Source organism: Diadema antillarum, unplaced genomic scaffold, assembly GCF_040938485.1.
Source record: "Diadema antillarum isolate AM-2024a unplaced genomic scaffold, OU_Dant_1.0 seq00000357_RagTag, whole genome shotgun sequence".
Taxonomy (NCBI): Eukaryota; Metazoa; Echinodermata; class Echinoidea; order Diadematoida; family Diadematidae; genus Diadema; species Diadema antillarum.
In genome coordinates, this window is record NW_027271363.1 from 356,269 (window position 1) to 425,000 (window position 68,732).

General features: G+C 38.9%; 1 protein-coding gene across 1 annotated transcript; it reads right to left on the reverse strand.

Annotated features, from left to right (window-relative positions):
• Positions 1 to 29,417: 29,417 nt before the first annotated feature.
• LOC139731096 (protein phosphatase 1G-like) lies at positions 29,418 to 56,581 on the reverse strand. The gene is made up of 9 exons (XM_071641977.1): positions 56,348 to 56,581; positions 40,628 to 40,697; positions 39,205 to 39,396; positions 36,477 to 37,115; positions 35,027 to 35,277; positions 33,963 to 34,197; positions 33,064 to 33,193; positions 31,870 to 31,972; positions 29,418 to 30,561 (listed from the first exon to the last, which is right to left on the reverse strand). Exons 1-9 carry the CDS (start codon positions 56,456 to 56,458, stop codon positions 30,373 to 30,375), a joined length of 1,920 nt encoding a protein of 639 aa, XP_071498078.1. The 5' UTR covers positions 56,459 to 56,581; the 3' UTR covers positions 29,418 to 30,372.
• Between the last annotated feature and the right edge of the window lie 12,151 nt (positions 56,582 to 68,732).

The following is a 68,732-nucleotide window of genomic DNA, read 5'->3' on the forward strand; positions in this document are numbered from 1 at the left end:
TTCACTGATGTGTTCTAATAATATTGCTGCATTCACTGATTTCACATGTATTTATGAAGGTGAACATGTCCTTTAACATGGCCACCTGTCCAATGATTTGGTCAATTCCGCAAAGGCCAACCCACACACACACCATTTTCACTTTTTCTATTCATAAGATTCAATACATAGCTCGCAGTGACAAAATATGTCTTGAATATGAAGAGAAAAAATGGATGATGTGTTAGCTTTTGGGGAAGTTAGCCTTTGTGGAAGTAACCAAAATCATTGACAACATGGCCATATTGAACATTACGGACCATAAAAGGTCAGAAGAAACCCTAAACACAAACGTATACATTCGTACAGGGTGTATTATTTATTTGGTACCATATGTACAAGGGGCGTAATCAAGGGAGCGTTTATAGATCGTTAACGGGGCAGGGGGTGATCTCCCCTTTAGTGTAGAAATCTTTGAGAAAATCACGCTACAATTGACGAATTAACTATGTGTGTTCATTTTTCTTTCTTTTTGTATTACATTTGTCCCCACTTTCATGTGAAAACACACAAAGCTTCATAGTGATGAATGTCGCCACTCCATGAATTTGCAGTTTATTATTTACTTTTTTTAACCATAATTTCCATGAGAGCTATATATCCTCTGAGTACAAAGAGTATATATATATATATATACACACACACACACACATATATATATATATATATATATATATATATTTATATATATATGGATCAAAATTTTGAACGATGTGCAATTAAACCAAAATTTGAAAAGTAGGAAATTCTCCAAATCATTTATCTTACCTAAAAGAGTTTAACTCAAGCTTTAATATAAACCCAATTGTACTAGGATTTTCCCAGAGGAACAAGTTTTTATTCACCGCGGAAGTTTACCATGTCCAGAGCAGCGAACGTTCGTGAGGAATAGTACTGCACATACATTTGAATACCATTTAACATAGTTTGCAACGATTTGTTTCAGTTAAAAATCGTATAGAAATATCTTTAGGGACATGTGTATGTGTTGGCAGAATATTAAGCTTGTACTCTCAACCTGTACGTAATTGTAGACAACTGATGATTAACCAAATTCGTCATTTCTGTTGAAATATTGCTCTTCCCCTAGACACTTTCTCCACTTTACGCCCATTTTACAGAAACTCAATATTTTGACCTCTTATTTAACTATCCCATACTTTAATCCTTACTCCCAAATAATAACAAACCTTTTTAAGATGTATCTGATCTAGGCAGTCTCTATAACCCAACAAACATAGCATAGTTTTCATCACGGAGGTTCGCATATAGCTCACGGACGTTCGGAACAAATGAAATATTGAACAATGCAGCTCTCTTGAGTTGGAAACGCATTCTATTCACAACAAACAGCGATTTCATGTCGAGAACAAACTCCTGTGCAAAATCCTGAATATATATTACCAATTCTTAATTGAAAAAGCTTGTTTATCTTCTCATGCTGAGGAGTCAAAGAAAACAATTTTTCCATCTCTCGTAAGTGAACGTACAAACGTACGTTTAATCTCAGTGACGTAGTCCATCCTTGAGAAAGAATATATTCATCAAAATTTCATGATCACGAAGCAAAGATTCAGGTCCTCAATTTGTTATCTAAAGTCTACAATGCAACATTTGCTTATAACAAACAAGGTCACAGCTAAATATGACAAATAATTGGCATGGAAAAACAAAAGAAATGTGCTCCGTTATAGAAATACGAAGTTTAGCTAGGAAGGGCAAACGTTAGGAGGAAATCCCTCTGCGTTTGCTCCTGTGTAACATTGTTACCGAGGAGTATTTGTAGTCAGGAATGATATTAGGTTCGATACTGCGAAGTTTCGTCATAACAAGACATAATAAGTTCATATAATTTGGATGGATGTTTGTGACTTCGATATTGTACAATATGTTTTCTTATAGCAAACATTTTGTAGCACGTCATTTCGGAGGCTCGTTATTAATACAGTTTGTCAATCTTAAAGGGACTGTACAGTACTGGTTGAGGTAGGGATTCATGTTTTGAACATTCCTTAGTGAGATGATGAAAAGCCTCTTATGAAATATGAAAGAGCATGTAATTTTAAGAAGGATTCAACGTTTATTTGATGAAAATTGGTTTTCAAATGGCTGAGATATTCAAAAAAGTGCTAATAATAAAAGGCGACATGCCCCAACTTTATTAGTATCTCTTTGTTTCACCTTGTTTTTGGATATCTCAGCCATTTCAAAACCGATTTTCATCGAATAAACTTTTGATACCCCTTAGAACTGCATGCTCTTTGACATCTCATGGAGTGATTTCTGAATATCTCACAAAACGTTAAAAGCTAAATCTTCACCTCGACCAGAACTGTACACACCCTTTAAAATTAATAGAGTTTGTATAATCATGAAGCTTTTTTATTCGGTAAATGATAGGAATCCCCGAAGTTTAATCGAAAGGTTTATTGATTGGAACATGAAAAATCAGGTTCGTTTATCCAAATGTGGAGAAACAAATTAACAACCATTTCCTCCAGATTTCAAAACCTCCAGATAATCGTTTTCACCTAAACGAATATTAGGCCCATTCCACTTTTAGAAGAACGGACCTAAAAATAGTGTACCTTAATATTCAATTTTCGGATGAACAAACTTTCGGAATAAGAACATTCTTAATAAGAAACCTCCTGAATTAATTACGATTTTTTTTTCATTTTCGGAATAACAAATCTTTGGACATTCAGAGTAACGAATCTTTGGAAGAGCGAACGTATCAAAGTGCAACCTTAAACATATTCTAAATCATTACTTTTTTAACATGTGTTTTTAAAGTAAGCACAAAAGCACAAACAACTTGACGATCTCTCTGTCTCTTAAATATAAAATGAAAAAAAAAAAACATCTGGGACAGAATTACAAATTCACATTGCTTTTCATTGATGAGAATAAAAAACACCATGTCATGATAAGCGGAGGATTTGCGTGTTTTCATCAGACAATAATTGTATGCTGCATTATTTTTTTTAGCTTGTGACGACATTTCGATGAATAAAAAATAAGCACACACACACAAAAAAAAAAAATCTCCAGAGGAATTCGGTGTAACGGAAGTGCACTGGCAATTCTTTTCTCTGTGTGTTGGAACTCGATCCCTTCTCTCTTTCTTTTCATTTTCATTAAACTGCTTCAACGTCCTTTTGAACTTTTCCGTTTCTTCTTCATCACATGCCCATTACAGACTTCTTCCGTGATTTCATCCTTTTTGTTTCAATATATCCTGAATGTGACTGCGTAGCATTTTTCGGATTTGTTTTGTTTTGTTTTGTTTTGTTTTGTTTTTGTTTTTGGTCGCAGCATGTTCAGGCTACTTAGGGAATGAGAGAAAAATCGTCGTGAAGAGAAAAGTAAGAATGTATTAAGGCATTAAATATCATGAAAATTACAGCAAACGTCCGTGATGGAGACCCAAACTGGATGTGTTCTGTTGTGTGAGATGGCAGCTACCATACTCAAAAGATAAACACTTGGAGCATCTGTCACTAAAAAGTGGCACTGTTCCTCTTTCTCCTACTATGTAATCCATTGACTTATTCTACCAATGAACATCCGTGACCAAAACGTTTTCCTTTTGTTATTACAAGTAAATTGAGTGCTGAACGTTATTCACTTTTGGGTATGAGCGACTCAGTGATTTGGTAATATTTTCAAGTAGCATTAACTTAATGTACAGTGATATATTTGTAATTATCAGAAATTTCCTTTCTTGGACCGAACGTCCGTGAGCGAAACTTTCAGAACCTGTAACAGTGCAAATTGTCTCCAAAATCTCATTAGAAAGAAATTTAAATGCACAGAAATTACAGATTACGCAAAATTCCATTTTCCTATAACTTGGTTTTCAATGTTAAGCTGTTTTTGTTTAATTAGAGGGAAAACAAGCATAAAATTGGGAGTAAATTTTCCACTGTTTGTTCATCATGATCACATACCGCCTTAAAAATTCTGAATCTACTGCTCTAAACTCATTGTTAACTTTGTAAAACTGTATTTGTTGCTACTGGAGCCAAAAGTTTTAAAGAATACAGGACGCTTTCGGGACAAGCTATCCCTATCGGTCGGATTGCATACGTCACGGACGTTCGCTCGGATTGTCACGGACGTTTGTTCTACTACTAGGGTCATGTTCCAGGACGGGTAACTAATCGGCAGAGAGTACCTAGCCCTCCTAACTCTTTCAAAAGTTTGAAAAGGTATTGTCAATGCAAATTATAAGAAATTTGACATCCTTACAACGTATATATTGCTCAGAATGGAATTAGGAGGTGAATTTTCAGAGACAATACTAATTATTTGCTTGGTTTTCGGTGAATTGCATGGTCCAAAAACTGCGGACGAGCCTCAGTCCGCACCAAACATGACATGCAGCTCCTCGGCTAAAGAGCCAAAGCTAAAATGTACCTTCGCCATCAAGGCAAGATGGTGTCCCACTCGATAACGTTTTAATCACCACGGACGTTCTTTTTTTCTCGGAGGTTCGTCTAAAAATGTAATTTCGGTTCCCATTTGACAAGGGATGGACAGAAACTCAAAACAAACCTATTATCGTGTGGCTAGACCTTAGTTGATTTGGACTCAGAACAATATCGCCAATAACGTTTAATGGGCTACGATCTTTATTAGTAAATAGTGGAAGCATGTCCGTGACGTAAACTGAGTATAATTTTGCATAAAAGAATGTTACGTCCCATGTACAGCCAGCAGACGTACAATTTCTGCAGGATATGTTCATTAGGTGGAACACCAAATTTTCGTATACATTACAGTTGGGACAACAAAGTAGAATTTGCAGCAGCGATAGAAATAAAAGCATCACGGACGTTCGTCTGTCTTGGGCTTTGACATTTCAATTGTTCTCTGTAATTTTTTACTGTACGTGCTCATAAAGTTCTTATAATTTTGTGCTACATACCAATGATATGTCAGATCCAGAACATGGTCAGATATTAGATGCCACGTACCATAAAAAAGGCACATCATTAAATTGAAAAACACAAATTATTGTGAAATAGCGTTTTTACCGTATTTTTTAAGTCCTTGTCAAATGAAAAATGTCAGTCAAAAGTCAACCAAACCATACATTTACTGAAAGGAAATTTACCAGGCTTTGAGATGACATGAAAGAATCTGGTTTCTTAGATCATCCTGGCGTGTTCTAAGGGAAAGAATGTCATAAGGCAGGGCTCGACACTAACGGTGGCCCGGTGGCCCGGGGCCACCAAAAATGAAAGTCGGGCCACCAAATTTCAAAAAAGGGCAAATTTGGTGGCCTGCCTCGGGCCACCAAAATATTTTGAAAAGTATGTCAATAAGTTCGTAACATTTTGCGCCGGAAATTAGCAGTTAAATTTGTTCAAAGGATGGATGAAAAGGACTGAATGAATGCCTGAGAGTGAGTGTTGCAAGTTTGTTGAAGTTTATTTATGAGTAGATATGTCCAACTTCTAATTCTTACTATCATAAATCTTAAATATTTGACTCATTAAGAAAAAGGACTTTTAATGTTTTTTATTGTTTTGTTTTTTTCGGGACACCAAATTTTTCTCTCGGGCCACCAAACAAAAAAGTTAGTGTCGAGCCATGCATAAGGTGCGAAAATTGGCAATTGTACATCGTTCAAAATTCTCACCCAGAATATATATATATATATATATATATATATATATATATATGTATGTTATATATATATATATAATATATATATATATATATATATGTATAATATATATATATATATATAATATATATATATAATTATATATATATATAAATATATATATATATATATATATATATATATACAACACTGTCTTCTGAATGTCATCATAGTATTTTACAATGACATTTACGACTAACGAAGTTATCGGCTTGTTTAACTTCAAAAAGAGATACTCCAGTCATGTCATTATCTATATGCAAGATCACTTGTAGCCTTGATTAAAGGACAAGTTCACCTTCATAGACATGTGGGTTGAGTGAATGCAGCAATATTAGTAGAACACAACAGTGAGAGTTTGAGCAAAATCGGACAATCCGATAAAAAGTTATGAATTTTTGAAGTTTCTGCTCAGTCACGGCTGGATGAAAAGACTACTATAGCTTGTGATGTCACATGAGTACAACGATATAAAGAAAGAATAAAGAAAATTCAACATTATCCATTTTTCTCCCATAACAAAAGAACACTCGACTTCTCTCTTTTAGAAGGCAGGGGAAAAAATATTACCCTTAACATACGTCAGTAGCAAGTCGAAGAACTGTGCACTTTATTCAAAAAGTAAAGTTTTGTGAAATTCTCTTTTTATTTTCCTTATACATGTATAGTTGTACGCATGTGACATCATATACTGTAGTAGTCTTCTCTTCCAGCAGTGACTGCGCAGATACTTAGAATATTCATAACTTTTGAACGGATTGTCCAATTTTCCTCAAACTTTCACTGATGTGTTCTTCTAATGTTGCTGCATTCTCTCAATCCTTATATATATGAAGGTGGACTTGTCCTTTAACTTGCTACTACAGAATGCTATAAACGTCTGCTCCAGGTCATCAATGCGGGTACGTGTACTTTTTTCTCCTTCCCAGCCTCTCATCCCAGCCCTACTTCTGAAATACATCACTTTCACTTGTCTACATTGTTTTCTACATCAGTTGGGACCTTATTGTTTGATAAGCTGTGCTGCTTTATTTAGGTCATTCACAACATTCAATGTATGTGTGTGCTTCAAATGAGACTGATACATGCACATTGTATGTATACATTTTCCTGTGACGTGTAAGTGCTAATGCTAACGATGCAATTCTTTTTTAATAAACTGAAAGTGAAACTGGAAGACAATTGAATCGATGGTCTGATGGGAGCATGCTACCTTCCTTAACATGATTTATGATTGTTTTACTTGAAAGCATAGAGTCTAGAGACATCAATAAAGTTCATCGTCCTGTCATAGACACAATGCAATTGATTAACCATTTATTGAAAGGAATCTTGAAACCATAATTAAAGCGTAAAACAATCACATATTTATTTCAAGTGGAATTTACACCAAATGTTTACAGGGACTTATTGATTGTATATCAATATGAGGAAAAAGCCTTACCACTGTAAACGGAGATAAAATGAATGCCACCGCACAGTAACTGCCGATTTCCGCCACATGGCACGCCGCAGAATCTGGCTGGTTCTCTGTCTGCCTTACTGCATTTCAATATGCCGCATCTACACATAATCCCGTAAGCCAGTCCAGCATAAAGGAATCCTCTTTTTCCACATTCGTTGACACAGGTTCCGATCGTCATGTTCTCGTCTTGGAAGTGGAAGTAATCCCCATAGCAACTGGCGTTGAAGCAGCCAAGACAGATGGATGCTGCAAACACACACACACACACACACACACACACACACACACATGGACAAATGAAATCGAAAGGAAGTGCATTTTTTTCAAGTAAGATATTTAATGTATGCCTATGAATGCATGCTGTCCTCACTATGCTGTTTATTTGAGGGGCCAAGAGCAACACGTTATCTTTCCATTGACATCTTACCCTTTATTTAAAAAAAAAAACTTCTTCCAATTTGGGTTAGGATATAATAGCATAATAATGATGATAATGAGAATAAAAGAATATCTAAGAAATAAACATTTTCGCATTTCTATAGATATTGAGATATACACTATAGACCCAGAGATTTCTAAAATGCTAAGTAATATTGTTCATGATATTGTCAAAGTCAATCATTCTGTCCTATCCTGTAAACCAACTACATGCAGCTCGACTGAAATGAATTCCCTTTCCTTTTATAAAGAAAAAAAGCAAATTAACTGCATTAAAACACACACACACACACACACACACACATACACGTCTGCATTAAACCGCTTTCCTAGTTATCCCTCGTCCAGGTAGAACGTCTAAAACTGAACCCTGGATCACATCCTCTCGTGTTGTTGGAAGGTACAATTATTGTTGTTTGTCGTGACTTTTGCTTTAACTTCTCAAATGCTTTTTGATATAGCTTTCGAGTTTACCTATAGAATAGAAACTATATAACGCTATAGCACACTTGATATGAGAAAAAAAGGAGTGCGGCTTGACTAGAAAAAAACAGGAAGCTATCGAGATCAAAAGCTGCACAGTAAAACACCAATCAATGTCTAATACAAGCGTATGTATGACATGAAGCAAAATGCCGCTCTATAGTAATAAAGTCTTATCTTACCTTTTGAGAGATTGATGTCTTCGTGTTGATCGAGGCAAGATAGTGAGGGCTCCTCTGCTGTTACGATGCATAATAATATGAAACTTTGCGGTATTAGAAGTAGGTGAATCTCCAGCATGCTTAATTTCCACGGCATTTTATTTCATGTCGCCCTGTTGTCATCAGAGTTATCAGGGAGCTTCAGATTTGCGGCGTGGACGTTTGAGACGACGCTTGAGCTGAACGTTCTCCTTTTCCCTGTGCCGTGTTGAAAAGTAGCTTGGCCCGATACGTAGCACCCTACAAAAAAATAACATGGCGCCCCCGAGATCGGTGTATGAAGTCGCTCTCTACGTCGTGAATTGAGCGGACGTAAAAATGGCCCAGAACGCGTAGTGAAACTCGGGCGACGCGAGCTAGAAATAGATTGACTTTGATACGCGATTCTGCGCATGCTCAGAATAGTTTTTTTTTTCTCCCCCTCTGAACGTCCCCGTCGCGAAAATCTAAATCTCCCCAATTATTGGTAGACAAGGCATCTAGTGTGTTGTATGCATCCCTTCAAAGTGGCAATACATCAGTTACGTGATGGTGGCAGTCCAGTGTGTGCTTTCAAGGAGCATGCCCGGAAATGTTTGTATACTGGTATACAGTATGTGTTCGTCTTGGCATGACACGTACGTTATTTACACACATGACATCCGCTTGGCGTTTTTAAACAGCCTAAGGGCATAGCTAAAAGCCGTATCCTTGTGTTCACATAAAAGTCATTACGAGACACTCAAATTTACTTTCCCCTTCATCAGTTTGAAAGTGAAAGTAAAGTACAGTACTCAATATTAACTGTGTATTTCTCATGAGAGTGTCTATTAGATTTCAAACGAAATATGTCAGGTGAATGGTATTCAATGTGCCATATCATAAAATTAAATGGGTCAGTCAAATACCGGTTAGTGATTGGCTGAACACAGTCACGTGATGGAGGTACGGTCGTTATGTTCGCCCATGGGCGAACATTCTTGTGAATGTTCTCCCATGGGAAAACATTTTCACGTAACAATTTAATGACAGAAGGCCTAGGACCGCGCGCACACAGTAAATTTGGCTCTGCGCGAGCGAGCGATCGAGTGCGTTGTGCATGTATCATTTTGCTGGTGGTTGACGTTGACGTATTTGACGTATTTGACTAACCCATATAATATAACAGATGATGACTCTTGTTGTCGGGAACATGTACCAAACGTTCCACCCTCAGGGTTTGAAATGCTATTCCGGGAGGCTACAAGTCCCTCGACTTCGTCTCGGGACTTATAACCTCCCTCAATAGCATTTCAAACCCTTCGGGTGGAACATTCGGTATGTTCCCTCCCCCGCCAGTCATCATTCTATATAATACTTTATTGTCAAAAATCATTTTTCAAGTTTCGCCTGGTTCTTCCTTTGGAACTTATTTCTTGTCGCCAGCTCGGACACTTGGCATGAATGGATGCAATGCTCATAGATCCCACTCCATCGTACGCCCTGCTGGAAAGAACACAGTATCCCACAGTGTGAGAACCACAGTGTGAGAACCACAGTGTGAGAACCACAGTGTGAGCCACAGTGGTAACACAGCGTGTTCCACATTGTGAACACAGTCTAAAATCTCTTCACCCTGTAAGGGATCGTATAGTTTTCGTTGAGACCTAATTTCAGGTTTCTAACATTTTTGGTGAGATAATGAGAACCTTCTTATGAAATATGAAAGTATATGTAATTCCATGAGGAATTACACGTTTATTAGATAAAAATTGGTTTTGAAATGGCTGAGATATCCAAAACAGAGCGATTCTAATAAAGTGTGGGACCCACCTTTTATTACGATCGCTGTGTTTTACTTTGTTTTTGGATGTTTCACTCATTCCAAACCCGATTTTCATTAACTTAACATTGAATTCCTCTTAAAATGGCATGCTCTGTACTATTTCATAAGTGTTTTCTTGGTATATCTCGCAAAAAGTGAAAAGCCTAATTCTCATCTCCACCAATAGGCCCTACTGTACCATCCCTTTGAATTTGAGCATTTTAACAGTGTGAACACAGTGTGAGTTGTCAATTCATAGTGTGAAACAAATTCAATAGTGTTCAATTCATAGTGTGTCAATTCATAGTGTTCTATGTGAACACTCTGTGAAAACCACAAACAGAGTGCAATAATCTCCACAATGTTAAATTCGATCATTTTCACATAGTCGACTATAATTATGAACATCCTGTGAACACATTGTAAACACACTGTGGGACACTGTGTTCTTTCCAGTAGGGGTACAGCATAGAAGTACAACAGACATTGAGATACATGTATAATAAAATCTCCATAGTTGCACAATATATTGTTTTCACAGATGGACTTGTTCTTCACTGACTTCCAACTAAATTGAATTCGAGCGTTTTCACACTGTCGACTATAGGAACACACTGTGGGACACTGTGTTCTTTCCAGTAGGGGTACAGCATAGAAGTACAACAGACATTGAGATACATGTATAATCAAATCTCCATAGTTGCACAATATATTGCTTTCACAGATGGACTTCTTCTTCACTGACTTCCAACTAAATTAATTTCGAGCGTTTTCACACCGTCGACTATAGGAACACACTGTGGGACACTGTAGAGACACTGTGTTCTTGCCAGAAGGGGGTGCAGCATAGAGCACAACAGACATAGAGATAATCGAATTTCCACAGTTGCACAATTGTGACCGTGCATCACAAAACAAACAAAAAATCGCGGCCCTTGATGTTACGTGAGGACTCAAGAAGAGTGAAATGGGTCAACCGAGTCAATGTTGAGTTTTTCACATTTCCTGGAAGAGCTATCCTTCTTTTACATTATTCTTTAGTTTGGGATCAGAACATGAATGGAAAAGTGTGTTTTCAGCAGTTTTTCTACAACTCTTTTTTGGGAGAGAGTATAGTGATCACTTTCTGATCAGTTATGTCTTTATAAAAGAGGCCCATTTACATTTCTTGAAATCGTTTGCACACTCGTTTGCACACTTTCAAGTCTAATAACTTTTGAATTGATAACACTACCGCTTTGAATGTTTGCCTTAGTCATGGACAGACTGTGTTAATTGAGCATGCTGAATTTCAATTTAATTCGATAATCCCTTCATAGTTGTTGCTCCGGTGGTTTACATCCTTTGTTTTGTCCCTTCGTCACACAGTTAGCACGGCTAGGTAAAGATTAAACACTTGAATGGACCCTGTACTTCAGAGCCTCTTTTCTCTGTTCACACTTTTCCAGAGTGTGTGCCTTCTTTCCAGTATTTAAATAGGTTAGGGAGTCCATATGAGTTGAGTTATTCATCATTCTAAAGCTTAGAGTCTGCTTTTTCATAATCTGCCCTTAACTAAAAATCCATGTCTGGCGACTTTTTGTGTGCTTTATGGTGCAGGGTCACAATTTTACTTTCACAGAATGATGGACTTATTTTCACTCACTTCCACCTAGAAGTCAACAAATCCCGTCCTGGTATACATAGGCTGGGACACTATACGGAAGATCATGACGCTGTCAGCATGGATTGCTTCACTTTGGTTTACAAGCTCTTAAACCAAGAGAGACACATTGGTTTATCCTTTGACTCTGCACCTTTTTTTAAATCTGAAAACACAATGACAAAGTCAATACTAAGCTAGACATTCTACGGAGATCTTTTTCCATCTTGAATGAATGAGTTGTCCAACGTTCAAAAAAAAAGAAAAAAAAATAAGGTGAGGACATATTACAGATATTGCAGTAAAGAGCCAACTTGTAGACAGTTGCAAAACTAGTATAAGAGGGCACAGCATGGAAGTTAGAAAAACAAGATCCAGGATATTATTACATCATAAGTGTTGCTCTGTTCTCAGTTTCAACAAGTGGAACTCCTTACCAGGCACAGCAATTAGAGCATCAAGTGCTAAACAGTTCAAAACTATCCTTGAAAAACATTGCAGGGGCGAATCCAGGAATTCCGTGAAGTGGGGGCGCAAACAATATTTCTGGTGCTACTTCCGGGTTTCATCTAACCTTTTTCTTTTTGTTTCTTTTGTTTTAACAACAAATAAAGAGGGGGCGCGCGCACGGTGCGCCCCCTCTGGATCCGCCACTGCACTGGAACAGCCATCCCCTAATAAATACAGCCCATATTCAGCACAGAGGAACAATGAAACCTGTATACGATAGGGGCAAATAAGTACAGGTTAAAATACGTATCTATACATCAAGTTCACTCCAAGTAAGTAAACAACTGCCTCTCGTTAAATGTGAAGGTTTATAATGTGGCGCAACGGGTATTCAGTGCGGTTGACAAATGTTGTTTATACTGTACAATGTCTTTTATATGTCTTCTTCTTAGTCTCGGGGTGTAAACAGTGCATGGAATGCTCTCCTTAACAGAATGGATTTGGGAATTGGGAATCGTTCAAAACATGAATGTCATTAATCTATTTTTTCTCCTTTGTTCTTATTCTTCATGGAATTACTTTCCCATTTGACGCCTCCAGCAACAAGTATGGTTGCTAAATACAGTAACTGCTTTAACCTCAGGTGGTGACATTTTACAATTTTGACTTTCTTTCATATCCTATCCCCTCCTTTCTCTTTCAAATATTTCACTTTAGACATTCCTAGATCAAGTTGTAGCTGGAATAGGTCGTCTTATTTCCCCGAGTTCCGCAAGATTTCTTTACGAATCACTCTCATCTGTTCTAATAAATTCCTTTACATTGCAGTCCTCATTGTGATAATGAGAGACACTTCAACAAGCTACGAGGGAGACGATGATGATGATGATGATGATTTTTTTTCTTTTTAGCCAAAGTCATTATTCTTTGAACATTTTGTTAGTGCTTGAGATCTTGATCTTATTGAAATAATCTACATCTCGCGAAGCATCGCGAACAGACATCCCCCCCCCCCCACCAAAAAAAAAGGGGGGAGAAAGAAAGAAGAATAGAAACTTTGGAGTTGCGCGGATTAAAGCGATGATAAAAGTTATTCTTTAAGTGTACTTAATGTTCCTGTTTAGGTAATATTATGATGCAGACACACACAGACTCAAGTACATCAGAAGCAAAGGATACGGGAAGTTTAATACTCATTCTTCTGTCTCTTACGAGGTAATGATCGACAGAAGGCAATACTTATCATATATAGGATACCTCCAAATGATTTTCAGACTTTATCATTTGAACAAGCATAAATTAGTTATACCGAATAGTCCTACAGTGTTTCAGAAGTTATAGTGATTGGGATGAAGAATAAGAATGTTTTCAAACTGTATAACAAATAAGCCTGTTCGGGGTTCCAGTTTGAGCATGAGCAGAAAAAGGTCATCTGTAACGAGAGACAGGTTGGTTATTAATTTCACTGAGATAAGCATCTGTAACGTTATGATTATTCATGGAATCCTTATGAATGGTGCCTGCCAGTTTATCCAGCTGACAGCAAGCCTGGTATTTGGCAATGTTAAAAGAAAAATTTTGTTAATGTATTCAAAACAGCACAATGAAATAGATGCTTCCCAAAGTGTTGATTGAAGAACCATTACTGGTCACTTCATCTACACAGGTTCATTCTTTGTTAGAAAACGAGTTCCATAAATTGCTATGTTGGCCAAGCTGTTGCATTATGTCGCTTTGAATTGAGTGAAGTGCCTAACCAACTGAGAAAAATGAAAGGTCATTTGTACCCATGTGCACACGAGCTATCTCCGAACTGGCTTATTGTAATGAACAAAGATGATGACATGGAAGCCTCACCAGAAGAATGCTTGGGGCTCGGGAAGCAGAACAAAAGAAGAAGTTTTGCATAGATTATAAACAGGTGAACTTGAAAGAAAGCGGTATTGTATGGAATTACAATACTACATTTCTGAAATATGTGAGCCTCTATGTCATCAACATTGTTCAGTGTATTTTGTTTGAGGTTCTTCAAAGTATTGGTTTCTCTGCTCAAAGACGCAATAAATTCCATAAATCTATACATGGAGCTGTCGATTTATGTACTATACCTGATGTTAAATTCGATATGAGAAATGTCTGGAATGCCCCTTTAACGTGAGTGTTCAAAATCGTAGTATCAATCAATATTCAATCATCTATTTGAAATTCTTTCCAAACAAAGACATTTAATCAATATAGCATAATTTTGACAAAACAGACGATACATCAGAATCCAACACATACCAATTTACAAATGGTCTTCATGTCATTTCAATTCTATTTTCATCTCATATCATTTCTAATTTCCTTTCCAAACAATAATAGGCGTACATGTATATCACAAAGAACGAAATGATAGTCCAATAACATGATATGATAGCATACAGACGCATATCTTGTTTCATATACAGGTTAGTCTCCGCGATCTGGAAAGTAATATAATTACTATGATTTATATTATCAAGCAACAATATAAATGTCATCAATCAAAATATTCGATGCTCAATCAACATCCTTATGAAAACCTGCAATACCCATGTTTCCCCACTTTTTAAAGGAAGCCAAAACCCAAAAAGAAATGTGGATTGAGTGAAAGCAGGAACATTAGTGGAACACATCAGTGAAAGTTTGAGGAAAATAGGACAATCGACACAAAAGTTATGAATTTTTAATGTTTTGGTATTGGAACCTTTGGATGAGGAGACTACTGAAGTCTATATATGGCATCAAGTGTGGACAACAATTATAAAGAAAATATAGAGAAAATTCAACATGCTTTCACTTTTCTAGCATAATGAAAGAGCACTTGACTAACCTCTTTCAGAAAGCAGAGGGAATAATTACTACCCTTGACATAATGTCAGTATAACAAGTTGATGGAATGTGTAATTCTCATAAAAGATTTATCAAGATATCCTTGATGAGTTCATGTTCAAAAATGGTCAACAACGTTCATGCTTTATGACTTTCATGACCCAGGCCACTTTTTCATACGTATTCTCCCATGGTCGCCCTGATATTGACATTTATTCTTTATTTGATTTGAATAAACTTATTCCAAAAAATCATATTTATACAATATACACAAATATAGAAATACAGAATAGTTTCTTTATGGAATACGTTAGGTCTACACATATTTTCTTGTGGTTCGTCATAAGCTATTCAACACTTCACTTTGAACGTCCAATTTTGAATTTGATCGACTATCGACGCGGACGAGATGTAAAGAATTGGAAGTATCTCAATATGTTTCTTCTGCTTATTGACAAGGTCCAACATACATAGTAACTGCACGAACTACTATTCGCCTGGAGACAACTTTACTACATGCTGGCTCTCATTAGTAGAGTTGATATCATTATGTGTTGGCTGTGTTTAACAACTTGAGGTAATCATTGTCTTTTATAATGACTTATCATTTCTATCATCTCTATAAAAGTGTTTTGATTGCTTTCTAGTTCAGTGCTGACTTTCCTAATCGACACTACATGTTGACTGATTTGATATTTAATCACAATTGGATGACTGATGGAATTATAAGAGGTGCTGCAATAAGTGAGAACAGAGATCCGAGAATGAATTCCTGATACAGAATACTGAGACACCTGCAACTAGTAATACCCTTTGTGTGATATGAGCACCAATAGCCACAGAAATCCCAAAGAATTGTACACACTGTTCGAAGGCAGACCCTGGCACTAAAAGGGTCAAAAGCAGTAGTCTTGCTTATCGCTTTTCTTTTTACCTTCCAGGGAAAACCCTACCTAATTTACCAACAGAGAAAATGTTTGTGAGCTAGGTATATAAGACGCCTTAAACTCTGTTGGAAGGATAGTTCTGATAAAAGCTCTCATTGTCGTTCAGACGTGACAGGGTAATGGAAAAAGAAGTCTTCAGCATCGGGTGAGCACCGGGAAATGCCATAGGTGTCGAACTCTGCCTTTGGGCATCTCGGGTGAACCACAGAAATGGATTTCATTTCTACGTATTCATGATCAGCGTCCTGGAAAGGGGAAGCGGAAGGGACGATTTCAGCTAGTTGCATACAGGGCGTGGAGACGATCGTGGGAGGCGCCAAGCTTTGTGGGCTTGTTAGCGTGCTCCAACCAGCGGCCAGTTTGGGCTCTGCATGGAGGGCCTGATCTGTGTGGCTAGTCAGTTGGACGTTAATGCCCTCGGCACCCTCTGGTTCGTCTCTATTAACCGAGCTACCCTGGCCTCCCCGACCCTTTAGCCACTTGTATCTTATCAAGACCAGCAGAGGAAGGACGAATAACGATACCATAGCAACGGTGAGCGCGATGACAAATATATTATTGTCAGTCTGCTCGTCGACACTGCCACCATGTTTTTCTGATGTCCGAAAGAAAAATAAACATTTTCAATTTAAAGCCAAAGCATTTTATATATACATAAATACAATATTATATATAGGTTCATATTATATACATATATTTGTGTATATACATACATATTATATATATATATATATATATATATATATATATATATATAATTATTATATATGTACATATGATTCAAGTGTTGAAATTTTGTATGATATGGAAGACTATAAACCCAACTGTTCTCTTTGGTATCAATGTTCAAGTTACACGCGGTCAGAAGTTTTAAGTTGTATAAAGGAAAGTGTCGAACTAGTAAAAGGTTAAACTCTTTTAGCCATAGAGTAGTAAATACCTCGAATAACCTTTGTGTGGAAACTGTCGAGGTAACAATAGTTAACCCATTCCATACTGAATTCTGAAATCCCATACAGACTTAATACGCAGGCCACCAGGTTCCCATTCGGAGCAGGTTAACGGCTTCAAGTCTAAGCCTAATGATCACTGGAAACAGAAACGTAACAAATTTAACCCAGATTGCATAAACTGACCACCCCGTGGATACATCACATGGAACTCCTCAGGCTCAGGATTAGCCTTTTGTCAAGGCCCTCTCGCTGTAAGGTAAAGAGAGCCCAGCTGAGTGGGGTTGCGCGAGGGCCTTTTGAGATCTGCTTCGCATCCTTTTGTTAGCCCTTTGAATTACCGACTTTTGCTCCCCGATTTCGGGAGCAAAAGTCGACCAATCAGCGTGTCTGTCTGCGCGAACCCGATTTGAATGGAGCGAATGCACGCCGCAGACCTCACAGAACTCTACAAACAAGAGTGTGTAGAGTTCCGTGGCAGACCTCTGCGGGTGGTCAGTGATGTATGCGAACAGGCATGACAACACCAAGACTGAGGATTCGGGGAGCGCGCCATTCCGTATTTGGTTGACCGGAACCCTTAAAATGAGTATTCAGAAGGGTTCACGTGTCATGAATAATAATGTGTGAAGCAGATCTCAAAAGGCCCTCGCGCTGGCGCGCTCGGCTGGGCTCGCTTCGCTCGCCCATTACAGCGAGAGGGCCTTGACAAAGGGCTAGCTCAGGATTGGATCCTTTCAATGGCCCTCTATACAAGTCTTCGACTTCACAGGGCGTCATCATAATAGCTAATTGCTACTTATTATTTTTTTTTTTTATAATCGGTTATCGAGGATCGACCGATGCAACAGCAGTACTCCCTGATCTTCAGCGCTACAGAGTGAATCGCATGCAGGTTGCTGGAAAATACGATTGCTACCTACCCACAATGTTGAACGGGCATGGACTCTCCTAGATTGAAAGTCTTGCAGTCCTATACTACGATCGATGTTATTCTACATATTAATGATCACGCTGATTTAACCACCGTAGAAGATTGTCCTGTGTTCTTTGGTTGTCATTTCTTTTTTCCCTAAAGAGTTACCGAGGTAAAGTAAGAGTTATACATAAGTAAATAAATGTGCAAACAGGTACGTCGGCTTTCACTAACCTGATGGGTATCCTCCAGAGGTTTCCTTCTTGCTTTTAACATTTACTGCAGATAAAACACAGGACGAACATGACGAAGGTCAAAATGAAAGTATCAGTGAATTCTAAAGAGACACACTGCATTTGAGCAATAGCAGAAGAAAAGAAAAAGTGTAAAAGATAATAGGAAACCTTAACAAAGACTTGGAATTAGCGGTGGACCGATAGCCAAGGAACACCGCAGAAATAGCTGGTGACGGACCATGTTTTATACATAATGCTTTAGAAATTACATGTTTTCGAGACTTAATCGGGCCACCAAGATCGGGAGTGTGTAGGCCTACTTTGTTTTATGTGTTTTTCTTATCTACAACAGGGGTGAATAAATGGATAAGTGCATACATTTCAATTAACTGCTATAAAAACTAAGGTACCAGATCGCCATGATTATGGACTGCCAGACAAAGTCTTTTTTTTTTAATGCTAAATAATGCTACAATATTGTATATAATAATTATATGAATATAGGTTTACACTTAACTTTGATTTCATCGGTTCATGAATGTTTAAAATGTATTGGCACGTGACTCAAATCAATGTTGAAAATATAGACTATACAGTATGTCCCCCCCCCCCCTCCCCGAAAAATATACAATCGCATTTCGCATTGAGAACTACCATGTCTGAATGCTATTTCAGGGTCTGAGAACATTTGACATCCTTTACAAAATCCTCATTTTTCTTTACAAGCAGAGCGCCACTACGACAAAATATTGAAAGGTTTGAATTAAAAGCCCGGGCCGAGCCCGGCAGTGTAAACGGACAAAATTGCGGGGCTCGGCCCCGCAGTTGAGGCCGCGGTTCGGCCCAGCCCCGCACTGTAAACGGGGTCCAAGTCTCCCCAATGCTCTGGTAATGAGCACGCATTCTTCTTTATTCTTATTAGAAGTCATGTACTGGTACTTTCGAAACTGAACACGACAAGACAGTATCTATCGACAAGCATAACAAAGTGGATGGTCTATTGTAGTGGATCCAAAGTAATGACCCGTTCCTTGACAAGATTTCTCATTATTTGAAATCTAGCAAGATTTATTACTTTATCCTGTCATAGAAACAAATGCGATTGATTTATCTTTCATTGAAAGCAATTTTAAAACCATAAATAGGGCGTTAAAGAAGCACAGGTTTATTACTTAAAGGGAAGTTTATCCAAAATATACAAATATTCATTGAATACAGAGATATCAGTAACAACCTACATTTTGCTGTTCCAGGAGTTGATATAGTTTGATAAAATTTGGACTATTCCTTAAAAGTTAAGGAAGTTTTCTAGTTTAAGTAAAATCCATGTCATAGAAGACAACAACAATTTGTGATGCTATAGTCGAGCAACGATGAAAAAAAGAATATAAAGATAATAAAAAATATTTTCAACTTCTATCAACGAAAGTATTGAACAAGTAATAACAGGGCAGTTTGCCTTCAAAATATGAATGACGAGTGCATGGATGCAAAAATATCAGTAAAGAACATATTAGTGAAGTCTGAGAAAACTCGAGCTATTAAGATATATGAATCTGATAAGTTTCGGTACCGCCGAACAACTGCAACATATATCTTGCCGTACTTAAAGAGAAGTCAAGATATTCTAATTTCTCTCAATAAGATATAAAGGTATACTTGCCCGTAGAATTAGATAAGGGAATATTATACTCAGTGCATAACTTTTGCGCTCTAAGAAGTGAGTTTTATTATCATCATAATGTCAGTGAACTCCAAAATGCGAGCTTTTCTTTCGATTTTAGTTTTTGTGGAGTTATTTTCCTGTCTTCTTTATGATCACCGTTATCATACTGTGACATCACGAGTTGTTGCAGTCTTCTTTTTTTTACCAACGGCAGTAACGAATCTTTAAGAATTCATAACTTGTGAACGGATTGTCCAAGTTTCCTCAAACTTCACTGAATGTGTTTTACAACTAGCGAGTATGTTTGCATCCTCTGGATTCACAAAATGTATGTATGTTGGGAGCTATTCCTCTTTACAAAATTACTTCGAAAGCATTTAATTCTAGTTGGGATGGGTGAATTAGGGTGTGCATCTTTTCATATCAGCATGACAGAGCAGTAGCTGGCCACAGTTCATAGATGCAAACACACAAGAAAGAATCTTGAGCTAATTGTTGTACATCGCTTTGAACATTGAGTTAAATCAATAATTTAACTCTATAATAATCATCATCATCATTTTTAATTGAAAGGGTGCACAGTGAGGTTGACAGTTATCGTTTGCCGACTAGAAGTGTGGTCATGCAGTTTGGATACTTATCAATCGGGCATAGTCCACATTCAAGTATTTCACTCAAAAATAAAAACAATCGAGCAAACAAACAAACATAGTCCGTACATCACGTGGGAATAAAGAGGAAACCCTTACCACTGTAAACGGAGATAAAATAAATACCACCGCACAGTAACTGCCGATTTCCGTAGCATGGCACGCCACAGAATCTGGCTGGTTCTCTGTCTGTCATATGACATTCCAATACCCCACAACTGCACATGTTCCCGTGAGCCACCCCAGCATACTGGAATTCTCTTTTTCCACATTCGGTTACACAGGTTACGATTGTCGTGTTCTCGTCTTGAAAAACGAAGTGGCCCCGATAGCAACTGGTGTTGAAGCAGCCAAGACAGGTCGACGCTACAAACAAGCAAACACACAAAAACACGCACACAATATACACAAATAAACAAAAACGGGTGCGTGGGTAATTATTTACAAATAAAATATTCACCTCACGATGCCGTTTAGATGAAGACCATAAAGCAATATTGTATGTGATGTATCTATTTTACCTACCATTGGTAAAACTTCTTCCAAGTTGGGTATGATATCATAATAGCGGCTAAAAGAGGAATACCAATCCAAAAACAGACTTTTTCAATCTGTCGAGAAATATATGGGTGTACTATAGACTCCAAATGCTAAGTGATTCCCCGTATTACTTCCAAAGCTGATCATTTTGTCCCGTATTCCGTATTTGTAAGGCTAAACTACTACGTGAAGCATGACTGAAAATAATTCCCTTTCCTTTCTTTATGTAATGCTATATACTTACTGCGTAGAACATGAAAAAAAAAACACGCCTGTATCTTTTCAGCTATTCTTAACCTCGCTAGCAAAACGTCTAAAAGTACAATTATTGCTTGTCAAGTTTATGATGTATATAATATGCTATATACTTACTGCGTAGAACATGAAAAAAAAAAAACACGCCTGTATCTTTTTAAGCTATTCTTAACCTCGCTAGCCAAACGTCTAAAAATGAACCCTGTTCATACCCTCTTATGTTATGGGAGAGTACAATTATTGCTTGTAAAGTTTATGGTGTAGCCTTCGAGTTAACACAATAGAAGAGACGCTGACGATACACATTGTGATTTGAGAAGAAAAGATTGAGGTACTACGTGCTTGAAAATTCTATAGAAAGTGTTGGTGGCTCAAGGCTGCACAGTAAAACACTGATCAATACCAAATTGATGCGAATCAGCGGCAAGAAGCAAAGGTGCCGCTCTTTAGTTATGAAGTGCCATCTCACCTTTCGCTACAAGATTGATGTCTTCATGTTGATCGAGGCAAGATAATGACGACCCGTCTGCTGTTACGATGAATGATATTATGATGCCGGGAGTAAACAGAAGTAGATAAATTTCCAGCAAGTTTAGTTTCCACGTCATTTCATTCATTCTATTTTGTGTTGTCCTCCTTTCTTCCCGGAGTGAGCTGGACCACGCAGTCATGATCTGGACAGGGCAAGGGGGTTCACCTAGTAGTACCTCCTTGGGAAGGGCCTCTGACTTGCATGTCGGGTGCCTCCTTGCGGACTGTATTAGGTCTATATTGCAGTCATTGTCGTGTTCGATTCGTTTTTCTGTGCGTCACTGTTGTAGGATAAGCATTATACCCGGGAATGAAAGAGGGAAAAGAGGAAATGGTCCGGGTTTGTTTCGTTTTTTGTTATCTTAAAGCCATAATGCAGCAATTTTAGTAGAACACATTAATGAAAGCTCGAGGACAATCGGGCAATCCGTTCAAAAGTTATGAATTGTTACAGTTTCTGCGCAGTCACCGCTGGATGAGAAGCGTTCTTATCAGTAATGTTACCATCATTGGTAAAATCATACAAGTGATAAATGAAACACGAAAGAGAATGAGTTTTGTTTTCCCTTGCTGCAAAATGCAAATGAGTTTTGAAACTATAATCATAGCACGTGCCAGATTCACGAGATCGCTAGTCACATTGCCAGTGCTTGCCAAAAGGAAATGATAGGAATGCCAACGGAAAATGCATATAGCTGCTGTTTATGGCAATCGTCTAACATAGCACTGCGGCGCCCAAACGGTCTTTCGTTGTCAGTTGGAAATACTGCAGAAGTAAAAGCGAGCACGTTACAACGAGGTACACGGGACAATGAAATGTTCTCGTTATAACGGAATCCCTAAAATCCGACGCATATTATAATGTACTTTGCTCCATAAAATCTACGCAATCATGTACGACTGCGGACGGTCGCCGCGGCTCATTCAGCCCAACTTGCAGGTAAATTCCCCTTTAATTTCCCGTATTCCTTCTCAATGGTGAAAAAATGGAGATTTGATAGTTGTACCATATTTCGAGGACGCTGAAACCGAATCTGGATAATGCAACTATTGCACCCCTAGGACTTTTGAAATAACCCAAATTGGTCTCAGAAAAATTTGAATTCCAATACATTGTATATGTATTTGGTGAAAAAAAAACAAACAAACAAACATGAAAATAAATACATTTTACTATCTTCCAATGGTGCTGAATCTGCTTGAAGCAAGTCTGGCATCTTGAGGGTTCTCAGATACGTAGTAGATTTTTTATGTCCATTTTTCAAAACCTTCAAGGATGCAAGAGTTGCATCAACCACGTTGATTCTGATTCAGCATCCTCGAATGAGAGTGAAACAACTTAATTCTTAGTGTATTTTGTTACTATTTAGACCGATATATATGGCACTTCAAGTTTGGCGGCCATCTTGAATATCTCAAAATCCTCAAGCATGCGGGAGTTGCGTCATCCAGACTCAGATTCCGCACTCTCAAAATAAAGTAAAGCCTTCATTTTTGTTTTCAAATGTTATCCATTCATTAAAGGGAATATAAAGAAATCAATCTGTAGATTTTGGCGACCATTTTGGAGGCCATCTTGAATACCTCAAAACCCTTAAGGATGCAAGAGTTGCATCATCCAGATTCGGATTAAGCACCCTCGAAATAGAATAAAGAAATCCAAAAACATAGGGCGGACAGTACCACAAGGTACAGCCTCTGGCACCCAGACTAATGCAATACATGTAACACAGATTATCAAGCATTCATATGAACATACACTGTACTAGCAAAAACCCTTTCTTCTATTTCCTCCCTCTCTCTCTCTCCACTCTCTCTCTCTCTCTCTCTCTCTCTCTCTCTCTCTCTCTCTCTCTCTCTAAAATTAGTCATGTGACAGGCTTCCACTTTGAAATATCCTTGATAAAGGCAAGGTACACGTCCGAGATAAAAAATCATTGTCCGTAACTAAATTCTGGGAAAAGAATGACTGGCATCTGAACAAATCGTTCAAAATACGCATTTATTATACAAATACATCAGAATACAAAATCTTTTTTTTTTCACAGTCTCAGAATTAATCTGTTTTGGACAAGCACCTTGCTTGGACCGTCATTACAAATATTCATGAAAGAAAGAAAACAAGACTTGGAAGTTAACATAACACAAATTGACAAAATCAGGTATAAAAATATGAATATTTGAAATCGAAAAGAGAAATAGTGACAACTTTCCTAAGTCCCATTTTAGTACCTTGATGTTTATACAATACAATGGGCCCTATCCTAGATCTGGTACAGGTCTCTTGGCAATAGCACAAGAGTTACACCCATTCCAACCACTTACATACGCAAACATGCACGTCCATGTATACACACACACGCCTTGAGCATGACACTTCTACGCACGCATGACATAAAGCCAACACTGGCACATACACAAAGACAATACACACCAACTCTCTCTCAAATACACACACACACACACACACACACACACACACACACACTAACAACACCTAAACATGCACAAGCTAACATTCACACCCAGGCTGCTCACACCAACACACACACACCACTGAAGCACACAAGACACACCCTCACACCCTTGAACTCCCCCTATACCTGTGTAGTTCTGCCTCCTGAAACATCTGACAAATTTGTAATGAGACACAAGCCTCTTGGAATACTTTCCATGGATCACCGGTGTCAGGAATGCACTGAACATTCTGTTCTGAGAAGGAAGCTACTCTACTCCCCACAAACACACAAATGTACACCACAGGTCTCAGGGGGTTCTCTGCCACTTCTCTCATTACCAAAAGGGAAGGGGGTGGGGGTGGGGGATTGGCTCCACACAGTAGCAAGTTACACTGCCGACATCATGCGAGCTACACTTACAGGTCCTGTTTACCTTTGGAAGCAGTAATCTAAAAAAAAAAAAAAATGATGCATATGTGTAGGTCAGTTGTATCACAAAGCATCCTACCATATAAAATTTTTGCAATAAAGCCTAAAAAATAAGGAGATATCACCAGTTTTCTCATTAAACCATAACTGTAGACGGTTTACTCTGGAAACATTTTTACAAGTGTGTATTAACTATTGTTCACATTTTGTATATTTAACAATACTTTAACATCAACTATACTGGTTCAAATTTTTACATTGGTTGTTTCTATCCCTAACTCACATTTTAGAACTATTTTGAAGCACTAATGCTGGGTTTTTGTTTCATCTGCAAATGGTAAATTATGCCTTTAAGACTGACAGTTTTCAAATCATTATGCATGGGGCTGGCACAACCTGTAGAAATTTGATTTGGGCCTGACTAATTAACCCATTGAGGACAGACTGTCTTTGCTACAACATGCATTTCCCATACACACCTGCGCGAGTATACTTGGGACTCGTCCTCAACGGGTTAATACACCTTTACTGTTTCAACACAACACATGAACGTCTACTCTGCCCAAGGTGCATTTTCAAAACGAACATGATAAGAAAGAGTATTAAAGTATGAAACTGACCTTACTAGCATGGCTACGTAGATTTAGACGCCAGTTTTGAAAGTGCTGCTAATAAGATGTTGAAGTAATGGAGAACTTGAGTTGTTTTACCATTCGTATCTTCTTTGAAGTGATGATAATAAATATACACAATTTACAGAGAGGGAACCACTAAGGGCATGTTATTGGGGATATGTCCTGACTTGTGAAAGTGAAAAATTCATTCATGATATGGCAGATTCTGCTATTTTTTCTAAGGGATGGAGGTGAACTCTGTTCAGCTAATTCCCCCCCCCCCCCCCCCATCCCCACGCCTCCCCTTTGAGGACAGACAGACAGACTACTTGTAAGTAGGAAATCTATACAAGTTGCTGCTAGCTCACTTTTATCATAGAATTATGAAGACGTGGTCCCCATGGACAGGCAAAACTGCCCAAAGCATCACGGAATACAAAGAGATTAACTGGAAAACACAAACGTACAATCAAGCCAATAACTCTAAAAATCACACCTAGAAATCTACCGAGTCGCAGCACAAATTTCATTTCCATTGGTCCCACTGAGGAGATTATAACATGACTTCATTCAATGATCAGTACATTCAACCAAGCATTTGGCATATTAAGGTACATTTTTCATGTTGCTTCAACAAAGACAATACTCTCATAACAGACAGAAGTTACTACTTTTCAGGGTTTTTTGAAGTAGGACATGAAATCCTTCATGGTGGGAAATGGCTAAATTCAGTCTAAGTAAAGAGTGCATGTAGTCATATGATTCGATTGTTGGATTCCTGGACCTCGAGATATGGTTACGCCAAATTGATTTTCTCTTCTTTTCATTTGTGAGTATACCAAAGGGTCAACGAACAATGAGACTTCTACAATTCGCACATTTCCAATATCTGAGGTACTTAAGGTGCAATGAGCAAATCATGTAGTTACGCTCGAGATATGTCCACATGTTCCAACAGTGATAAGCCATTAATTTCACCCCATTGTTTAATACAATCAATTAACGAGTTGGTACATGCTCCCTATTTACTCAAGGAAGCAAAGATGTGGCAAAACTTTGACACACATGGGTTCATTTTGGAGTTGTAAATTATTCTACAGGACAAGCTTAGGCCCTATTTGAGATGATCCCGACTTCCAAAATCTTATGCAAGCAAGACAAACTCTAGCTAATCACACAATGTAATATGGCTCATCACTGAAAAGGGAGAACGGTCAGAAACCATGGCATTCTTGCTTTTACCTCAAATGTGACCAGCAAAATTATCCCACTATATCAGGCATCGCACAATATCCGACCTTCTGATAATGAGGTTCCATTGTACCGCATCTAAAAAATAAATAAATAAATAAATAAATAAAATTACAACGGGACCCTTCACAATGGTAACTTTAAGAATAGTGAATCAATCCAAATACAATTTCAGGGTATGAAGCTATAACTTATTACCTACATCTTACAGAAAACCTCATTCGATTTGCTTCAGTGGTCAAAGAAAAATGAGGAGTTTTGTAGAACATGTCAGGAATCTCTTTCCTCCACGTTCTGTCCATTGTGTTCACACATTATGCAATTCCAAGAGCATCCATGTACTAGATTTGAAAGAATCAGACCCATGACATGCTTTACCAAGATCCACATTTTTCTGTGACCACTTGACCAAATTGAATGGGGTTTTCTGCAAAATGTAGCTAAGATGTTATATTTTAAGACCCTGAAGTAGCATTCGGACAGTTTAGTTATATTGGAAGTTTTAACACGAAAATGCCGGTGGTAATTTTTTTTTTGGGGGGACATACTGTATTTGTTTGCAAAAACTTCCAACTGTACCCCTCCATGAAACCTGGGAACAGAGAAACACCAGAGTAGTGAAAGCAGGAACACACTTTCCAGATGTCATATGCAAGTCTTACAAAAGTGTCCATTTTTCTACATGTCATCTCATGCCAATGGGAAATCTTACGATAGCTGTCTTGGCTATACAACCACTGCACTGATGGTATGCAAATTACAGATAGGCTCACCTGTAAAAAGGGCAGATTTTGTTTCTTCTTCAAAAATTTACAAGACGTATCCTTATCCAACACGTTTCCTTTTGTCCTGCATGATGAAACAATTGCTATGCGGTGTCCCAAATGAATGACATGTTACATGCAATGTAACTGGCTCACTTCAAATGCTATCAACCTCATCAACTCGCTGAAAAGATTCATCTGATTGAAATGTCAATTGGATAAAAGTTCATTTTGTCACAATCAGTTGCCAATTACCTGTTTGAATAGACTTTCGCCTACTGGATCGGTAAGCTTCTTCAGACCGATCGCTGTGAGAGAGTTGCTTTCCCACTAGCCAATGTACCTGGTGCATGCCGATCTGAGAGAATGGGATCGTATATTGAGGACAGTGAGTACTGCCCCGGGTCTCTGTTGAAAGTTCTGCCTTTCACTTTTCTCAATATACGATCCCATTCTCTCAGATTGGCGTGCGCCAGCTACGTCGGCTAGTGGAAAAACAACTCTCTCACAGCGATTGATCTGAAGATGCCTACAGATCCAGTAGGCATAATCAAAGTCTCATCAAACAGGTAATTTGTGACTGATTGTGACAAAAGGAACTTTTATCCAGTCCAACCTCATCAACTCTTGACATTTCTCTGACTGATTGCTCCTATTTATTGTATATATTCCTTGCAAGGGAAACATATCCAGGATTAAAGAGGATGCATCTGTCGACATTAATCTCAGTTCACCATGATTGCAAGCTGCTGAAACAGCAGTTACCATGGTAACGACTTCACAACTCATTTCTGATTGGATGCTGCATGGTCACTGCTGTAGCAATTGCCATATTAACTGTCATTGTTGCAATGTAAAATTGTTCCAGAGAGATTCATTAATGGTGCCCTGGGAGTCCCTTTTAGAGATAATAAGAGTGTGTGGATGACATCCCCACAGAGACTCCAACTCTCCCGCCGAAAGTCCATTTTTGCAGAATCTCCCCTTCTCCCGCTTGAGATTTAATTTCTCCCGCTTGAAATGATTTCTTACTTAATATCATTACATGCTGAGAAATAAGCCTTAGATAGCACGAGAGAGCATCTAGAACCCTAGACCGCAAGGAACTTTGTGCTTGTGATGTGCACTTCGCGCACATCAAGTTGGAGCCTCCCGTTTGCTAGGGGTTTCAGGTGGGAGAATCTCCCGATCAGAAGGTGCTTAGGGTTGGAGTCTCTGCCTCCATGGGCACGGGATGCCTCATCTCCCCCCCCCCCCCCCCCCTCCCGAACCGAAGTAAAAACAACAACATTAGCACGAAAGAATTGTTATATCTCAGGACACCATGTCAAAGAGAGAAAACAACAAACACAAAATTATTCTCTTTAAAATTTGGCGGAAAGAGTTATGCCGGCATTCACGGCAGAAAGAAATCGGACAATTAAAACGGCCTGCCACTTTTGAAGCCTGTTTCAGATACACACTCTGCAAAAAAATTCTATCAGCATTCATGGCAGTCACCAAGGAAGCAACCAAACAGCAGCCAATCAAAAATGAGAATTTCAGTTGTTGCTACGGCAACACTAAGCATTGTAATTGCAAACCATGACTGTTGAAAGTGTTTCATCAAATAGGCTTCTGCTCCCACAGATGCTGACTGTGAATCTTTCTCTCTAGACTACAGCTGTAACTAAAAAAAAAAAAAAAATGTGCATAAAGGGACTTTGGCACGTACACATGACCAGTAGGAGAGCAAATATGAGAAAATGATGCTCTGAGAACATACTATTTAACAAAACACTCCACTGGAGCTGGTGTTGTATATGTATTGAATTTTTTGCTGCCCTCACATGGCCCTCCACTATGCCATGGTAACTTTTCAAATGTGGTGCCTGGCAAAACCAAGCACATATGTCTCACGTACAAAAGCACATTCTTACCAGCACATTTAGTTCAGTTGCACAACTTCGAGAGTTGAAGTCATCAACCCACGTTTCGTTTCAGAAGGGCAATAACCAACAACCTTACTTAGTGTATTTTACAAGCTGCTTCTAATGTACGGGTATGCCCTCCGTGTTTAAGATTTTGTACAATTGCTTCCAAGAAGCAACAGGGTAATTAATGTGTCACTGTAGTAGGTCCAATTACACTTGGTTAAAATGATAACTGACCACTGCATGAAATTTGCCCAATGAGTCTGTGTAGCCGTCACTGTATACTACCAATGTTTAATACAGGAATTTGTGTGGCACTGCGATACCACACAAAGTGGTAATTCACCTGTTTTCCTGCATCACAATTTCCCTCTCAAAGCAACGGCAACAAAGGACTGCAAGAAGACAGTACTGTACATTACGGTGACAAACCCATCCACGCTGTAGAGAAGCTCACGAGCTGCAGCTCTTTGTTCCACACCTGGCTGTGATATAGCACATCAGATGAACTGCAGTTCGACTGGGAACCAGCTGGACCCGAGCTCATTTTTCCAATCTTAATGTGTGCTCCTAATCACTCTGTCTTTACACGGTGGGTGTATGGGTCTCTCGGAAGAAGCACAGGGATGGAAATACCAACCATAGTGGCTTTAATACGCATTGCTGTCGCTGTCGTTACATTGATGATGCTACCTACATCACACACCCAACTCTCTACAGACCAATAACAGTGGTAAAACTACAACATGTCTGCTAACTTTTGGTTGTCCTTGAAGGGTTGTCCTTGAAGGCGTAGGAGTTTACCCGCGGACACCCAATGGAGTCTACCTCGCTACAATATGCAAATATATTTTCTACTGGTATAAACATCACACTGATGACAAAACAACACATTCATAGCAAACATCATCATAACCACAATGTTGGAAAATTTCCTTCCCCCCCAAAAAAAGGGGGGGAGAGTCAGCAATGTAGGAAATTGAACATCTTAAGGCATATCTGGAATTTCATTTCATCAATGTCACATGTCAAATGTCAAAGATCACAGAGTAGGAATTGCATGTCAGTGAGCGCACTGCGAGGAGAGCATTCCAGACAACATTTGTCTCTTCTGAATCGAGTTCAGTCCTCCAGTTGAGCACAGGAAGCCTTATCGTGCAAAGGGAGACTGGTGAAAATTCTTTCTGGAGATCACGGTGACTAGTGCCGGGGTTTCTTGCTCTCCGCTTCCGCACTGCTTCCGTCCTCAGTGGACTTCCGTTTTGCTCCGACCGATGCGCTCACCGCGGAGCCGCTCTCACCTCGGTGGAACTCCACGATGATACACGTCATGTTGTCGCACCCCGTGCCATCGCCCGATGTGTCCGGAGCGAGGCAGAAGTCAAATAGCTGCAGAAGAAATAGGTCAAACAAAGTTTTGGGTTTTTTGCAACAGGCGTAGGTAAGCATCAAATTAATTCGGTGTTTATTGCAACTGATAGACAAATTGCTCTACATCAATGTAAATAGGCACTGAATTGATCAGTGTTTTAGTAATGGCTACTACTACTATCATGGCTACTACTAAAATACGGATCAATTCAGTGCTTATTTATGTTGATGTAGGGCAATTTGCCAATTAGTTGCAATGAAAACATCTCGACAGACGAATTTAATGAATTTAAATAATTAGGCAGTACCCCCTGCATGCTATAAGGATTAGAACCAACACTTGCTGTCGGGCGGAAGCTCGGTGGTCTAGTGGAGATGACGCCTGTCCGGAGATAAGGATGTCGTAGGTTCGAATCCTGCTTGAGTATGTACATCCATAATTTCTTTTATCATGGCTACTACTAAAACACTGATCAATTCAGTGCTTATTTATATTGATGTAGGGCAATTTGTCAATCAGTTGCAATGAAAACATCTCGACGGAAGATTTTCATGAATTTGAATTGGCGCTTATTTACGTCAATGTAGGGCAATTTGTCAATCAGTTGCAGTAAAGACAACTCAAAGGAAGTATTTCATGAATTTCAAGAGTTATTGCCAAGACCTATTACCAAGTACAACGTAAAAGAAAGAAACATACAGTGTATCTTTTACAACATAATGAATATGATATTGTTGCCACAGCCCGCTGACTGCTACATCCACTTAATACCACGGTAGTCACCATCATAATAAATTCACTACACCTTGACTGTTCTATAACCAGATGGACCTATACAGGTCCACCTGGCATATGAACAATATGAAATACTGATAACATACCACTTCCATATTACCTCTCAAATGCACCTGCTTGTGTTATGACACCAAATTTCATCAACATACTCCTTTTCCACCCCCCCCCCCCCCAAAAAAAAAAGAAAATGAACAAAAGGGAAGTGGATACGTTCTTGAACACATTATAGTTAAAAGAAGTGCTGCTGCCGTGACTTCCATTAGTCAAAGATGGGGGAAGGGAGGAAGGGGGATAATTTTTGTGGAGTTTTATTGTGATGACTAAAACAGAGTGCCAAGAGAGAGAGAGAAAAAAAAATGAAATAATTCTGCATGACACAAATTTACATCATAATACTTCAAAGTGCTTTTTAAAGATACGTGTATGTCAGCAGAACAAAGCATACTTATAGGATGGGGTTACTTTTATACTTTTCTTTTTTCCAGATGTTGCTAGGCATATATTTCATATGCAAGAAAGACATTTCTCACCTCTTCACAGATCTTGGACAATTTGTTTGGTTGATCCGACCTCGCTGACTGCTTGAGTCTTTCCTCCACAAAGTCAACAACCTCTTGGCTTGTCATGGCATTCCTGAGATAAGGAAGGGGAAGAGAGAATGAGACAGAGACAGACAGACAGACAGACAGATAGACAAACAGACAGACAGAAAGACAGACAGAAAGACAGACAGACAGACAGACAGACAGAAGAAGAGAAAGAAAGAGAGGCATGTTGAAAGAGAACAAGCTCAGCCTTATTTCCCACACATGAAGAATGCGGCACAACTGTACAGACTGGTCTAACTTTCATCAGTACAAAGTTTGAGGGAACTGTGCTTTTCCTGGACATTAATGAACATTTTTATAATATATGTCTTCCTTAGAAAAGCATCCAAATGCCAAATTCCAGTGTACATACTATATACGCCGAATATTTCGCAAGGTTTTTATTTTCGCAAATTTCGCGAGTCAGGTGCTATTTGCGAAATTAAAAACACACAAAAATATTGACTCTGATTCCCATGTGGATGTGACGTACGCGTGTACATTTCTCCATTCAGGACAGGACTCCACGATCGCGAATTTAACCACTCGCGAAATCGTCGGGGATTCCCACTTTGCGAAAATTTTGACTTGCGAAATATATGCCATATACAGTAGTTGCCCAGTTTTTTGGGGATACCTATTGATCCATCCACACAGTATATCATCGGCTGAGAACCAGAAGGGCTTTATCACAATTTGGGGGGGGGGGGGGGGTATTGAGTTTATTGCTTCAATGTTCTAGAGCTTGAACTCCTCTATATTATGGTGTCAATTATAAATTATTTTCATATTTCAGTCAACTGTTAGAAATTAAAATCACAAGGGTGCTATTTTACCACATATTTGAAAAAATCCTTATAAATCTACTCACTTTTGTATTGGAACACTGCTTATACATGCTGTAAATCTTCCCACTTTTGATTAAATAAACTTTTTTATTTCATGAAAATCTTAGAATGCAATAGGGCCCTTCTCGAACAAAAAGGTGGAAGAGAGAGGACACCCGCCTCTCGGGCTCGACTACACGCACACGACAATATAGAGCTATCCCCTCTCCCACCCCTCACTCCAAATCCTATAACCTAGCTTTGTGATGACAAAACTAAAATGACCTCCAATCACGACATGTTTCTTTACCATATGCCATCACAGGCTATGACCATGAAATTGACGTCGTCGTCGATCGTGGCCGTCTGGATGTCGGGGTAGGCACTAATCATTTGTTCCTCTGGAGGTAGAGATGTGTTCAGTTTGTAGCAATGGTCACCTGGTGAGGGAAACAGGGCAATGTACAAAATGATTAAAACAAAATCACCCAAGGTCGACCATTCACAAAATTAACAACTTGTACAAATATTGCTTCTCCAAATAATATGTTGTACTGTATACAGCAAATGTTTGGCAGAAAAAAAAAAAAGGTTTTTATTTTCACAAATTTTTTAACTCAGGTGCTATTTGCGAATTTAAAAACGAATGAAAAAATTACCGCTGATCCTGACATGAATATGCACTAAATGCGTACATTTCTCTGTTCAGCACTGTCCTTCACGATCGCGAATTTAGCCATTCCAGAAATTGTCACAAAATTGCAAAAAAATCTAGACATACTATGTCTGATTTTATGTTATAAATGTATATTATGCATTTATAATGTAAATATTACACATAACATCTCCAAGGTGGGGAAAACAGGAACTTTTTTCCTAAAAGGGATAACATCTATTCTTATGTAACTGTGGATATCATTCACAAATTCAATCCCTTGCGCAAGTCGACAATCAGTGTAAAAATCACATCACCTCCAGATCATGAGTTTAAGACCAGGTTACAAACTCATCTTTTGAATAATGTTTATGTTTATATCATGCATGTTATGATTTTTACTTTGCGACTGCAGAGAAGAGTATATTATTATAGTACTCGCGCAATATTAATGTCCTTTATTATCATTATGATCATCACCATGACCAGGTAGTACAGTCATATTTGAAGAACCAGTCGTCCATCCTATCACAGTTCGCAATGAGGCCACTTACCAAAAGCTCTTGACAGGTTGAGGCCGCCGTTCACTCGCCCGTCCTGCGTCACCTTGCCTCCCGCCTTCTCAATCCGCCGCAGCTCCACGAAGTCCTCGGGCTTGTGGTCGTAGGACATGTCCACAGCCGTGCCTCCTCTGGAGAGGACACAGCGGGAGTCTCCGATGTTTGCCACCGTCAGGAGCTTGCCCTTGAGCACTGCCACTACGGCCGTAGATCCACTGTCACTTCCGGGCTGAGAAATAGTGGCAATACACAAGTTAAAAACTTAGGTGATGGTCCCTCTTTGGTCCTGAAAACAACAGTAATCCACTGCTTCAAAATAAAACCACAAACGTACAGATACTGGACAACGTTTGCAAAAACCAGAATTCACCTAGAATGTGACCTGGGGCTCATTCTCCATGGTCCCATTACAATACGCACACCTCCCATACAATGTAATTTTGCAAACTATGGAACCTAAAAAGCCTTAAAAGCATCACAAAAGACGTCACTATATTTATCATATGCTTCAGTCGATGAATCCTTGATTTGAACTGCTTGAAATTTGGGGCCATAAATTCAATGACTGCCTGCATCCTCATAGCACCTAAACTGGCCCATAGCGCTAAACTGCTCCATTGTATCAAACTGCCTTCTTTTGGTAGGTGCGCTGTAATGTGCATGTACTGTAAACGTTTGGCTTCGATAGCTAGAGAGGTGAACCTTTTTTTTTACTGATGCAATGGCAAAGTAGCCATCTCTGGCAGTACCTGATATGTGAACTAACTAGTGCAATCACTGTTATAGACTAAGCAGAATTTAATGCAATAATGTTTGGTTGTAATATAAAACAGATATTGACTGGTTTTATTTTGGGCATGGTTGATATTACTGTACTGTCCCAAGAATCTCAACTCCACGCTATGGCTCACAGTGCAAGCTCCTCGGTGTCAGAGCATGGAGTTGAGATACCTGGGGCGGGACAACACTATCAACAATGTCCTGAAAAGTGGTCCATAAGATATGATATCTGTATACTGGCTAGCTGAAGACCAGAATTCGATCACAACTGACTGTACCTCTTCCCTGCCACTCGGCTGCAGAGATACAAAGTCTTCCTCCTCCTCATCATAATCCCCTCTATCTTCCTCATCATCATCCTCTTCATCATCGTCGTCGTCATCGTCGTCATCATCCTCATCTTCTTCATCATCCTCCCCAGATTGGTAGTCAGCATCGTCTTCATCACTGTCGTCGTCTTCGTCATCGGAGGCTGGTGTCAAGATCTTTATGTGCTGCATGATAGAACTACTGCTTCTTGAGCTTGAGCCTAAGTAGCAAAGAGGCACATAGGAAAAACAATAGGACTTCTGTCATAATATAATTCTAATGAAAAGTTTCAGGAGTCACACACACACTTGTAGCATTGAACCAAGGAATTTGACTCCATCAGAGGCGATACAACAAAATGGGAATTACATCTTGCAACTGACTAGCAATATTCATCAAGTCATACGTCGCTGTGTGCACCTCGTCACCAGATATTTACATGTAGGGAACACCGTACATGTTGATTAGTAAATATCAGCCTATCAAATCCTGTAACATTTTTAACATCAATAGTCTTTAAAAAAAAAAAACAATGAGATATGTCTCACTTCTACTATTATGGGATAAGTTTGAGAACTTCATTGTTAACTAGATACAACGGAAAATGCTTGTACGCCTATCTCTTTCATCAAATCATGAATCACAGAGAGGATCTTGCTGATACTCCAGTATCAGAGCAAATTTCCTTTACGACACACTTCCATGTGATCATTGTTTTTTTTTTTCTATGAATATGACTAAGGAGTGTAAAGTTCAACAGAACATTCTCATGATGCATCGAAATATGCATTGTTTCCACTGAAAACTCAAACAGCAAACGATTGTAATAATACAACATCATATTGGGTTTATTACAACTAGGAACAGTAATATAGACTGCACGATACTGATGCAATTGATGGTAACATGTTCATAGGATACAAGTGTAGCTCGCTTCAAATACGCTTGAAAGGAGTAGATCAGATTATCTTCCTCTTTGAAAACTTAACAATACTGTGACTACTGCACTACAGTGACTCTTGCACTCTTCATTATGTCAAGGAAGGTGACGCAACATTTGCTCCTGTGACAATTGCTCCGGTCTTATTTTCTCCTTGGACTTAGGGTTAAGCTTGTGATAGGATTTTAGGCTTAGTGTGATGTGAGGATTAGGATTAGGGTTAGCATTATGTTTGTGGGTAGGTTTCATGATTAGCTTCCTACAGCATGCAGCTGGGAGCAATTGTAGGAGCAAATTTAATGGAACCATCAGGCAACAAGCAAATACTTACTGAAGAATGTGAAGCTGATGACTATAGTTAACGAACAAATATGAGTGGATAGCTTTCTATGAATCACAAAGAAGATCTTGCTGATTCTCCAAAATCAGGATAAATTTCCTTTATGACACACTTCCATATGGTTTACATGATGTCTTACCACCAGCATCAGTGTCCCTGTGATCCGTATCGCCATTACAGCTCCCTGAGGTTCCAGAAGTACCGGCTTCTGATTGGTCCATTTCAACAGGCTCCTCCTCTTCTGTTTTACTCGTTAACTCCTCCTTCACAGCAGCACCTGTTGTCTCCTCTTTGCACAGAGTGTTCTCATCCCCATCACTCTTTGCAATCACCTTGGCAGACTCCGCCCCATTCTCCACTGGCTCCGCCTTTTTAATACTAGGCACTGCCTCTTTCCCACCAGGCTCCTCCCCCTCTCCATCATCACTGTCAATCCCATTCTCCTTCTCTTGCTTGCTGTCACTGCCCGACCCATTCCTGCTCCCGACATTTGAGCTGTCCCTGCAGTCTGCTTCCTTCTTTGGCACAACATCTACCTCGTCATCGAATGGAACGGTCTTGTTTGGCACTGGTCCCTCACCATCTAGGAGCGTTCCATTCACCGCGGTGAGGGGAAACCTTGGTTGCTTCTTCTGTATCATCGGCGACAACAAGTCGTTTTTGTGTGACTGTTTCAGCTTGACTCGTTTGCTCTTAGATGGATGTGAACAGTAGCGGGCAACCAGTTGTTCTATCGGAAGGTTGGCCTCTTCGAGAAGTGTTTCTGTCTCATTGTCTTCTGGAAGAACAAGGAAAAGTAGAAATTACGCGGTGCGTAATATATGTCCCCGCCGGAAGTAGCATTTAGTGGCAAAATGTACAAAATAGGTAAAAACTCAAGGTCAAAGGTCAAAGAAGTCAAAGGTCAAAATTCTGTGTAGAAGTTTTGAAGCCCTCACCTAGTGCCATCACATAAAAGCAAACAGAATCGAAATCGGGTTAGAAATGGCGTCGGAGTAGCATTTTGTAGCCAATGTACAATATACACAATTTTGTAGGTCAAAAATCAAGGTCAAAGGTCAAAGAAGTCAAAGGTCAAAATTCTGTGTAAAAGTTTCAAAGCACTCACCTAGTGCCATCACATAAAGCAAACGGAATCGAAATCGGGTTAGATATGGCGAAGGAGTAGCATTTTGTAGCAATATGTACAATACAGGTCAAAAATCAAGGTCAAAGGTCAAAGAAGTCAAAGGTCAAAATTCTGTGTAGAAGTTTTGAAGCCCTCAACTAGTGCCATCACATAAAGCAAACTGAATCGAAATCGGGTTAGAAATGGCAAAGGAGTAGCATTTTGTAACAAAATGTACAATATAGGTCAAAGGTCAAGGTCAAAGGTCACAACTGAAATTCTGTGTAGAAGTTTCAAAGCTCCCATGTAGTGCTATAATATATTAAAGCAAACAGAATCAAAATTGGCTCATAAATGACAGAGAAATAGCAAATTGAAGATTTTGATCACACACGGACGCACACACGGACGGATACACGGACACACGGACGCACGGACACACAGACACACACACGTACGGAGCCCGTTTCATAGTCCCCTGCTCGAACTCGTTTGGTGGGGACAAAAATGTATTACAGTGCATTTATCAAATCAGCATCACTGCTGATGCACATCACAAATGCCAGCGAAATTTTAGCTAGTGATATGAACTACAAGCTCAAATAATCTACTCAGTAGTAATGAAAAGATGTAAACAAGTCAATACTCAACTAGCTTGTAAAACTAAGCATGGACAATTTCTCAGCCATGTATGGTTTGAGACACTGCCACCAAACAAATCTGCTCATGGCTTTTTAGTGACACGAGTTGGAGTGAAGGATAGGAAATGACAAAGACACAATTGCGAGAGAGTGTCCCCACAGTAAGATTTATCAAGAACATTTTCAAATCCTGAAATATGATATGTCACAGATCACAGGGAAGACTTCCCAGAAAATTTGTCTTATTTTCTTTTGAGCAAAGACACTGCATATGACTGGTCTCTATACAGGAGGTTCACAAGGTCACTTTCACCAAAGATGGATTATCAGGTGCCATCAGGGTTGCAGACCCCCAGATGGCAGAATGCAGTGTGGAAGCGAGTCCATGACAATAGTGTTTTATACTTCTTGATACCTCTATGACTCCCCTGATAGATTAAAGGACAAGCTCACCTTCATAGACATGTGGGTTGAGTGAATGCAGCAATATAGTGAAAGTTTGGGGCAGATCGGACAATCCGTTCAAAAGTTACAAATAAGTACCTGCACAGTCACTGCTGGATGAGAAGACTACTACAGTGTATGATGTCATATGCATACAACAACATAAAGAAAATAAATAGAGAATTTCACAAAACTTTACTTTTGAAAAGAGTGCAAATTTCTTCGACTTGTTACTGACACATGTTAAGGGTAATATTATACCCCCTGCCTTCTGAAAGAGAGAAGTCAAGTGTTCTTTTGTTGTGCGAGAAAAGTGAAAATATGTTGAATTTTCTTTAATCTTTCTTTGTATGGTTGTACTCATGTGACATCACAAGCTCTAGGAGTCTTGTCATCCAGCCTTGAGTAAGCAGAAACTTTAAAAATTCATAACTTTTTAACGGATTGTCTGATTTTCCTCAAACTCTCACTGATGTGTTCTACTAATAGTGCTGCATTCACTTAACTCAAATGTCTATGAAGGTGAACTTGTCCTTTAACTCTTTGTGTACCTCAAGTACTGATTGGCACAGAAAACCCCATAGCACTGTACCCACTGTCCAAAGTCACTGGCACTGTAAGGGTTTATGTAAAGCCATTGCAATGATCATTTGACTGAACACATGACTCCTCACCCTCCTTCTCCTCGTCCTCCTCCATTCCCGATATCCTCCGGAGCTTCTCCACGATGGCCTTCTGTTTGAGCGAAGCGTCAAACAGCATGAAGGCCTCCTTCAGAGCCGCCGAGTGGTCCCCGTTCTTGAACAACTCCAGGTCTGTCAGTAGCTTGGGCAGTTGCTGTGCCGTGTAGATCGCCACTTCGGCTCCTAGCGGATGATGACCAAACAGCAGAGGTGTCGGGGATGTAGATGCCAAGGTGAGGTGGAAAAAAAGCCAAAAAGTGATCAGATAATTAATGACAGGTGCAATCATCAATTTCAGAGGGGAAATGTGTCTGCATGATACAGCAAAGGAGACTGGTGTTTCATCTTTAGTACATGTCACAAACTATTGGCCATAAAACCACAAACAGTCATACTTATTACTTTATATTATAATTGCTACATAACCAGAACATTGACTTGCAGTTTGACATTTGCTTTCTTTGTCTTTGCATCCTTTAATAGCAAAAAATTACAGAAAGCATCTAATGCTGGATAAAGTGTTGAGGTCTGCATACACTTTCAAAGAAGTTGTTCGTTAATCAAGTCGGGGACAACAAGGTTTTTACTACAATTATTCGTATTTGTAAAAGTACTGGGGCATTAAGCCTTTCTCAGACAGAGCTTTAGTTGCTCATGTGTGGTTAATTCTTAAATTCTCCAAATACATGCATTCAAATCGTATAAGCAAGATGATAAAAAGGACGAAAGCTACAATGTACATTACTTTACCCCAAAGTTCTCCACTTTAAAACACACCCACAAACCAACAAGTAAACAAACTATTACTTTCATTTAAAAATCAATGATACCACTCTCACTGGGGAGAAATTTAGGTTTAACCCACTCTACAGCTCCAAAGTTTTTATGTCTGGATGTTCAGTGAATTTGTACTAATTACTTGCAATTCACACAAACATCTTTTTCCCTCGGACTTCCAAAAATGTGCATGCGACCATGATGATGATCAACAGCATTTGTATGCATACACTGTAGCATCATATATCTGTTGTATTACATGTGGAGGAGGGTGGCAGCTATCCGCCCATTTCTGCAGCCCATATCACACATTTCAATATAGGCGATACAGGAATCTGTTCCACGTGGATTGACCCTGACTGCACTATGGGGTTTTTTTTCGCACAAAAAGTGGGGTTACATCATTTATCATTAGTACCACACTGTACTAGACTCTAAAAATGACTGCTTGTGGCTTTTTAAATATTTTTTCTTTAACCCAGTGAAGACCAGTCTCAAGTATACTCTGACAGGTGTCTATGGGAAACGTGTGCTTTTAATACCAAAATCAGCTAAATACAATTGTATCCTCAATGGGTTTTGTAATAGCACCTTTTTGTCCAGAGACTGAGATGATGGGTTTTAATAGTTGACTCACCTCCATGCCCATCATAGACAGCAAACAGAGATGTGTCCTCGGCCAATTTTGTGATGCAGTTGTGAGCGTCCTGTGGCAGAACGGGGGAAAAAAATAATTAGGGAAAACATCTCAACAATGCTAATTCAAGATTTACAGTGTATTCACACATTTGATGTGACAAACTTGGAAAAGGTGTGTGCTTCATGTAGTTTGATTTTCTCTCAAGTTCCAAATTCACTTTCAGTTTATTACTCTGCAAGCTGTCATCAGAAAGCAAATTACATGTAATTGAAGTCAATGTACTATTAAAGTTGTATAAAAACTTCCTGGTAGATAATGCATTGACTGGTATAAACTACTGTGTATCTTTGAACACACTATAACACACACCACTAACAGCTGCCCTTTACTCACTCATAGCCATCACTGACCAATCACAATGGACATAGTGGGTGCATGATGGGATAAGTACTTTCACCATGAACCCATAACAGAAAGCTGAGCCTATCATCGAAAGAACCATGCGTACACACAGTGCCTTCTTTGTTCCAGTGATCCCATACAATACAATAGTCACAGTCACACAGACAAATAGCGGGATAGTGATCGTGATCCAAATACCGAGATATTTCGCGCATGTTCAGAGGGACATAAATTTTTCATTAGTTACCGACTGCGATAATGTGTTAGCCAAGCTGCCCGAAATCTACAAAGTTGTGGGCTGTTGTGATGTGTTTTGTCTGATACGACAAAATAACAAGAAATCTTTTGCTCCAGTATGCACATCACTCGCTGCAGTGTAAATTATTGCTTTCTAAATCACTGCGATACAGATTCTGGAATAAACTAGTCACAATATTTCTTGGGATTTGAATCACGATGCTGATCGTGCACTACATGTACATTGTATTCCGTGGGATTTTTATGTCCACAAAGGCAAAAATCTCGAGATTTCTATCGAGATGCAAATCTTTGAGATTTGCATCCTGCTAATTCGCATTAGTGTGAATCTCATGAACGATGGCTTTCCCCCTCTTCTGCTAAACAACGATTTAATAGGATCCCTGTTTGTTGTTGGTATTGGTTTTTTTTTACCTTTTTTTTTGTGGAGGCGAATGAATGCTACTGGATGCCATTTACCCATACAAAATGATCCTAATGTTCAAGCATGTACACGATATTTTCGCGGCATGAAATTTTCGCGAATTGGAGCCGATTGCCTTTTTCGCGCCATGAAATTTTCGCGAGTTGCCTGTAACATTCAATGCGTATAGTGTAGACAAGAACTTTCACGTGCATTTTGATTTTCGCGAATCTTGGCTCTCGCGAAATTTGCGAAATTATAGTGCACGCGAACATTCCTCGTTTTACGGTACGCTGCATACTGTGCTTCACGAATTGGGACTAAAAAACAATATATTAAGTGCTTGAATTTGCAATCGTGAATGGCAATGACAGAATGAGAAATAAGTACTGCCTATCCTTTAGTAGGAGAAAACTCTGTGAATTTTTATCTTGGACACCATTTATTCAGCACATATGTGTTTATGGAGGCCATATTTTCGCAAGTCGTTAATCATGAGAATTTCAATTTCAAGACTATCGAAATTTGTGATAATACATCTTGTAAAACATGCTGTTTATGTAAATTACGGGATACACCTTGTATCTACAAAATATGTAGCGATGAATAGTGTATATGCCCACAAGGGTAATGGTTCACTGAATGATATCCAAGGGAACATTGTTTTGCACCATTTTGAGGCAGCCCATACTGTACAAAAGTGTAGGCGAGAGCAAACTGTGTCAGTGTACAGTGCATGTGTATGATAGCTTTATCAAGGATGTATGGTGTCACTGAGAAATTAAGCAGGGAAGGATGTGGGTGGGGACGGGGCAAGGGAGGAGGATAGACAGGGAGAGACAGATAGAAAGGGGGAGAGATGTGTACATCTTGTATGTACAAATGTACAGCTCTGGACACAGCTCTGGACACAGCTCTGGACACACACACAAACACACACACAAAAACCAGACATGGTTTCTTTTGATGCACCTGGTAGCAAAAAAAAAAAAAAAATGGACTGTTGCCATTTTAAAGGACAGGTCCACCTTCATATACAACTGTACATAAGGATTGAGAGCATGCAGCAATATAGTAGAACACATCAGTCAAAGTTTGAGGAAAATTGGACAATGCGTTAGAAAGTTTCAAATATTTCAAGTACCTGCGCAGTCACTGCTGGAAGAGAAGACTACTACAGTGTATGATGTCACATGCGTACAACTACAAGTGTATATAAGGAAAATAAAAAGAGAATTTCACAAAACTTTGCTTTTTGAATAAAGTGCACAGTTCTTCGACTTGCTACTGACGTACATGTATGTTAAGGGTAATATTATTCCCCCTGCCTTCTGAAAGAGAGAAGTCGAGTGTTCTTTTGTTATGCGAGAAAAATGGAAATATGTTGAATTTTCTTTATTCTTTCTCTATATCACTGTACTCATGTGACATCACAAGCTACAATGAAAAGTAGTCTTTTCATCCAGCCGTGACTGAGCAGAAACTTCAAAAATTCATAACTTTTCAACGGATTGTCCGATTTTGCTCAAACTCTCACTGATGTGTTCTACTACTGTAATATTGCTGCATTCACTCAACTCACATGTCTACACTTGTATGAAGGTGAACTTGTCCTTTAATACCGTGCCCAGTGTGCGAAGGCCTACAGTACTGTATAGAGCCAGAGAGAAAAGAAAACAGATACCTGTAGAACGACAGGGGAAGAAATAGACAGAGAGCAAAAGAGAGGGAGAGAGAAATAAAGGACAAACACATTTTGTCTGGGTTCTTTAAAACAGCATGTACAAATGTAAAGCCTGTCTCCTAATACAGATGGCCTTGGGTTGGATTCATTATCCTCTTAGTCTTTGAGACTCATCGAACCTACACAATGCATAGATAGAGAGATAAACAATGGTTGAAGTAGTCTATTTAATAGAGAGTGGCAGTATAGTACAAGCAGTACGTTATTCATGAAAATGATCACACACACACACACACACACACACACACACACTCCCGTTGAAAACAACAGAGTATGACTCTAGTGCTGTATAGTACACCTGTACCTTCATGTCATTTGTACTGGAGTAGGGTACATGTACATGTACTGTATGTTCTCCATGAAAAAAAAAAGGAAAAACAAAAACAAAACAAAACAAATACTTTGAGGTAGCTAAAAGAGTCAACCAGGCATTATCGATGCAAATCTACTGTAAAGGCAGGCCTACTGATTATACATGTACATGTACCTTGTAGAAGAAGAGATCGGAAGGAGCTACTAGTAATTCAATAAAACTTACTTTAGTACTCAAACCTTGTCAATATAGCAACACTTTGTAGCAAAAAATACAAACTTCAGTGTATTCAACACTGTAGAAACATCTTGAATGCAAAAACATGTACAATTTGTAGTCAATTGTTTTTATGAAACTTTACCCCCCTCCCCTCACTGAAAACAAAGCAAAAATACAGATACATGTACTTTTGTACCACGTAGTCTAGCACATGAATAATGCTTGTGTATGCTAATATAGATATACATAACTGTACATATTGTACTTTAACACATAGAAAGGATATTTGTGTACTATTTAAAAGTACAATGTATGCCTACATACAATGTACAAGTTAAAGCATTAAGAAGGGCCGAACAAAAATACAGTCCTATGAACACACTGTACAGTGTACTTTTAAACACTTCAAAAGAAGACACCACACACTATTAAAGTTGACCAACACGTGCTACAGCTGTACACACTTTAGGTGAAAGATCATAGTCAAAGTGGATATTTTCCCACAACTGACTGCTGATGCTTGGTCAAGAATTCAAAAGGCAAACTTCTTGTTGCTGTTTTTTTCATGCTTTTGTTCATTGTTACAACTGCATTTTGAAGTCTGAATGTATTAGCAGGAAACTTAGCATAAATTTGTCCGGACAAAAACTACTGGGTTCTGCAGCATCAAATTATCAGCACAAACCAGTTGTATTTGCCTGTCAATGCTGGTACAAAGGCTCACCAATGTGAAAATTTCTCCATTGTACTTACTGCCAACCAACTGTTTCTACACACAAATCGGTACTATCCCATAGTGCACATGTTATACAAATTGTACAGCTGTACATGATTATATGCGTATGTAATGCTCCCTGCACAGACATGATTAGATGTGATGTGCAAAAACAAAACAAAATGAGCCTATTATAGGGAGGATAGGGAACAGAGACACTCTCATTAAAACAAACACTGCCCCATATCATCTCCCTTCTCCTTTGCCCATCCTCTCCCCCAGAAAAATTTTAGTCCCCCTCTTCCTGGACATGTCAAGGTCAGTTTTCAATACTAATCCACAAGGCTGATGATCTTCAAGCCTTTGCACATTTTCACAACACCTGTGCTCAAATGGATGTTCTATTTAATACCCCGGCACCAGCAGATCCCATGAATAAATTTGCCATGTTGACCCGCAACTGCCTGTCAAATACATTCAGTGTGAATGGGGGTGTTTTATTAAGAGACCTGTCAACTGCCACCATGAACTGGAGCATGTTCATTCCCAAAAGCTCCCCCAGCACCCGGACACAAAGAAGGGAGGGGCGTGTACTAAAAAAAGAGGTTAACTGCCACACTCACAGCTGTATTCTCTGCTGCAACGACCACATCATTACCTTTCCTCCTTGCCTATAATTTCATTACTGCAACGTTTGTCTGTCAATCAAGAATGCTCTCTAGACATCTTGTATATTTCCTTTACATTGTACATCTCACAAGGGATCAGAATGTCACTATAGGTTTGCCCAGTCAAAACTACATGTACATGTATACACCAGTCTTTAGGGCCTACACGTACGAACATGTGCCTCAATGCATACTACAATGTCTGCACAACCTGTGATTGCTTTTTCATGTGCACAGTACACTGTACATGTTGTTTTGTAGTTTAATAGGCCTTTGTACATTGTAACTTTTCTGCTCTACCTAGATTTGCCAGGCGGTAAACTATTCCACATAGATATGCTGTTTTGGAAAACCAAACAAAAATATGCACAACTGTTGTTGTTCTACCAGCTATGTACATACATGTACACTGTACAAATTGTATGTAGGCCTACATGTACACTGTATTTCTATGTACAATCAAATCATAATTAATACAAGATGTAAAAGACAGTGAACAACAGTGATTTGTACGTAGAAAAACACTTTTGAGTGCAGACCTCCACAAAGCATCTCATTAATATGATACACCCATTCACACATGCTGAAAATTGCCCTACTTCCCCGTGAAAGAAGTCTTGTTTACCCTCATCAGCTTCCTGCTCCCTGTATCAATCATGTACATGTACCAGTGTACATTGTACATTGTACATTTTGTAGCTGTGCCTGGAGCATGCACTCAGTGAGTGTATTACACATGCAAACCTCAAATATTGTACAGGCTACACTGTATGTGCAGCTTCTAATCCCAAGTTCATTGACCCTACAACCGTATACTTGTTTTGCCAAAGCTACAGAATCCTTCACAAATGGCACCAAAAAAAAAAAATAAATAATCCGGGATCACTACCACAATTTAATCACCAGTACCTTACAGTAAGTACAATGTACAAGTGTAGGCCTACAGTATGTCACTGATTTTCCCTCTATTAAAGTTTCATCCAAATCCATTCACAGCTTTTTGAGTTATTTCACAAACAGACAGACACTGAGACAGACAGACCAAAAAACAAAATCTCCTTGGCAGAGGTAATTAATGGTAGGGCCTACAGTGTACCTCACACCTCACACATAATATTCAAATGCACAAGCCAAGTAGTGATATCATGCCCACTGTCATCCAGCGATAAACATGAAGGGGGTAGTCAAAACACATGCCAGCAAACTGCAACAGAGCCCTTTGAAATTTCCATCCAAGAAGAAATTTTACACCAACAAAAACTGAGAAAAAAAAAACACTGCAGTGTCCTGAAACTCTCTTGATACAGTTCCTATTGAACTGCATCACTGCTGACGAACAAAAAATAGAAATACACAATGCAAACCATCAAACTTCTCTGCCCTACCACGGCCAGACTTTGACCCCCGCTCCCATTATAAATGCAGTGACCCAGTTGGACCATTTCCATCCTACAGTAAAGTGTATTCATGTAAACATTGAAGCCATTTTCCATTGAAGGATACTTTCATAAACTTGAGACCCCAGTTGTCAGTCACTTGTCTTTTAGTAGATATAATGTGAATATACATGTAAAGTGTAAGTCCTGGTTATCTTTGTCTGTTAATGTTTGTTTGTTTTTGTTCTTTCTGTCTTCGTTTTGTTGCTCTGTTGCTTTTATAGTTAAAATAAGTTTTTGTCCAAGCCATTGCCGAGGTCTTTGTATGTACTGAAATAGCCACAATTTCATTCAATAGCTCCATGTGAAATCATGTTACAGTAAAGGATGCAGTGCATTACATCACGTGTTGCCATGGTAACACTGTCCTCAAATACACTACAGGGCAATTCCGCGGTAACGGAATTACAAATCAGAGCATTTTGGCTCATGTTCTTTCCCCCTGTACACTGGATTAATACATGTACTTAGCCTTCTCTTGATACATATTATTAAGATGCAGAGGTACGCACACTATCACCCCAAATACATTGTACAAATTTGTTTTAATGTTCTCACTTGGTTGGTTGCAAAGGAGGTCTATGTGTGATGGTAACGGAATTACCAGAAAATTGAGTCACAACTTGAACTCTGACTTTGGAAGTACATGTAGTTTCTCTGAAATCTATAACACATACACTATATGTGGGTTGTTGTCTGATTTCATCATTAATTGTGTAAACTTCAGTTTAGTTGGATTGTTTTTCAAATATTTAATCACATTTTCTCAGCAGCAGGCTTTTCCCCCATAAAGTCAGTGGTAACGGAATTACACAAATGGTAACGAAATTACATTACAGGGTAAAAAGGATTATCCGGACACTATTTAGACGTTGTTGCGGTGTAACCTACAATGTAATTTGAAAATCTCTACTAAAACGGGGCTACTACAGTGAGATACACTGTATCATTTTTTCTTGATACAATGTTCAATTGTACGTAGTATGGACATGAAAGTTGCAAGAGACCTTGCTTTGTCATTTTTGGACATGTGCCTGCAACAACCCATCTGTGAAATTCTTTATTAATCCTGGGAGTTGAAATACCAAAATATTGATCATTCTCAATGTCAATGTTGAATTCAACCTTCCTACACGTACATGTGTAGCCTCTTTATTTGCAGACGTGTTAATATCCCTATGTATTCACTTCATAATCTCAAGGTACACTTGTACTTGTACTGTAAATTAATCTTTGCATCTAGATTACTCTTTGCTTTCATCTTTGTACAGTGTCTTTCTTTAGAGCTCACTGAACAATAAGACAGACTGCTCGATGTAAATACCAAAACATACAGTAAACATCATTGTCTCCATCTTTGACTTTCCTAGAACTTTTTCCAATTTAATAACTATTCATTTCACTTGCTTCTGTGGATCAACAGATTTAGCCCTGGCATTCAATCCCATCTTGAATCGTCCTTTGTAATTGGAAGCCAAGGGTTTTCACAGAGTCATAACACTCAAAGGAATGCAATGCTAAAATTGGCACTCCAATTTCTGTCTAGACAGAAAGCCGCAAACATGGAAGTCTCGTACAATTTTTTTTTCCAAAAAAAAGTCTCACAGTGTTGCCACTTCCTGCTACCATGACAACGGCTATAAACACATAACGTAATCTGTAGGTCAACCAAGGTACAATGCTACTTTCATCACCCGGCACCGGAGTGACACATCAAATAGGCAATCGCCTTGTAATTGCCATGCATCAAGGGACAAAAATAAAAAATGAAAATGAAAAAGCAAGGACAGGGTTGCCTTTAGTATAGTGTAGTCACAGTGTACATGCACACTGGAGAATCCCCGTCCTCCTCCTCCTCCACCTCCCCCTCCCCCATCCCCTCCCCCCCCCCCCCCCCCACCATGGCAAGGCTATTCAAATATTTTGATTATACAAACCTTGCCGAGATACAAATGTACGGTACTATGGAGTGATCAGCCATAAGCTATTAAAAGCAGGATTTACACATGCAGGCCGATACAAAGTACAGTACCCTTGCATGTTGACATACATTCTGTACGTTGTACGTACAACATGTACACGTGTACCTACTTGCAGAGAAGTTGTACATGTAAAAGTGTATACAATGTACTGTACATGTACAGTGTACACACTGTAGCTAATGGACAGTATACTGGTATTATCTGTATCATCCAACTATTAATTTACACCTACCGGTAATACACCGTGTTGTACATTACATGTACGTGTATGTACATCAAATTTGGACAATTCCATTACGGTAACCACTGCCCACACATACTGTACAAATATGTGTGCAAACTGTACATGTACATACACTACACATACAATGTACAGTGTATGTAATAGTACAACCTCCTTACATTTGCACCTTGCAAACAAAGTACACACGTATGGAGATATCAAAATACTGTAACAAAGTTACATTGTATGTATCAAAAATTTCTATTTTCAAGTGATGTTTGTTAAAAACCGGCTCTCATAAACTACACTTTGAATACCATATTTGCACAATATTAAACTTGAAAGTGTACCAACATACATTGTTGTAATAGTTATAGCCCTACGTGATGCCATTAAAAAGTTTGCAGGGGTTTTTTTTTTCATGTTTTTCTTCATTTTTTTTTCTTCTCTCACTCTCTGTTTGAATTACAAGATGCATTTGAGTATCTGCTCCAGCCATTAAAAAAGAAGAAAAAATATCAAAGGCATACAGTGTAGAAGAAAACGTAAATAATATTACTGAAATCAAATAATAGCACACTACAACGCATTGTACAGTATGTCTCCCCCCCCCAAAAAAAAAAAATAATAATAATAATAAATAAAAAATAAAAATACAACGGTTCCCTCCACAACGGTAACTTTAAAAATGGTGAATCAATCCAAAAAATTATACAATTTGTATTTACTTATTACCCACATCTTACAGTAAACCCCATTCCATTTGCTTCAGTGGTCAAAGAAAAATGAGAATTTTTAACCCTATAAAGCCCAAGCTATTTTGACCCCTTCCAGGCCCAAGGGGGGGGGCACATTGTGCCCCCCCTATATAACTTCTTTATTATATGATGTATGACCGTCATATTTGGCACATGGGTAGAGCAACTCATACTCTACATGACCCAACATTAAAAATTTCTCAAGGTCATCCACTGAGGGCGCTATTTACCAAAATATACAGAAATACATAGGAAATACACTAAAATAATGTATTTTTATTTTTATTTTTTATCCCCAGTATATATGTTTTTATTTCATATCAATCATTTTCATATTTACCAAAAAGGAAAAGCAAGTCAACCTTCACTATTTGTTATGGTTGAAATTTCTCAAGGTCAACATGTGGGGGCGCTACTCGTTACAATATATAGAAATATACCAATGAAACCTATGATGTATTGCTTGGAATGGGTACATATATTGGTATCACATTTCATATTTACAAAATATTGACATTTTGAGTTTGCAGATTGACGCGATAAAAAATGATATTACAGGCAAAGCTTGTGTAAAGATAACACAAAATAAAAGGGTAGTCTTTGGAAAATGCTGTATTTTCAATTATTTCTATTATATCTATTGTTTTATGCCTATGTCATATAAAAATAAAGGAAATAATAAGAAGACCATTTCAGGGTAATTCACAACCATAATTACTTCACATTTTTGTCCTTCAGCAAATTACAGCCAAGAAAACCCCCATTTCATCCATTATTATATGAAGTGAAATTGGAACAGAAAATCATTCAAAATCTGACTGACATGGTTGTCAGTTTACGGTTGCCATGGCAACCAGCAATATCGGACATAGTTAAATTATATATCAAAATGTTCGCAATAAGATTTTAGGAAAAGTCACCAAATTTGGTTGAAATCGAGTAAAGGGTGTAGGAGTGGCAAACGAAAATGTGGTGGGGGGGGGCACATCCCCCTTGGGCTTTATAGGGTTAAAGAGCAAGTCAGGAATCCCTTCCCGCCACGTTCTGTCCATTAATACATACAATGTACACGTATGCAGTTCTATTAGAACATCTACAGTAAGTGCTAAACTTGGAAGAATCAGACCTGTGGCATGCTAGCAGCTTTACAACGATCCGCATTTCTCGGTGACCACCTGGTGATTACTTGACCAAGTTGAAATGGGTTTTCTGCAAAATATATTGTAGACCTACAAAAGATGTTATATTTCTAGGTATTAAAGAGCCTGAAATAGCATTCAGACAGTTTTATCATATTGGAAGTTATCAAAGGTTTGATGCAAAAATCTGATTGTATATTTTTATTATTTTTATTTATTTATTTTTTTTTTTTTGGGGGGGGGGAGACATACTGTACAAACATTGTACAGATGTACACGTTGTATGGGAATCTCAATCGACGCTTTGTCCACTGACTGTCTCACACACGGATAGTACAGATGTCTGGAAACTAATTGTCAATGTATATTGTACATGTACTTTTGAAGAGATTATTGTACCTTCTTTCTTTCTTTTTTCTTTTTTTTTGTATTAAAATCCCCATTGTAATATTATGGCCTTCCTGCTAGACTGAGGCACATTGCTACAAGATCTGAGTGGGCTTGCAAACATATGTACTCTACAACATTGTATGTGTGTGTGTATGTGTGTGTGTAGGCCTACATTGTATGTGTTTGAGTGTGAACTGGACTACTATAAAACTTCAGTCTGCACAATAGACAGGGTATAGGCTCAACAGACAGAATGTCACAACTACAAAATCAAAACATCTTCTGGACATCATGCCAGCCACTCCAGAAATCACTTTGAAACTGACCAGCGCAATCATACTACAGAACTGCAGTCAGTTTGTATGGGGATTTCTTGATCGACTAATAAAATACAAATTTATATGCAATTATTACACTGGCCCAGAGAACAAGGAATCTCACTCATACAGTACATTTGTACCTCCTGGTGCATCTAATGCTTTTGCGAAATGTATTGTGGTGTACAAATTTCTGGTCAATGTACATTGTACAAGTTGTACCTTATAGACATAAAAGATTCAGGCATGTACATTTCTTTAATACCCAAAAGTACTTTACAGTGTACATGTACATTCAGTCGCAGCGGACGACTATAATTAACTCCCCCGAAACCCACGAAACGTTTTGAATTTTCAACCGTCACCGAGGCAGTGCGAATCGGGCGTTCTCATTTTCACCAAAATTTCACCTTCTCATATCTCCGCTATACATTGACCAAAATCGCTCAAACTTTCAGTATCAATGCAAAATCATGATTTCTATCTACATACGAAAAATCACGAGAAACGATCAAGGATTTTTAAAGTTATTCAATATTTCATGTTTCTCTGTCTCGGAAAACTACTGTCCGATTATTTCCAGACACATCTGGACGCACCACTTAATATTCATGAAACTTGACATACATATTCATAAGACATACATGTGCGGACGTAAATGTAGCCCTGTTCGCTTTGCCGAAGACCTATTTTTGAAGTTACAAGTGAAAATAAATGAGGTATCTTGTCAGAAATCTTGGAGCAGCAAACCAGAATAATGACGTCATATTCTAAGAAAAACTGATTTGCGCTTGCGCAATGAATGAACTTTCCCATGCTGCTTCGATCCAGCGAGCTGATTGGTCGATGCATTGCAGCGTACTGTTACTGTGCGATGCGAGGTGGCTGCTGCGGATGCCTAGTAAACTGCACATGCATGCTATGAGAGTGGGACGCGGTGTGTCGATAAGTACAATGTACAGCAGTGTGCTGGGGACCTCGCTATACCTCAAAGACAAGCACTGTAACTGTAGTTGTACGTTATCAGAACTGTCCTATTAAAAAGAATGTAGCAAAAATTTGAATAGTTATATTCGGCTATGATACCATTTATGCAGTTGCAAATTCTTGACATGGATTATTCGGACTTAACGCAGATTTTACTGCACTATGTAAAGTAACATTACAACTACGAATTCCCGGTACGAGTTACGATCAGAGTACAGCAGTGCCGTACGGCACTGAAGTACAGGTGACGTTAGAGCGACAAAGATGTGGGTACGTGGGACTGTACCCTGTCTTCCCGTATGCGAATGACTATGAAATTTCGTGCTCGGAACGAAGGTAGAAAGTGCACCACTTTCGATTTTTTCCAGACATATCCGGACGCATGACTTCTCGAATGTGATATTTTAGAATTCCGGAAAGAAATACATACTTAGTAACATACTTGAAAGTTTTTTGTTGTTCACGAAGTCAAAATGTGAAATTTTAGCAACGATTTCTGACAATTATTTTCCGTTTTGAAAGTGAAGTCATGCCCCATTTTGGATTATTTTCTCGTCGTTATTTAAAAAAGTTAACATAATGGTAGGTTAAAATGAGGTTTTTACTTTTCATAACCGTTTGAATTATCAAAAAATATGAATAAATAGTAAAGTTACGGCAGTTTTGCTGCGACACTTTCGTAGCGGTTTTCGTGCGAAACGTGCTCATTCAAGAGGAAAGCGAGGTCAGGTCAAAATGAAAACGGTGAGTTAATTGCACCCGTCCGCTGTGACTGCATTGTAGGATACAACCATCTGCTACAGTATGAAGGATATGGGGCTTGCATTGTAAAATGCCCTCAATTCTAGAAATTGTCTTTAGAGGTGAAGGGATGGGGGCTGGGGGATAGGGGAGCTCTAGGGATGGGGGATGGGCGATCAAATGGAGAGGGACAATGCATGCAAACTTCTACATGTACAGTACATCATGTGCAATGGTGTACTTGATACTACGATGTACAGATGTTCAGTATACAAACAAGGCAAGTGTCATAATGTGTCTCGCCCATTCGCGTACAATTTCTTGTACGCGAATGGGATATATGTAACAGATATAAAGAGTGAATATAAAAGGGTAAAAATTTATGGCAAAAAAGAAACGTGCCATAAAAATTTGACATTGGGCCCTTAAAGTTCGTTGACCCCTGCCTGTGACCTTTGACCTTGTGGTGACCATCCACTCCCCAAGGGACATCTACCATCCAAGTTTAGTCACAAATGGAGTTATGGATCAAAAGTTATGACCCACAATAGAAATGTGCCATAAAAACTTAACATTGGGCTCTAAAAGTTCGTTGACGCCAGCTTGTGACCTTTGACCTTGTGGTGACCATCCACTCCCCAAGGGACATCTACCATCCAAGTTTAGTCACAAACGGACCTACATGTACGGATCAAAAGTTATGACCCATAATAGAAATGCGCCATAAAAACTTAACATTGGGCTCTAAAAGTTCGTTGACCCATGCTTGTGATCATTGACCTTGTGGTGACCATCCACTCCCCAAGGGACATCTACCATCCAAGTTTAGTCACAAATGGAGTTATGGATCAAAAGTTATGACCCATAATAGAAACGCGCCATACAAACTTAACAGTGGGCCCTAAAGTTCATTGACCCCTGCCTGTGAGCTTTGACATTGAGGTGACCTCCATATTATGGTAAAATGTGAAACTTTGTATGACCCCTCTTCCCTCAAAGTTTGATTGCAATTGAAGCCCAGAGTAAAGAGTTATTGAAGTTTTTGTAGCGTTACGGACAGACAACGGACGGACGGACAACCGACGACGGACGGACGGACGACGGACGGACAGACGTCGCAGGCGATCCCTTAGTCTCCCCTCACCTCTGGTGGGCTCGACATTAAAAAGTGCACTTGCCTTTGCTTTGAGACAGAAACAATGCAGACTTTACACTGTACAGTACATACAGTGCACACGTACTTTAGTACCAGTATACAAAATAAGTGTACATTGTATGCATACGTACACTGCAATACAACACAATTTTTTTCAGCTCCGGTCACACTGGCAAAACTTTGCGAAGTTTAACTTCTCGAAGTGATGCCAGTGTGACTGCAAACTTCCTGAAAAATTCTCATGAAACTTCTTGTGAAAATTCCTAATCAAACTAGAGAAATTTTCCAAGCCCACCCCCCCCCCCCCATCCAGATGTTCTCAAAGTTTGTGCTGTCTGAATGCTTGCAGCTGAGCTTCGCGAAGTGTATCATGTGACCAGCGGTGTTTGTGGTGCCTCAGAAGCAGGTGATCAATGGGATGTATGGATGTAAATACAGTATATTGTGTGTGTGTTGTCTACAACTGTACATGCATTGTATTATGAAATCAATCATTACTGTCAGACAGCACACACTTTCTCCTTTGTTGCACATATAGAGACATTTTAAGGTCAAAACTACACAACATGTATGTGTGGCCCATAAACCCCTGGATTGACCTATCAGCAGGTGCCATTTTAAGGCCATTTGGCAATCCAGGGGATTTGGGGGGCCTCACACTCTTACATATCCTTACAATGGCACTATTGATATTTTACAGGATTGTATTCCGACAAGTTGCAGCTTTCAGCGATGCCACTGCGAACCAAATTCGGCTACATAATACAATCGCATATTTAAGATTGAATAAAGAAATTATTGCCATAAATATTGCTGGATGCCTACAGAAATTGTACTACAGTGTATATCGTTCACTGATTCGCTACTCGCTAGCAGCTGGCTGATACAACGAATACGCTCCTAAGCGTATGCTTCGCGTACAAAGATCATCATCTCATCATCATCTCATCAATATGATGATGGGCGAATCGAAGCCACTGCTACGACAGGCCTGCGTGTACGCGAAAAGTTATTAAAATGCGAGATTTTTCCAAGACAATGAAAAGATGGACTGATTTAAACACTGTTTACGTGTATGTTACATATCAATCTACGGATAATTGATCTCATTTCATGGTTCGGTGAAAATCTGATTTTCTTATGATGAAGGCTACTCTGAACGTCCCCGTCGCGAAAATCTACAGTAAAAGCTCCCTATTGTCAATCAGGTTGACTCAATCAATGACATCGTATTTGTAGTCTAACCGTTACTAGTAAGAGAAGCTACAACTTAACACTTGTTACAAGTAAAACATGTGAGAATACAACAGAAACTATTTACTGTAGGCGTAGCGCAAGGGCCTTATAACCCAAACCATCAATTGGCATCATTTTGAGGTCAAAACTGTGTGTCGTGTGCCCCCCCCCCCCCCACACACACACACACCCCACATCTAAACCCTTCGAGGCCTTATGCCCTTGGCCTTGGGCCCTGCCCTGGATTGCCTAACAAGATTCTATTCTGTTTGAGGTCACGCAGGAGTGGCTAGCACATGCCTGCACGCGGGAACTAAGTGTTACCACTTGCCCATTGGGCATTGCATTGGGCATTAATATTATCACCCTTTCCCTTCCCTTTCTCTTCCTCTCAGTCCAGGCTCACTCCTAACGATGACCTCCCAGTTAGCCCCCAACTGTACCTGAGCCGTGTTACTACTCATAATCATAACCATTGATAACTTGGTAATCACGCACTAGCTTGGAGTACAAATTCGTGTTAGCGGAGCTAGCCCCCAGAAATGGATTCAGTGCAGTGTAAACGCAGCGCGCGTCAACCACTTGATAGCAAGGACAGACCAACGCAATGCATGCGTCGTTTCAACCAACCTCCATTCCGACTCGCCAACCCTGCATGGCCGATGCCCCGTACGACAGACAATCGGTACTTCCATCTTCGGAGGTCGTTTCCACGTTTGGTTCTGATAAATATGCCCCCATTTTACTTCTGGTGGTAGACGAAGCGTGTTGCAGACAGAAGCAGTCGGTTAGACAATGGATCAAACTGAAATTCCGGTATTTTTCGCAGTTGTTGTACCGACGTGCGTCGTTGGTCCCTATTTCTTCACGTGGGTACGGTACACAAAAGTATCTTTTCGCAAATTTCCACTTTATGTATATGCATGCACACACTGTACTTGTGTGGCTACTACTGTAAACGTGGAAATTTTCGCGGTACATTAATTTTCGCGGATTTCGCGCTACGTTCGGCTAGCGCGAATTCAAAAACGCGCGAATATATCTTCACAATTTTCTATACACATTTTGAACGGGATGAATTGTGTGCGCTTCATCGATGATACTGCTACGTAGTACAATGTACAGGCATGTTTACGCTGTGCGAAGAGACGATAGATTGCTGTGTACTGTAGCATGCATGTGTGCACCGCACGCACCGATGCTACATTCCCCCGTGACTACGGTACTACAGTCACAGCTGTACTACGTATTTGAGTGCTTGTACTCGCAGTCGAGCCGCTCGCTACGTCGCTTGTCGTACGCTGGCATAGCAAGCTATGTAGCAGAGGCTTTGGATGAAAGCAGTGAATGTGTACTACAGTAAAGTAACCTGCTGCGGAGCGCGAATTTAAGAACCCGCGAATACGTTTTCGAGCCGCTCGGCGCGAAAAATTAATCGCGCGAAAATATTGACGTTTACAGTACTGTACAGCGGCGACACGTACGTTAACGTACGCGCGCACACTCCGTACAGCTGCGGGCGGTCGGTCGCAATCGCCGCGCAGCCCGACGTGTACGTGTTTACGGAGAGCTGATGATTTTATAGTGCGCGTGTCGTACGTGGTGTGTATCACATTCAATGGCAGTCCTGCTAGCACGGACTCATTCAGAAATCACGTCTTGCAATGCTAGAATTGCATGCAGACGTTTACAACGCCACCACGCACTACATGCGCTGGTTTGTCGCGCGAGCAACAGGGCAGGGGGCTTGCTAAAAATAATAAGGGTCAAGCAAAGTGACCCCAAAAATGTTTTGGGTGACGTCAGAATCGCCAAATCCCAAACTAATTCATTGCTGGCGAAAGAATTTCGAGTGTGTATCAATTAATGACAGCAGTCAAAATACTATCGGTTTTTTTTTTCTTGAATCTCATTCCATACGGACGAGTGAAGGTAAACAGTATTCACTCTCATGAAGAATTAGTGGAACGCAAAAACAGATAAACGCCATTTCGCTTCAATCATTTTTAATAAACACAACGTCATAGAGAAATACTAATCTTTAAAGTCTTATCGCACTCGTTATATAAAGAGAAATATATTTAAACATAAAATCGTCACATAGACAGCTGAATTCACTTATCTTCTTTGTTTTGTTTTTTGTGTGTGTGTGTTTTTGTGGGGTTTTTTGGCAGCTTATCAATCTTGAATATCTCAATTTAATAAAAATGGATGCATCTGTTTTGGCATTATATATAATCGAAGAGTTTGTTTGCAAAAACCGATAAGTCTATATTTGCCAAATGGAGATATTTGCGATTAAAGTCAAGAAAAATAAAGAGGATAATAAGAAAATTTTTGCTTCTTCTGACCATTACTTCAAAAATGTACCTTTATATGTAGTGACCAATATATCATTTAAAGGGTATTATTTTGTTCTCTATGACAGAGACCGTACTTCAAAATCTTCAAAAATGGACTTATCAGTTTTTGCGAACAAACTCTTCATATGCTCTTCAAATAATTATTTGACTCAGTACGCTAGACTTTGCCGTATAGATTATACCAAGGAGGTACTAGGCAGTACCTCCTTGATTATACTCTGAGTGGGCCACAGCAGTATATTTTACCGTTATAATGTAAAAATGTGGAAAACATCTGGTAATTTTTGCAGTTATCGAATTGAAATCTCGCCTATTTGTATGGCGGAGAAGAGAAACACAACAAAAAACGAAGTGAATAAAAACAGCGAATATAACAGTTTTAAAAAGGTTAAGACCAATACGATATATAGATAGAGACACGTCGGTTATGTCAAAAGTATATAAAACGAAGATGAATATAGGCCTATGTTTGTTTGATTTGTTTGACAGATACTTTATTTTCTGCAAATCAATATATACATAAATTGAACAATCGTGAACATGGGAAACATACAAAGTATATTTGAAACAGAGTCGTTTGACTTGCATAAACAACGATATAAAAGGAAATTAATGATATTACAGTATGCATGTCTATGCAGCTGGGATTACATTAACAATATTATATTCAAGAAATGATAATGCAGAGGGCCGCCATTGTAAGCATTGCTTGAAAAGATGGCCGGCCCGAGGAAAAGGTAGGTACTCTCTAAAAAAGATCGAGTGAAAATATTCACTCTTGAAGGAGTGAATAAAAGAAAAGAGTGAATTTAGAGTGAAATTGGAGTGAATTTTGAGTGAAAATTTTTATTTTCACTCGTTTTCGAGTGACCTCAGGGATCACTCCAAAATCTTCGATTGATCCCTGAGGTCACTCCAAAATTAGTGAAAATGAACATTTCCACTCAAAATTCACTCCAATTTCACTCTAAATTCACTCTTTTTTGTATTCACTCTTTCAAGAGTGAATATTTTCACTCGATCTTTTTTAGAGAGTAAGTAAATTGGTAAACAATACAAATTCTGCTGCGAAGATAGCAGGGGAAAATAAACTCTGATGTGTGATGGTGGTGAATGTGCGTGCGAGTGCTTGAGAGTGCACAGGGGCAGATAGGCTGGGATTTGGAATGATAAAATTGGTTTGCTGTACAGTCAAACCTGTCTACAGCGGCCACCCAAGGGAAACGGAAAAGTGGTCGTTATAGACAGGGCGCTATAGGCAGGTGATCCAACTTTGTGTGCATTGCCTATACATAAAATACATAAATATCTTATCATCGTTGGAAGTACTGTTATTACATGTATGTGTATACGTATGATCATGTGTGTTTCATGCATTGGACAATGCCGGTGTTTGTCACCGGTTGCACAGTAGTGTGTGTAGGGCTACAGTCGTGAAGAAAGTATTATTATGACTGAATGAGTGATAAATGCAGAGGTGGAGATCACTGAACGCTGCCCATGAATGACTGGCACGGCTACAAAGCAGTAAAACACGCTGAATATCGGCTCAGCTACGACTCCATCCGATTCGGGTTTGTGCTCGCTATAGACAGGTTATACACCGCCCGGGAAACAAAATTTGTGGCCGCTGGCCGCGTTTAGACAGGTGGTCGCAACGGGTGCTGTTCGTTATTCCGAAGGTTCATTACGAAACACACAAATTCCCTATACCTGTAGAGGTTCGTTAATCCGAACATTTGTGGCGTTATTCCGAAGGTTCACTGCAAAAAATGCGGTGTTAAAGGTGTAACACCAACCGGGTGTCAAACTGTGGGTGTTAAATTTGGTGTTAAATTGACACAATTTGACACCCTTCGGTGTTAATTTAACACCAACATTCTCTCATTCATTGGGTGTTAGATTCTCGGTGTTAAAATGACACCCAAGTGGTGTTATACTTTTGTCATGAAAAGGGGGTTTTCACTAATAACACCGTATCGGTGTTAGTTGTCCACCAGAGAAAGTCACGTGTTCGCAGTCCGATGATCTCATTGGTTACACATGCCAATGCCTGAAATTTGTTGCTGTGGCGCGGAGTCGTCAACGTCTGTCATCGCGATAGTCAGGTTTTCGATGTCGTATGGGGCTAAAAATGACATTGAATCTATGATGGTGACTTTGCTAAGTCTGTCAGCGGGGATAAGTATCTTTTAAAGTAACTATTTCCTGTACCAGTTATTTTCTATCATAAACGATGTGCATGATTTTCACGGATTCCATCGCATATTATAGACAACTTTGTCTTTGCACGCACGTAATACTATAGTATACTATGTAGCGCAGCATACTAAGTACATGTAGCCTATAGTGTTTGCCATACATAATAGGCCATAACACCAACGCGCTGCAGCGGTGCATTGAATCCGAATTTCGCTGAGGGTTCCTTTGTCCAATAATTGCATTTTAAAAATATCATCAAATCTTAAATATAAAAGGTTCCGTGGCGTTTTGTATTGTTATTGATGTAGTTTTCTTACCTCTGAGGCTCTGGTGCGGATCTTTGTTAGCGCGCAAATCATTACCCGCTACTGACGTGCACGAAGACGAAGTTCGAACAATGTTTGTGTGTACATGTTCGTAGGTTTGTACATGTTCGTAGGTATACTGGTGGTAGGCCCCTAGGCCTACTATATTTTTTGTAGGGCCTACTGTAACTGTTCTAGGTCCAAACTGTTAGGTTTAAATTAGTACTAGGTACTAGTAGCAAATATCGCTCTAAAAAGAGCGTAAATACCCGATTAAAGGGGCTGGGTGGGGGGTTCTCCCGACCCGATTTTTGTTTATCACAACAGGTTACCGGTACGTGATGTTTTCAGTAGCTACAGTGTACACGTAGGAACGTAGGGGCCTACAATTGTATATGGGACGCTAGTGTTTGCGCGTGGATCTTACGTTAGAATCTACTAACTAGTTTCTAATATGAGTACTACTATTTATGAGTTTGCTAACCGCTTACAAATTTACATTATATAAGAATATGCTCTTATAAAGTTGATGACGTCACATGCATGTAAAACCGGTATTTCCACCGAGTCCATGTTAAGACTCTAGACTCTAGATCTAATCGTAAGGTGCGAGTTCAAGGGTAGCGAGAAACAGAATCACAGCCCATATTAATAACTAGCAGTTGTTCTCTGTCTGAGAACTGATCCTAAATTTCACAAATCAGTCAAAATGGAATACATGTATCATCGCCTTTTTCATGATTCAGGTGAGGGAATATACGTCTACTTTGATGGTAGTATTTGTTGAAATAATCTGTTGAAAAAAAAAAATCCCTTCTGGAATATGCCTCTTCCCCATACTTATGTTATTGCCACACTTAATGATATTGGTAATAGTGCACTTGAGAATCTTGAAAATGACAGAATTGCAAAAAGACCTTTTATTATCTATCTAAAAAACCTTGAAAATATGAGAGTAGATCAATTGCAAAATGGCATTTGATTTTTCCATTTCTCCTCAAATAATATTTGCATAAATGTACACTGCATAAAGATGATGAATACCTGGAAGCAGGATATTATTGCCCCCCCCCCCCCCGGTGGCTAATTAAAACGAACTTGAAATTATGAGCATATCTCAAGTAGGTATATATATAATAGAATCACCGACTGAATTAATCTGAAGCCACCTGAACAAAACCCTTTGTTTTCTGCAGTTCTGATCAAATCTTTCATGCACACAAGATAAATCTGTTTCATGCACTTGTATACAGTAAATACACTAGTGCAGTTATGTGGATGTTCAGTACTTTGAATCCTAAGCCAGTGCATCACACCTTGCGAACCAGTTTGACAATTTGTGGACTTGTAGCCACTTGATAATTATGTATGTTCGTGGTCCTTACACTTGCAGGTTGAACAGTACTTCTCACTCCTTCTCCCAGGCAACGATGCCAAGCTTTTTCGAGCAGTGGCCAGTTTTTGGTGGAAGGTCTTGTCAAGCTAGCAAGAGGAAAGCCTTCAGAAACCACAGTCAAGCTGTTGAGATTGCTGGGAGAACACATGCAGAAAACTGATGTGGATTCATGAGACTTGGAGCAATCATCAAATAGTGTACCACCAGACCTGGTAGCAGTCAGGGTATGCACAATACTATAGGTTTTGAAAGCCCCTTTTTTTATGTTCTAGATGTCTATCCATCCAATATCGTTTCTTGTGTATCATGCCGCAAGTTGAAAACAATCATCTGTGAATGAAACTTGGTAAAGCTATGTAAATCCAGGGGGCGTTCCACAAAACTTGTCATTGGTGACAACTGTTATAAGTAGCTGAAATCTTTGCATCTGACAATACATTTTATCAAACGTTTCCCTGGAGTCGATAAGGGTCATGAGGTCAATAATCAAGGGTCAGGAGCCCTTCATTATGAAAAAAAAATGCAGGAAATATCTTGTGACTTTGATTTTTCAAAGGCAGATGAATGGATTTCACCAAACTCAATTGTAATATAAAAGTTCACAGTCACAAATCAATATGTAATGTTATTTTGGAGATGCTGATGTAATAAAGAAGAGTTGTTGTTTTTTTTTTTTTTTTTAAAGAAGTCACACAACAACCCATGGGTTCATCCTACATGAAGGATCATGTGTTTTACTTAATGCTCCCTGATTATGCAGTGCAATTCACTGATAATTTCTGTTGATATCTGGATACTTTGTTAATGAGTCGTAGAATATATTGTATATAACATGCATTTCTTACAACACAGCATAGAATGTAAGTAACCTGCAAATCCTTCTTGTACTCTATCTGCTTCCACCTGTGAACCAGGGCGCAAGGATTGTGCAAGATTGCTGTGGCTTTGGCTATAGACTACCTTATCCGATTTCAAAAGGTAAGTCTACATGACTATAAGGTTTGTTCAAATATGATGCGACAAACCCCCTGACATTTTTAGTGTTCAGATATGGTGCGCCGAACCACGCCACTTTCATTACGTTAATGAATGCACATGACTAAAAAAAAATATATATATAAGATAAACTCATGACATTGTATCTTCACTTACTTTTGAGCTTGATTGCACCATAACTTCTTGCCACTGTGTGGCAAAATATATTCCTCTTGCCTCAGTGTTTTTGTTTTGTTTTGTTGCATTTTGATCTGTTTATTTGTTTTTTACCATCTCATATCGCATTGATTTGTGCACTAAAATGTTGCCGTAGTTTGACTCATCATATCTGAACAAGCCTTTATGAGTCATTTTGGACAGGCAATTAGAACTCACAGTACTTTGGTATTCTGAAAATGAAATTGATTTTTACGAGTTTAATTGATTTTGCATTTTCTACTTTCTATGATCTGTTTTTGTATTAGAAAAGAAATTAGAGGTCAAGGGAAATTTTCTGGGTTTTTTTTTGTGTTGTTGGACTATGTAATTTATTAAGATCACTTGCTTTTCAATATTTCACAGGTTAACTTTTTTTTTTGTGGATGTTGTGAATATTTTTGCGCACTTGCCTTTGTCAGGGTTATGTCCTGATGTCGACGAGAACTTTACTCGTGAATGCTTGAAAGTCGATCCTTGAACTTTAAAGATTGTCTTCCCCATATGTAGGCTGAAATTTTGAAGTTGCTTTTTGATCAGTCGCGAATAAGAGAAAAGTGATAAATTTCAAAGCTTCTTTAAGAAAAAATAGGTATAAGTGAGTTTTAATTGTGAAATTATAGTGATCTTTAAGTAAAATGGAATAAGATCCATTTATTATCCTCTGCCAAGAAGTGGTGCCTGAATTGTTATGGTTTTGAGTAGTCCATCCCTCCGTGTGTGTGATAGCTTGAAATCTGTTAAAATAATCATAAATGTGAATAAAATGTGTTAAGCCTATGTATGACTGAGTCTATCAAATTGCATTATGGAATCGAAATAAAGGTCACAGTCAAATTTGTCTAGTTTTTATTTGTAATAGATTCATACAATGTCTGTTTGTTTTTCATTGTTTCCGTACATTTTCAGCCTGATGCTAGTTTTGATCACCACTTGAAGAGGGAAAGCAGAAGAAGATGCAGCTCTTGATGCAGCTTGCTTGCTTGAAGATCAGAAGATGCAGCTTGCTTGACAGAGGACGTCAGAAGGATAACATACATGTGTACCAATATTACTTCATTGTTGACCACTTGGTACTACCCTGCCCTGGTGATATCATTCAGAGTGCCTTCGACACATTGTTCAAAGCACATTAAATATGTGTTTTGTCTACGGTATGGAAAACCTCTCATCAACCTTTGGACATTTGGAATTACCCCGAGTTCGTGAACCGAGATCTAAACTTTCAAATAGATAATGAAGTGATGCATTCTTTAGGAGTTCCCACTGAAACTGCTTTTTTTTCACTGTTTGCCATATGAACATGGACTGAGTGATGGACAAACAATAAATTGCGCCCAGGGGGCCTGTGTACGGACATAATTTGATTCGTTCAATGGTTTTAGAAGACACTTGAAGAATCATCATTGTGACAATGAAACTGTGAAGATACTCTAAGTCCAGTTCTATGGAGGAACCGAGATAGAGACTGATGATACAAGTTGTATACAGTTGATGAAGCAGTACTCTCCATTAGTCGATGACAGTTTTTGATGAGGAGGTGATTACCTTTAGTCCAGGGGACATTGAACAACGACCTTGTAATTTTTACATGTCCTAGTTTACATGTGTCAGTATGGAGTAATACATTACCATGGTAACATCAAATTTTCATAAAGATTACAAATACAGAATGTGGATCAAGCTACTCAGTTTTAAATCAATTCTGTTGAAATTCGATTGTCCAGAAATCTGTTGCCATGGCAATTGCAGTTTTTAAACAAATCATACAAAATTGTGTGGATCACGCTGCTCTCTTAGTTTTTTTTTTTAGCATTTAAATTTGAACTTGATACATATGGTCACTATGATAATATGTTATCGTGCAAGACACTTTTTGTGGGGCTCATAAATCCGTTTCCATGGCAACAGCATCTTCATACAAATCATCCACAAGTACGATGTGGATTCAGCTAACTTCCTCAGATTTTGAGCATTTGACTTTAAATTTGGCACATGTGACCACTGTATTATGTACCTGTGCAAATTTTATTTTTCGTCATTGTCAAATAGTATGTTGTCAAGTTAATGGTATTTTGTAATGAGAATCGTATAAACTACAAGTGGATTGAGCGTACTCTCTCAATTTTTAGCAATAACCTTGAGATATGACACCTATATATTGTGACAAGATAACTTCTAGATGTGCAAAACACTTTTCTCGTCAATGTTAAACGATGCGTTGCCATGCTAACTTATTTCTTTTTTTAATACAAAGCAATCGAAGATATTGTGATTGACTCATAACTCCCTCATGTTTTAGGCATTTGACTTGAAATTTGGCACGTGACCACTGTAGTGCGCTAATGTGCAAATGTCATCTTTTGTATCGGTCAAAGAAAGTGTTATCATGGCAGTGACATTTTCAAATTAAAAACTTACACAACAGTTGATTATGCAATCTCCCTCAGTTTCTGAGCATCTGGCCTGAAATATTGCACAGAGTGCTAATGTAATGGCAACCATCTTTTAAAATGAAAATCAAACAAAAAATACTGTGAATTGGGTGAGCTCCCTCAGTTTTCTAGCATTTGACTTGAGGTTTCGCTCATGTAACCAGTGTAATCTTAAGATGAGTCGCACACTGATCTCACTGTTGAGTAATCTTGCTATGGTAACAACTTTTGTTACATTATACTTTTTTTTTTCAACAAAAGGCGTACAAGAATATCATGAATTGAGCTAACTCTCTAAGTTTTAGGTGGGGGTATCAATTACATCCAGTTCGAGTTGAAAATAGTGGCCCAAGAAGGCCTTATGTGTGTCATTTGAATATTTAAATGATCCGAATTTCACATGCTTGTATCATCACTTGCAATAGCATTGATCAAAAGAAAGAGTATATATTTTTTTTATGTTAACATTTTACAACCAGACTGGATGATCTATGTTGAATATTTGAATTATACAGCTGAGTAGGCAATTCAATTTGAACATTTGAATGATAGAGCCAAGAAGATATAATACTAGTATCAATTTCATTTGAAAATTCAACTTGATAGTGCCAAGAAGGCCAAAGGTATTCAGAGTGAGTATTTAAATTTGATATTTTAGCCTACAATAGCCATAATGTATCTCATTTGCATAGATAATCAAAGAACCATCTGACAGGGTCAAAGGTATTCCATTTTGATACTTATATTGTAGAGATGAGGCTTTCATTACATGTAATAGAATTATTGTGTTTTGTTGTGACAGACAGAATTTATTAAATATTTTGATCAACCTAGTAGCACGTGACTGTCTTTCACCTACTTACATTACTGTGTTATTTTGTGCGATTGAATGTGGAGAGTGTGAAATGATGTCGAGGTATCGACACTTCAAATTGTTAATAAGTTGGCATCACTTGGAATTTATTTCTCACTCTGAAGCGTTGAATCAACACTTCTGTGGTGTCAAATAAACACCAAATAATGCAAACTTATAACACTTTGAAGTGTTAGAATAACACCATGACAGGTGTTGGGGTATAGATTCTAACAACAAATAGTGTTGAAGTTACACCGTCATTGGTGTTAAAGGGTGTCAAAAGAACACCAAAGTGGTGTCAACTTATCAATAATCTAAGCAACACCAAAGCTGGTGTTGGTATATTTTAACACCACGGGTGTTGAACTTACACCATAACTGGTGTTGGGATGTCAAATGAACACCATTATGGTGTCAACTTCTTAACACTCTCTTAAGTGTTGAAAAAACACCGAGGCTGGTGTTGGTATATTTTTACACCCTTTAACACCCATGGGTGTTGGATGTTTTAACACCAGAGACGGTGTTACTTCAACACCAGATGGTGTGGTCCTTTATTGAAGTTCGGCCGGTGTTAGATTCAACACCAGTGGTGTTAAATCTAACACCACTGTTTTTGCAGTGTTTGTTTATCCGAAAATGAAATAGGGTTCGCTATTCCGAAGGCTCGTTTATCCGAAAATGAAATAGGGTTCGTTATTCCGAAGGTTCGTTAATCCGAAAATGAAATAGGATTAGTTATTCCGAAGGTTCCTTGATCCGACAATATCGTTAATAGGGTCCGTAACGAACCTTCGGAATAACGAGCTTTGTTTCATTTTGGGACTAACGAACCTTCGGAATAACGAACCTTATTTCATTTTCGGATTAATGAACCTTCGGAATAACAAACCTTATCACATTTTCGGATTAACGAACCTTCGGAATAACGAATCTTCGGAATAACGAACCTTCGGACTAAAGAACCTTCGGATTAACGAACCTTCGGAATAACGAACTGTAACCGGCCGCAACAGGCCTTTTCTCTCTGGGGGATTTTTCAGTGGCCGCTAAGGCAGGTTTGACTGTATATACATGATAAATTTTATGTCAAAAAAACACTTATACAACGCATTCTAGAAAGAAACGACTTAGTTATGATCATGTTTCAAGTTGACGAAATAAATAATGCTGCCCCAAAAGAAAGTCTCCATGAGAGTTCCTTAAACCCTTTCTGTGCCAAAGAAAGTTTCCATGAGAGTTCCCCTTTCTGTGCCAAAGAAAGTCTCCATGAGAGTTCCTTTAACCCTTTCTGCGCCAAAGAAAGTCTCCATGAGAGTTCCTTAATTTTAACCCTTTCTGCGCCAAAGAAAGTCTCCATTAGATTTCTTTTAACCCTTTCTGCGCCAAAGAAAGTCTCCATGAGAGTTCCTTTAACCCTTTCTGCGCCAAAGAAAGTCTCCATGAGAGTTCCTTTAACCCTTTCTGCGCCAAAGAAAGTCTCCATGAGAGTTCTTTTAACCCTTTCTGTGCCAAAGAAAGTCTCCATGAGAGTTCCTTTAACCCTTTCTGCGCCAAAGAAAGTCTCCATGAGAGTTCCTTTACCCCTTTCTGCGCCAAAGAAAGTCTCCATGAGAGTTCCTTTAACCCTTTCTGTGCCAAAGAAAGTCTCCATGAGAGTTCCTTTAACCCTTTCTGTGCCAAAGAAAGTCTCCATGAGAGTTCTTTTAACCCTTTCTGTGCCAAAGAAAGTCTCCATGAGAGTTCCTTTAACCCTTTCTGTGCCAAAGAAAGTCTCCATGAGAGTTCCTTTAACCCTTTCTGTGCCAAAGAAAGTCTCCATGAGAGTTCCTTTAATCCTTTCTGTGCCAAAGAAAGTCTCCATGAGAGTTCCTTTAACCCTTTCTGTGCCAAAGAAAGTCTCCATGAGAGTTCCTTTAACCCTTTCTGTGCCAAAGAAAGTCTCCATGAGAGTTCCTTTAACCCTTTCTGTGCCAAAGAAAGTCTCCATGAGAGTTCCTTTAACCCTTTCTGTGCCAGAGAAAGTCTCCATGAGAGTTCCTTTAACCCTTTCTGTGCCAAAGAAAGTCTCCATGAGAGTTCATTTAACCCTTTCTGTACCAAAGAAAGTCTCCATGAGAGTTCCTTTAACCCTTTCTGTGCCAAAGAAAGTCTCCATGAGAGTTCCTTTAACCCTTTCTGCGCCAAAGAAAGTCTCCATGAGAGTTCCTTTAACCTTTTCTGTGCCAAAGAAAGTCTCCATGAGAGTTCCTTTAATCCTTTCTGTG

Excerpts from the sequence above, each read along its gene's own strand:
- LOC139731096 (XM_071641977.1), bottom strand. The coding sequence starts at position 56,458 with ATGGGGGCATATTTATCAGAACCAAACGTGGAAACGACCTCCGAAGAT. Across the intron at positions 37,116-39,204 it reads GGAGGACGAGGAGAAGGAGG|AAGACAATGAGACAGAAACA; the intron begins GTGAGGAGTCAT and ends TTGTTCTTCCAG. Across the intron at positions 33,194-33,962 it reads CAACCTGTCAAGAGCTTTTG|GTGACCATTGCTACAAACTG; the intron begins GTAAGTGGCCTC and ends TTCCCTCACCAG.